General features: G+C 38.6%; 1 protein-coding gene and 1 non-coding gene across 2 annotated transcripts; one reads left to right on the forward strand and one right to left on the reverse strand.

Moving 5' to 3' along the window:
* Positions 1–13,756: 13,756 nt before the first annotated feature.
* On the reverse strand, positions 13,757–13,863 carry LOC127116709 (small nucleolar RNA R71). The gene has a single exon (XR_007801505.1). It is a non-coding gene; the product is annotated as a small nucleolar RNA R71 (small nucleolar RNA).
* A 1,104-nt stretch (positions 13,864–14,967) lies between these two features.
* Positions 14,968–15,564, forward strand: LOC127096900 (uncharacterized). Its single transcript, XM_051035436.1, has one exon. It carries the CDS (start codon positions 14,968–14,970, stop codon positions 15,562–15,564), a length of 597 nt encoding a protein of 198 aa, XP_050891393.1.
* Positions 15,565–72,089: the final 56,525 nt, after the last annotated feature.

Below are 72,089 nucleotides of genomic sequence, written 5' to 3' on the forward strand. Positions count from 1 at the left end.
CAGAGGACATTAAAAAACTCATACATCAAAGTTGCAAATATGTCCATTAGCCCAAGGCCGTGGTGGCCCGCCGAAGTCGGATCGTTGAAAAGAGTTTAGCATCGCGCCATTGGATCGGCTTCAGAATTGGGTTTATCAGCATGGTTGGGAAGTTAGTGTTCCCGACAAGTGACTCCTTGGTTGAGCGAATATCCCCAGCAGTGTTACTCCCCGAAGTTGGCATCATTTTGCAAGCTTGGGTCCATTCCCTTAACAGAAGTGGGCGTGTCTGATCTCTCCATATAGAGTCTACCCCTTAAGCAGAAAGTGTCTATCCTTTCCTACCATTTCCCCACTGAGATACATCCTCGTGGATGACGGTTGCTTCCGTTCTCTCCCTACATGGGATGGGTTTTCCCTATTAAGTTCTTTCCTCATTAGGATGAGTCTTGTTTCAGTCTGCCTTTTTGGATCGATCCTAAATTGGCTTCCTGTTGGCTGTCTCTTGTGCTTCCTTGGGGCATAAATGAATAGTCGCTCACTAACCGGCACTCATTCATCTTATCCTCCGCGGAATTGTTGGCCTCTACCTACAAACCGGTAGCTGTAAATCCTATCTTTGTGGTTTTATACCCACTAGCTGGTAGTTGTAAAATCCCACGTTCTCCCCTTGTTGGAGTTAACCCTTTGTGCTCATCCCGATGATGACTGGTTACTTTTCCGTGGATTTCTGCCTACAAACCGGTAGATGTAATCCCCTCTTTGTGGTATTAATGGTCCTGTCCCCTTTGGATACTTGCCTTGATCAAGCAGTATTGTCCCCATTGGGTCTTCACCTTCCTTTTGGATATTTGCTCCGAGTTAGCAACTTTGTACTCTTTTGATTGGTCATCTTTTGCATACCTAGTTTGGTACCCGGATGCCTTTCTTTTCGGTCGATTATTCATTTAACAACCTACAACCCGGTTATGGATAATCTTCCATGCGAGTTTATTATCTACGTTTTGACGGCTATAGATAATATGTCTCATGTGTTTTCCGGTATTCAGACCGAAGGAGTTTCCGACGATCAGGTCGATGTACTCATGGCACTCAGGCCAATTTTCCGGTGTTCAGACCGAAGAAGTTTCCGACGATCAGGTCGATGTACTTATGTTTTTCCGGTGTTCAGACCGAAGAAGTTTCCGACGATCAGGTCGATGTACTTATGTTTTTTCCGGTATTCAGACCGAAGGAGTTTCCGACGATCAGGTCGATGTACTCATGGCACTCAGGCCAATTTTCCGGTTTTCAGACCGAAGAAGTTTCCGACGATCAGGTCGATGTACTTATGTTTTTCCGGTGTTCAGACCGAAGAAGTTTCCGACGATCAGGTCGATGTACTTATGTTTTTCCGGTGTTCAGACCGAAGAAGTTTCCGACGATCAGGTCGATGTACTTATGTTTTTTCCGGTGTTCAGACCGAAGAAGTTTCCGACGATCAGGTCGATGTACTCACGACGCTCAGGCATTGGTTATCCCTGTGTTACCATTTATTTTGGTATCCAGGTCGACGTTTCTGTTTCGGTATTCAGGCCGATTTCTTTTCCGTTCCAGACGGACTGTTCTTTCAAGACTGTTTCTTTGCCGATCCTGACAGGCATTCTTGTATTATATCCAGTCGGTGCAAATTTCTACGGTTCTTTTGTATTCAATCCCTGTTTACCCTGAAAGTCTGACAACCACTGCTATCATCCGTTCGGGTTCCCAGCTGATTGAATAGGGGCAGCTGTAGCACCTCAAATTTGCGCCTATCATTATACATACCATTTCATATTAAGTCATAGCATATCATTGGTACATTGCATAGCATTTGCATAGTCCACAGTTGCCTCAAGAGCAAGCAAGCCAGAATTAGGTCAAACTGATCAGGAGATCAGTCCATCAATCAAGCAAAGGTATTTCTCAAGGAATCAGAGCCCTAGGGTTTGTCCAACAAGTTCACATGCCTTGGGGGTCTTTTTGAAGTGTTCAAGTCAAGGGTGGAAGGCTCAGAGGTCAGCAGTCAATGCATAGTCAGTCCAAAACCCTAGAAAAGTCAAAGTTGGTCAACTGTGGTTGATTCTTTGGTTCTGATGGATGGAAATGGTTTGAAGGAGCTTATTCATGTCCTAATAGGCCTCATGTGTCATGGCAATCAACATCATGGAAGAATTTGAAGCCAATCAGAAAATTTCCAGAAATAGAAAGTGGACCTGTAATTTCAACTGCCAAAAATAGAAACTTCTTGATCCTCAACTTGCATCATGATACAAGCTTCAAATGAGTTTTTGCCCAACATGAAAGTTGAAGATCTTGTCTTCCCATTTTCAAAAAGTCCAAGAACTCCCAAATCCCATGTGTGGTTGTCAAGATATGATCAAATCATTTTCACCAATTTTTGAACTTCAAAGAGCCATATCTCTCAAACCATAAGGCCAAATTTGGTGGGGTTTTTTCCTACACACCACATTTTTCATCCTCTTTCCAAAAATATAAATTTCATACACCAAAACCCTACCATTCAAAATGGCATTTTTGGACCTATTCCTTTAAAAATCAAAGTTTGACTCACAGTTGACTTTTTGATTTATGGACTTTTTCTCATTTTTGCCAATTGGAAAATGTTTTAAATCACATTTGTGACTTGTCTCAAGCCTTAAATCATCATCATACTACCATTATGCTATCACTTTGGACCAAAATGCAAAACTTGAAAATTTGGCAAATGGTTTCATAAAAAGCAAATCAAGTACAGCATCTCATGTACAGCCACAAACAGCAAAAACATGATCATTGGCAGCCTGCTAGAAGGCCCATTCGGCCAGCACATACACCTCCATTTTCCACATTTTCCAAATTGGCAAATTGTACAATTAGTTTCATTTGAGCAAGGCAATGTTAGTAAACCACAAACAGATGCAAAACAGCAAAAAACCTGGTCTGTGTACAGCCTGTCCAAGCCCAACTCGGGTACAGTTTTGCACCACCATTTCCATTTGTACACAATTAGCAAATTTGCAATTGGTCCATTTTAAACTAAGCTAGCTTACCATTTGATTAGTGGAGATTAAACAGCATATATAAAGTATTTTTCTGATGATTCACAACCCTAGCCACAACTTGGAAACCACAGAAAAACTGCATTCTCCTCATTCTTGCAATTTGGCATATTGGCATTTTCTGCTCGAAACACAAGAAACCCTTGAACAACTTGGATTGTTTCTTCACCTAGGCATCTTTGTGAGATCCTTGGAACCACTAAACCTCATCTGCACAGCCCTTTTCTTGGTCTGTTTTCAAAGAGCATAGCAATGGTGAAAGGAGATTTGGAGGGTTACAAGCTTTGCTGAGCTAAAGGGCCCCAAGGATTCATCATTCCAACACATTCTCTTCATCTGTTTGCATTCATAATCACCAAAACAACACTGCAGCTCGATTTTCTTCCAAAACAAGTAAGTAATCGACCTTCTCCTTTTGCCATGCCATAATGTGTTTATGAAAGATCCTTATATGCTGGTTGCAATGCATTTTGTTTCATTTAAAATGGTGCTCCCATGATGGAGAAATCTGAACTCTCATTTTCATGACCAAACATGTTTTCCTTCGATTTGGCTTGTCTACAATGATTTAGTGAAAAGTGATGATATATTTGTGATGCTTGAAGTGTGTTGATGCTAGTGGTATGCTTGATTTGGATTTCTGGACATTTCGAAATTTCCATGTTTGAACATTGAATGATGAATGCACTGTTGTATTGAACCCTATTTCTGTCCAAAAATTCCTCATGCTTATGTTGTCTTGCTGTTAGCTAGGGTTGCATGATGATAAATGTTCATGGCCATGTTTTATTGTGGATGTTGTTGTTCATGATTTGGTGATTGATGTTTGGTGATGATGTTGTTACTGCTGTTCTTGAAGCTTAATATATTTTTTCCAGAAATCCTGTACATGTGCATGTGTGTTGGCCACCAGTGTTGCTTATGATTGCATGATGTATCTCATTACCATGATGATTGTATGATGCTTGGTTGAATTTTAGGTCGTGGATTACATTGGTGCCATGCTGATTAAACCCTGCTGCAGTGTTGAAAACCCATGAACATTGCCCTGAAATCCATATGACTGTGTTGTATGCTGTTGATTGCTTGCTATGAGAACATTGCCAAATGCTATGCTGTTGTAATTGCTGGTCGAGTTTTTGTGTGCTGTTGTTTTGAACCTTATAACCATGCCTAGAAAATCCATGAGAGCTATGTGGTATGCTGTTGACTGCTTGCTGAATGCTATGCTGTTGTGTGTTTGTGTTTGAAACTTTTTTTGATGTTGATGAATCATAAATATGAACTTGATGCTGCTAATGCCCTGCTGTTATGCTTGAATCATGAATCTGTCCAAAAAACTCCCATGGTTATGATTGTTTTGTTGCTAGTTGAAGATGTTTCATGGCCACAATTATTTGTTAATGTTGTTGTTCATGTTGATGATTGACTGATGAATGTTGGAGATGATGACATGCTGCTGTTAAACTACTTATCCTGTCCAGACTTTTGCTTGAATGTTGTATTGGTGTGTTGCTGTTTAGATGTGCACGAGCATACTGTTTCATTGCCATGTTTTGCTTGCCATGAGGTTTGTATTTTGATTAATGATGACTTTGCTTGCAATGCCATGCTGTTGTTCTAGAACCCTAAGCATTTCCAGAATTCTCCCTTGGATTATGTTTGTTCTGTGGATTGGTTAATGTTGCATGGCCATTGTTTGTTTGCTGGTACTGTTTACATTTGTTGTTCATGATTTTGTTTGAAAATGTTGAGATGCCTTGGCTGCATAAACCCTAAGGGTTTCTAAAAACAGAAAATGTGAAATTTCATTGGTGTGTTTACTGTTCCATTGGCTGGGAGCCAATAGGAACATTTCCTTGCCTTGCCCAAAACACAGCACTTCAATAAGTGACTGCAGATATTACAAAACTGCCATCGTTGACCACCTGTTTGACCTTATGCTATGCTATCTTGTTCATGTTTTGCTCCAATTATGTCTCAACTTCCATAATTCATTTTTAATTCATTTCAACTCCAAAAATTGTGAGATTTTTTGCATTAAACTCATGAATGTGTCCTCTATTTTATTGTGAATTTTAATTAATTTTTCAGTGGCTGGATTTTAAATGATAATTGATTTCCCAACATGTATGCCAAAATGATACATTGTGCCATTTCAATTGTGAAATACTCATGTTATATCCAATGCCTTTGAAACTTTTTGTGGTGAAACTAGACACATTGACCTTCGTTTCCATATAGACTTTATGCATTTCCCATTTGTGGTTTGTGAGCTTTGAATTTTTGAAGTTATGTGTTACATTTGGTGCTATACCATGATCATGTATTTTCCCAATTTTTGTTCACATGCTTCCTCTTATCCAATTGACCCCAAATTTTGCATGAATCATCTATCACATGTCTAGTTTGTGTATGAATTTTCTTGGAATTAATCATGCTGTTTTCCATTTGATTGTGAATTTTCTTCCATGCTTAGTCATTTGTTGACTTTATGTGATACATATTGCCAAATCTTTTGTGAAATTCTCAAATCTTATTGTATGACCATGAAATTTCATATGTGATAACTAGACATCTCAAGCTTTGCATTGGTGTTAATCTCATTCATTTCTCTTCTGTTTTCAAATTGATATGATTTTTTGAAGTTGACCCATGTTTGTTGACTTTCACCATGCTTACTTGAATTTGATTTGACTTCATGATTTTACTTGACTGCCTTCCTCTCATCCAAATGCCATGAAACTTTACATGCTTACCATGTTAGATGTTAGGATTGAGTGTGATTTATTTCATAATTTTTGAGATTGTTTGAGTTGACTTTTGAATGAAGTCTTTGCTGTTGACTTTTGTATGCTTCTCTTGCCATGCTTTGCATCCTTTTGCATATGAAATGACCATGATGCATGATATAATTATGAATCCAATTGAGAATGCTTCTTGAATGTTTAGACTTGGTTTGGGTTGACTTTTCCTTGCTGCCTTGACTTTTTCTTTCATCTTTGACCCTAGGCTAGTCCTAGTGGTCTTCTAAGCTTATGTTGAGTTCATCTGTTTCAGGTTAAGCACCAATGCCTTGAGGATCATTCAAATGTGTTTTAGTTTGATTGTTTAATGTGCTAACCTTTGTTTTGTAGGTGACTCATATGCTTGAGTCTTTGTGCCTTGCACAATTGGTCCCTCTGTGGTTGACTATTGGGTTATTTTCTTTTGATTTTGATTGTTGAGCTGTTTACTAATTGGTTTGATTTTTTCAGGTACTTTAGTTGCTTAAGTTCTTTGAACTTGCTTGCTTTGCTTTTTAGCATTTGCTTTGAGGTATAAACCTTTCCTCTTCATGTAGTCTGGAGACCCGGTCTGTTATTTGACCGGGCAAACTGTCTGAAGTCCTCCTTAAGAGGCAATGCCTGTGTGTGTTTAATTTTGTCCCAAGCTGGAAAAGTCCTCATTTGAGGCAATTGGTGGAAGGTAGGGATAAGCAATCTATCCCCCACTATTCAGTGTGTCCTCTCTTTGCTCCCATTACATGGTTGAAGCATTGAGATAAATACCCAAGATCTAATCGAGTCAATAATGTGGAGAGAGTTCCTACTTTCTGAACTCCCACACTTTCTTTGATGCTCTCTCTGATCTGAGATAGAAGCAATGAGGCACACCCCTCATCTCCTCTTCATCTGCTTCACCTTAGCCTCTCAATGGCAAGGTTAAGAGCGACCTTCACCTATTACAGTGGACTTTCAAAGTCAAACCCTCTTGTGTGAGCCCCCTTGTTTGGCTATAGAGTGTGCTGTTTGATTCTCATTGATTGTTTGATTGCTTCATATGCACTTGCTTGCCTGTATGTTATGCATTTATCATCATCAATTGCCATTAATGCATGAGCATCTCTTTTGTCTGTTTGACATCATTATTGTTGTTTACCCATCGAGGACAATTGTAAGTCCCACAAGTTGGCATTTGTTCCTATGATATGGAAGTGAGTATAAGACCATCACATTGGCCACTCATCTTATCTTTGCTTGATTTGTTTGTATGTGAGGATACAATTGTAAGTCCCACGAGTTGGCATTTGTTTTCCTAGGATCATACTGTGTATGTCAGAGTAAGTCCCACAAGTTGGCATCTGACATCTACTGTTTTATTTTATCTGTTTATGAGAGGATGCAATTGTAAGACCCACGAGTTGGCATTTGCTTTCCTATGATCATGTGTGGAGTTAACCTAAGTCCCACAAGCTGGCAGTTGATTTCCATTTTTCTTCATTGTTTTCTTTTTGAGGAGATTAGTGTAAGACCATTGAGTGGCCTCTGATATCCGTGTCTGTTTTAGGAGATTGGTGTAAATCCAGCTATTGGTATCCGATATTCGCTTTTGTTTGTGAGATTGGAGTAAGACCATTGAGTGGCATCCAGTATCATTTGTTTGTTTATTTCATCATTACTTACTTTCCATTCCAAAGGACACCCTTGAATCATCCTCTATATGATCTCAAGAAGTGAACCTCCTGAGAAGCTTTACTTTCCATCCTCACTCATTCATCCTCATTGTGTCCTAGAACCTTTTCACACTTTGATCTTAAACTTGACTTAGACATTGTGCAAACATCTTCATGTTTTTCAGACTAAAAACCTGGACTCAAGTCCTTGACTTTTTTCAAACTTCATTTCATAATACTTCTTTGAATTAACCTTAATCATACTTTGACTCCATTTTCATAATCATAATCAGTAACTCCACTCATTCACTTGTTTTGGCTTTGTCCATTAATGTTTTCATACATGAGCTATAGGTTTGATTTATCTTAGTGGTTGATGTTAATCTCACCTTCTGTCTTTAGTGTTTGAATTGTAAGTCTTCCTTGCCTATTATAGGGTTAACCCCTCCCTGGCAAGTTGAAGCTGTTCTCCCATGGTGGACGTTGTTGTTTGTATAAGGTTGAGTTTTCTCCCGTGGATAACGTAAGACCTAGGGTTTGTGTTTAAAATTGAACCTAACCCACTTTTGGAAATCTTTTAGCCGAACTACGGCGTTTTGATCCTTACCTTTGATGGAAGGTACGTAGGCAGCGGGTTCATCCGTTCAAACCCAATAATCCAATAAAACTTGTACATTCTTTTCTCACCATCTCACTCATGTTTGCACAATGCATATGTCATAACAAATAACAATTTATCATAACAAGTGTGAAAAGGGCTCCCTAGGAGTACCTAGGACGTAGTGGGTGCCTAACACCTTCCCATTGCGTAACTTACCCCTTACCTGGAATCTCTGATCTTTTATTAGTTTTCTACGTGTAAAACTTCTTAGGCTTTTGTTCGCTTTTTAGCCAGTCCTTTGGATAAATAAAAGTGCGGTGGCGACTCGAAAATTCATTGTATGCTTTGCTTATGGTTTAATCGATAAATCATATGGCGACGAATACACCGCTACACCATGAAAGAAAGGAGACTTACAATCTCACTAACAAGAATGCTTATGCCTTTTATATCACAAATTTAGCGCTATGTTAAGCAATCATAATTGGACTTATGTAGAAGTCACAACTATTTGAGGCCGGACAATAAAATTTTGGTGTTAATGTATGTTAGAGACATAGTATAATGGACTATGCTCATAAAACATACCACACACAAAAAGAATATGCAAAAGGTGTGGCCTAATCTCATCCATACTCATGTCAATTTTTCAATCAACTAGCATTAGGACTTTGAGATGTCATAGGCCAAATGGAAATGAATGAAGAAGAGGAATGAGATGAAATGGAAAGGGGATGAATGAGATCACAAATTGGTCAAAGGAGGGCTTTTATTAAATTAATATCATTCATTTATTTTGGGAGATGGAATGTACATTCCATCAATCCCCTAAATCCAATGATATTAACTTGACAAAGTCAAATCAACCTTGACCAAGGCCCAACAACAAACAAGCAAACTCAAATAAGTCAATACAAATGGTCCACAAAATTTAATTGGCATTTATTCAATTAAAAATAATAAAATAGTGCATTTAATTCAAATATATTTTGTCCAATTCCTAAAATCTCATCAAAACATCAAAGAAATGGCCATAAGATATATCATAGGTCGAACAAGGTCAAAGGACCTTGGAGAAAAAAAATCATAATTTTCGGACATTTAAAAATATTTTTAAACAATTAAAAACAAATGCAAAATCAATTAATTGATGAAAAATATTAATAATGATCCAAAAAATAATTTTAATTCAGAATATGAAAGAGAAAAATATTTGAATTTTTTTTGGTGAAAGTCCCATATTTTTTGGATCAATATTAAATTTAATATGAATTATTGAAGAAAATACAATTAAAATAAAATTTCAGAAATTCTAAATTACGTGGACCATCAGATCTCCCTCATTAATTGAGGTGGCAGATCTGATGATCCAAAGAGCGCGTTCCACATGTACCTTAGTCAACTGCGATATACACATGGTAATTAAAACAAACGCTCAAGATTAAAACGTGATACATGGATCCTATGGTTCACAGTCTTGCCAAGTCATCGCCGGAGCCAGAGCTCCGGTCATCTTCTCCGGTGGTCCTCACTGGACTGGTCAAGATGAACCATCACCAAAAAGAGAAACAAGGACATGATTTTGAAGAAAAAATGGCACTGAGCTCGAATCTGACCTCCATTCGTTCCAATTCCTAGTATATTGAGAGATATGTGGAATTGAAAATTGAGGTACATGAATTGAGTTGCTTCAATTTGACCTTAAAGCAACTCAATCTTCTTGCCTACATTGGTAGGACTTCAGACAACCAAAGAATCAATGGGATTGAGAAAGAATTTGAGAGAATCAGAGAGTTTAAAATTTCTGCAAATTACCTTGAATGGAGGTCTGAACACAATGGATCTTGATCTGGATTGTGCTTGGACTCACTCCACTTGCTTGCAGGAAGAGAATAGAAAGGTTTAGAAGAAATGGATTCCTGGAGAATTGAATTCCAAAACAGCGGAGATTCAAGCCCAAATTCAAATGAATTTATCAGGTTTATCCTTTGAGAGTGAAGGGTTTTCAATGGGGAATCAAAGTTGGCACAATGGTGTCTGAATTCTGAGCAATTAAAGCTCTATTTATAGTTGAATTGGTTGATAATTGCACACTCACTTTCACTTTCCAATTTTGGCAAATGGTGATGCAATGCTGCATGGGCGCGCATAGGCCCATGAAATGATAGCTGAAGGTCCAAAATTTCATATCATATGGTTTGAAGTAGGCTTGGATTGCAAGGCACATGTACATTGATGCTTGAAGATTGATCCATGCCAAATGATATCAGCTTGTTTAAGCCATGCGCAACCTATGCATTTCTCATCCAAAAAGAATGAATTTGACCTCTTTGGAAAGGTGAGATCAAGAGGAACAAGTTTGATGTTGAACACTTTTTCATTTGGAGCTCAGAACTTAGAGAAATTTGAGTTTCAAATTTGGAAAAATTTGACATATCAAAAATTTTCTAAGTGTCAAGCCATATGTCTCAATATTCCACCTTGCTTAACTTTTTATAGGAGCTTCAAATGAGAAAAGTGTCTTCATAAAAGTTGTAGCTATCTCAAAGACCTTCAGGATTCTCACCAATTACATGTCATTTTGAATTGAAATGATAGAGTTATGCATTTTTGAAGTTTGGAAAAATCACTTGATCAATGGTATAGGTCAAAAGTGACTTATAATGTAGCCTCATATCACATGCTCAAAAAACTTGAATTAGCTCCCATTCCAAACATAAAAGTTGAATTAGACACATTGAATTTGATTGTTCAACTTAGAAATTTTTCATCTCACAAAAATTGAGCAAGTTATGGCCTTGGGAAGTTGACTTTTAAATTAGGGTTTAGACAAAATGACTTATAATGTTTCAACATAGAAAATGATTTTCCAAGAAAAAATAGCTCTAGGTCTCAACATGAAAGTTGTTTGGAATGTCATTTAGAGTAAGTTTTCTCTTGTAATCACTTTCATATGGTGAAAATTGTAGGAGATAGGGTCTAGGGAGACCCAGTTTTAATCAGATGAATTCATCTGGCCAACCACTATCAACCAACTTGCTCATTTTCAATTCTTTTGACTTTCTTGGCTCATGGTAGATCATATATGCATAATATGATGAATTTTGAAGTGTCCCTTGAGAAATTTGATCAATTGGTGAAATAGCTTATTGTAGAAGTTACTCAAGATACCCGGTCAAACTAGGGTTTCCAAGGCAAATCACCCTCAAACTCTTGAAGAAAACTTGATCAATATGACATATAGAGAACATTGGGACTTATATATGATGTTCATAACCTTTCTTTAATCAATTCTTGGTTGTGCTCTTTGTTCATAAGGGTCTCAAACCCTAGATGTGGACTTGATGAATCAATGAGATCGTGCCCCTCCTACAAAAGAGTTAGACAAATGCAAAGACATATTTTTGGTATTTTCGTTAGTAAAAATGATAAAATACAAGTATAATATAATCACAAAGTGCTTGGTGATCTCTCCTAAAACAAACCCAATGAAAGAGGGGTAAGGAGAATGGCAAGACATGATCCCAGTGCTAATACTTATGATGAAATTGCATGAGGGATCTTAGGGTCAAAATTGGGGTCTTATAGTATTACCATTTTTACGAGACTTGAAAATTTTAGTAGTGAGTTATGTACCTCAAACGTGATGTTGAAGCTTCGACAAGTTTTGAAAAGAGATGACGTTCGAGTTGATGTTGAAATAGTTGACGTTGAAAAGAGATGATGTTCGAGTTGATGATGGAAGGGTTTTGATGAAAATAGCTTAGTGTTTTATGAAGACAATGGTAATGAAGTTAGAGTGTTTGTTGATAGGTAAATGAAAAGTTAGAGTCTAATTCTCTGAAATATTCATGAAAAATATCAAACATGTTGGTTTGTAGGAAATTCCGAGGGAATATATCAATTAAAAATTTTATATATATATATATATATATATATATATATATATATATATATATATATATATATATATATATATATATATATATATATATATAATTTCACCAAAAGCAAGCCTAATCAAACCCCTCTGTTTTCATGATGCAAGCTTCAAATGGAAACACCTCCTTCACCAAAGTTGTAAATATTTTCAAGATGATTAATTTAGACTCAAAGTTTGCATCATTTGGATTTTCTATGACAAAGTTATGGGCATTTGAAGTTGGGTACTTTTTCAAATTCAATGAATTAGGTCCAATATGACCTGTAACGTTTTGTATTATCACATGTATTTATTTTATGATTATGAAATTTTATCCAACATAACATTTGAATTAGACATCGTAAGATTTCCAATGAATTTGGTCTCACCTCAAAATCATAAAAATTAAAGAAGTTATGTCCTTAGTAAGTTGACCCAAAATTAGGGTTTCAGTCAAAATGACCTATAATGTTTTAAAATCAATGATGACCTTCCAAGTTTCAAATGGATTTTTGATGAATATGAAAGTTGTTCATATGGTTCTTAGGAAAATTTTATATCTTGGGATCATCTTTTATTTTACAAACACATCAAAAGGTATATCTCAATGGTGCTCAGCTTAGTCAGATGACTTGACTAGTCAACTTTTCAAGGCCAAACTTCCAATATTGATGAATAAATGATTGAGGATTCTCAAATAGGATCATATATGCATAAAATGATGAATGAAATAACTTCCCTTGATTAAATTTGATCATGGGTTGAGGTTGCTTCATGGGCAAGGCACAGTCAAAGCACAATGGAATTAGGGTTTCCTTGGGAAACAATCCTCAAGCCCTTTGGGTTATCTTGATCAAATTGGAAAATTGAGATACTTGGGAGACATATATGATTATTAGGAGCTTTGTAGACCATTGTCATGCTTTTTCTCACCTTCATCTAGCCATTTCATGGGGCTTAGGAGCCTCCTAGGAGCATTGTGGAGCACATGATCACTTGAGCTTCAAAATAAAAGAGTTAGTGACATATTTTGGTGCTTTTGGTTAGTAATCAAATAAGAAGAGAAATAATATACAATACAAGCATGCTTGGTGGTCTCAAAACACTCAAACAAGTCCCACCCCTAGGGTTAAGGAGCCAAACATGATATGATCCTTGAGGCAATGCACTTGTGTAATAACATGATGCCATGAGGGATCTTAGGGTCAAAATTAGGGTCTTACAACCATCTAGACTAAGGCCCTATTAGCCGGTAAATGCAAAAAACTCGCAGTACCAGAAGTTTAGAGGATCCAATAGTTGAACCAGAGTGATACGCTCGCGTATGTTGTTTTCTCCAAAGAATTAAGAGAGCAATGCCCGGAGATCAAAACCGAAGACCACTTAAGGATTTTTCCCAACCTTCTAACGAAGAACCCAATTTTAGTATAGTAAACCCGGATGCTCTTGCTAATAATTTCGAATTAAAACCCTCTTTATTAAAATTAGTACAACAAAATCAATACGCAGGTCTCACTACAAAAAACCCAAATCAGCATTTAAAAGTATTTATCCCATTAGTTGATAGGTTCAAGACCAACGGTGCTTCGCCTGAGGCAATTCGTCTAAGACTATTCCCGTTTTCCCTCAGAGATAGAGCACGGTCTTGGTTAGATTCCCTCCCGGATAACTCGATAACTACTTGGGAAAACCTCAGGAGAGTGTTCCTAGCAAGATATTTTCCCCCGAGTAAGACCAATGTCCTTCGAAACCAAATAACCAAATTCATTCAAAGTCAGGGTGAATCACTTTTTGAAGCTTGGGAAAGATATAAAGAACTACTAAGAGCTTGTCCACACCATGGCCTAGAACAATGGCTGATTATTCACACCTTTTATAATGGACTTCACTACAACACAAAGATGTTCGTCGAAGTTTCCACCGATGGTGCTCTGATGAACAAACCTTACCTCGACGCTTGCACTCTCATCGAAGATATGGCACAAAACCATTACAATGGGAGTCAGAATGAGCATCAGTGGAGAAAAGGGAGACCAAAGGAGGAATACATGAGGTAAATTGTATGGACATGATGAAATCTAAAATGGACGCTTTAGCCCTGATGGTTGAACATATGTCTGCAAATCCTACAACTGCAGTAGCTATAGATTGTGAAATCTGTGGAACCAAAGGACATCTTGCACCAGAATGCAATCTGATAACTGAATCAAACTCAGACCAGGTCAATTATGTCCAAGGAAACCTGTTTTCAAACACTTACAACCCTGGATGGAGGAGTCACCCAAACTTCTCTTATAAAAACAATAACCCTATTCAAAACTCTACACCTCAAAGACCACCAGGTTTTCAAGCTCAAAGACCAATCCAACCTATGCAGGTTGTTCCTCAAAAGCCAAACCCTGAGAAAATCATGGAGAACTTCATTTCGGCCCAAACTCAACAAAATAAAGAGTTCTTGAACCAAGATATTCATATAAATAAACTGATCACACAATTAGGAACTAAGGTTGATTTGATAATCACTCACAATAAGATGCTTGAAACCCAAATCTCATAAATAGCACAAGAACAAGCCCCCCAGGCCACACATGAAGGGCAATTTCCTGGACTACCTCAACCCAACCCCCGAGGGAAAGCTAACGATGTTACCCTACAAAGTGAGACCACTTATGACGAACCTGTAAAACCAGTCTTGAGTGAACTAGAGGCTTCTAAGAAAAATTTTGTGTCTACAGATGAAGTAGAGGAACTAGAGGGACAAAAAGACCAGGAAGTGAAAGATAAGGGAGAAGATAAAGATAAAGTTTATGTTCCTCCCTCTCCTTATAAACCACCAATTCCATATCCGCAAGGACTTAAACAGACAAAAATTGATAACCAATATAGAAAGTTTATAAAGGTGGTTGAGAAACTCCACGTAGAAATCTCATTCACCGAAGCCATCACCTAGATGCCATCTTATGCTAAATTCCTTAAAGACATCTTGACCAACAAACGTAGGCTTGATGATACCAAACCTTTAGAGTGTAACTCCATTGCTGAGAATAAACTTGCTAAGAAGGAGAAAGACCCTGGAAGCTTTTCCATACCTTGTATTTTAGGGAATCATGTTATAGACAAATCGTCCCTAGACTTGGGAGCAAGCGTAAGCTTGATGCCTTTAGCAGTTTGTAGAAGGCTAAACCTAGGAGAATTGCAACCGACTAAGATGTCTCTTCAATTAACTGATAGATCTGTAAAATATCCAGTAGGCATATTAGAAGAAATTCTAGTTAGAATTGGCCAACTTTATATCCCAATAGATTTCATGGTAATGGACATTAAAGAAGAAGACGAAATCCCAATCCTCCTTGGTAGACCTTTCTTATCAACAGCGGGAGCCATAGTAGATGTTAAAATAGGAAAATTAACTTTTGAAGTAGGTGATGAAAAGATAGAATTTATACTTTCCAAATTCCTAATGGCACCAACCATAGAGGATTCATGTTATGGCATCGATATCATTGATGAATGCATAAGGGACCTAGATCAAGAAAGACATCCATAGACAATGAAATTTCCCTCGACTCCCATGATGGAAGACAATGGATTTGGAATGGAGCCTTACATAGATGACAACCTTTATGAATGCTTAGCACTTACCCCAAACCATATTCCATGTCCTAAAAAACCATCTATAGAACTTAAGGAGCTACCCAAGAATCTAAGATATGAGTTTTTAGATGAAGAACTAAATCACCCCATTATAGTGAGCGCCACCTTGAATGGAGATGAAACAAACCAACTTTTAGATATCATGCGAAAGTATCCCTCACCTTTTGGATATAACATATCTGATCTCAAAGGGATAATCCCATCCCTGTGTATGCAATGGATCTTGATGGAGGAAGATTCTAAACCTTCCAGAGAACATCAACGAAGGCTAAACCCTATAATGAGCGATGTGGTTAAGAAAGAAGTACTAAAACTACTAGAGGCTGGTATAATTTATCAAATTTCAGATAGTAAGTGGGTGAGCCCTCTACATGTGGTACCTAAAAAAGGAGGTGTAACAGTTGTGGAAAATGAGAAAGGAGAGCATGTAGCTAAGCGTGTATAAAGTGGTTGGCGTATGTGCATCAATTACAGAAAACTAAATAAGGTAACTAGGAAAGATCATTTCCCTCTCCCATTCATAAATCAAATGCTTGAGCGTCTAGCTAGACACTCTTACTTTTTCTATTTAGATGGATACTCGGGATTTTCCAAATCCCTATTCACCCTGAAGATCAAGAGAAAACAACCTTTACATGTACTTACGAAACATTTGCCTATAGACGAATGCCTTTTGGACTTTGCAATGCCCCGACCACCTTCCAACGCTGTATGATGTCAATCTTCACAAATTTCCTAGATGAGATTATGGATGATTTCTGGGTATGCGGATTCAATTTTGAAAATTGTCTAACTAACCTTGAGAAAATTCTAGAAAGATGCGTGAAAGCAAACTTTGTGCTAAACTGGGAAAAATGTCACTTTATGGTTACCGAAGGAATAATATTATGACACATAGTCTCTTAAAAGGGCATTGAGGTTGATAAAGCCAAAATAGAGGTTATAGAAAACCTAAAACCACCTAAGACCATTAGGGAAGTCCGAAGCTTTCTTGGACACGCCGGTTTCTATCGACGCTTTATTAAAGACTTCTCTAAAATAACCAAACCTCTGACTAGCCTTCTAATGAAAGATGTTGAGTTTATTTTCGACGAATAATGTATTAAAGCATTCAACCTTTTGAAACAAGCACTGATTTTCGCACCTATTATGCAACCTTCAAATTGGAACCAACCTTTCGAAATCATGTGTGATGCTAGAGATTACGTTGTTGGGTGTTGTTCTAGGGAAAATAAAAGACAAGAAATTACATGTAATTTACTATGACAGTAGAACCCTGGATTCCTCCCAACTTAACTATGCAACAACCGAGGAAGAACTCCTCGTTGTTGTTTTTGCTATTGATAAATTTTGATCTTATCTGGTCGGAGCTAAAATTATAGTTTATACAGATCATGCAGCTATTCGATACCTAAAAAGTAAGAAGGACACTAAACCTAGGTTACTTCGATGGGTCCTTTTATTGCAAGAGTTTGACCTGGATATTCAAGATAAGAAGGACACGGAAAATGTAGTTGTTGACCACCTTTCTAGGCTTGAATATTTAAAACCAGACCTAGTGCCTATAAATGACGATTTTACCTATGATAGACTTATGGCTAAAATCGAAACCATTCAGGATGATGACTCCGATTTTCCAATGGATTGGAAGATTGAAAGAACTTTAGCAGTGACCGACATACCTTGGTACACTGACTTTGTTAATTACCTAGTTGCCGATATCATACCCCCGACCTTAACTACCAACAGAAGATGAAATTCTTCAGTGATGTAAGATATTTTTATTGGGACGAATCACTCCTTTTCAAAAAAGGGACATACGGCATTTTTGGTTGTTGTGTCCCTGAAGAAGAAGTAGAAAACATCATAAAACATTGTCACTCCGCACCTTATGGTGGACATGCAGGCACATCTAAGACATGCGCTAAAATTCTCCAAGTCCGCCTTTACTGGCCAACATTATGGCGCGATGTTCATGCTTACATTGTCAGATGTGATCGGTGCCAACGTACTGGGAACGTCTCAAGAAGTGAAGAAATGCCTTTAAGAAATATCCAAAAGAAATAGAAATCTTCGATGTTTGGGGGATTGACTTTATGGGACCTTTTCCATCATCAATAGGAAATAAATATATCTTAGTAGTTGTTGACTACTTGTCTAAATGGATTGAGGCTATAGCCTCACCTACAAATGACACACGAGTAGTCATTAAGTTATTCAAAAATAACATATTCCCTAGATTTGGAGTACTGCGCCTTGTTATAAGTGACGGTGGATCATATTTCATATCCAAAGTTTTTGATAAAATTTTAGATAAATATGGAGTTAAGCATTATGGGCCTATAAAACCGCTTATAAAACCCCTATAGGAGCCACCCCGTATCAATTAGTTCATAGAAAATATTTTCACTTACCTTTTGGGCTAGAACACAAAGCCTAAATTTGGATTACCTAGCAGCTGGTGAAAAACGCATTCTAGACATTCATTAATTAGAAGAACTATGTCGCAATGCTTATGAAAGTGCCATCATATATAAAGAAATAACCAAAGCGTGGCATGACAAGAGAATTGTTAAAAAGGATTTCAACATAGGAGATCTTGTTCTCCTTTTTAACTCCAGGTTACGAATTTTTCCTGGTAAGCTTCGCTCAAGATGGATTGGCCCTTACGAGGTCTCAAAGATCCTAAAGTCTGGAGCAGTGGAAATCAAGAACCACTCTTGTAATCCCTTCATAGTAAATGGGCAAAGGCTAAAGCACAATCAAGGAGGTGACATCCCTACAAATTACTCTTACCACACTCTGATTGATCCACCTGTCCCTACTTCTTAAATATGAGTCTCTAATCGTCAAGCTAAAGACGTTAAACAAGCAGTGCATGGGAGGAAACCCTGGGGACCATGAAACTGGGCATATGTTGCCCAATAGTTCCCATGGTTGTTGGTGTTGGTGTTTGTTACTGACACGGCGTTAGAATCGGCCCTACAAACACTGTCGATGCCATGCTAGAGCCAATATCAATAGCCTGGGGTGTCGGTTTATCTACCGCCGAAGACGTTTCTTCGTGGGGTCTAGGAGACATCATTTTTCTACTATGCAATCGCATACACTTAACATTGTCGAGGTCCTACCATGTGTGCCAATTTTTTGGTTCGTCAACAATCTCTAGCCTTCCTATAAGAGGGTTACTTGAAGGACCAACTACAAAGTCCTGGACTTAGTGTTTGAGCATATGGTGTTTTGGTAAACAATGTCTTTGAAAGGTTTAAAACGTGTAAAGGTAACTCTTGATGAGTTAGGAGCGTGATAAAAGTAAGGCGAAAAGGGAATGTATAAATGGTAAAGCAAGAAACAAAGGTAAATTTGGTAAGATTAAATAACTTATGAATATAAAATGGAGGCAAAGTACATTTTTGTGAGGAGATTGACTCTTTTCTCGTAAACACTTTGGTACTTCAAGTTTTACTCCTACTGCAAATGTTCAAAATGCCACCTCTAGAATCTCCCATAACACTGACTTAAATACTAATTGAAAGTAAACCGTCTGGAGGTTACAAAAACATCTTGTGATGCCACGTGTCAGTCTACTCCCCCCATGTTGGTAAATAACTACCCACGTTCTTTAATTGCCCACGACTGCCTTCACCATTCAAGCACTTTGACTTCGACTGAGGCTTGTAAATGTCGACCTATAGACGCGTCCACCATCCTGTCGAGGATGCTCCGACAAGTTCCTTAGTCGAACTGGCTTCCTTCTCTGGCCAAAATTGGTCAGCTAATAGTATGATAGTATTTGTGTTTGATAGTACTGGGAAAAATAGCAAGGAGAGAGCAACACAGAGTTTGGGCTTGCTGAGGCACTAGTCGAACACATTCAAATTTACAAAGATACACATGAAGGTCTAATAGTGTTTATGTTCGACTGTGTCGAGAAAAGGTCAAGAGGGGCCAATACCAAGTCTGGGCTCATACAGATGTACTAATTAAACATACTCAAATTTTCAAAGACACACATGAAGGTATGATAATATGTATGTTTGTCAGCACTAGGAAAAGGTGAGGAAAGCCCAACGTGCAGTTTGGACTTGATGGATAAAGAGGATTGGTCAAACATAATTCAAATTGCAAAGACACACATGAAGGTATGATAATATGTATATTTGAAACTACTAGGGAAATGGGAGGCGAGGCCAACACAGAGTTTGGGCTTAATGGGTAGAAGGGCTAAATATGAAACTTGGGCTTGATGGGTAGAAGATGAAGGTTATCAACAGAACGGGACTCCGGGGGTGCTTTGGCCAACGAAACTGGGCTTACAAATGATTTTCCCGACTGGAACTAGGCTTACAAATGATTTTCCCGACTGGATTTGAGCTTTGTGAGGGTATTGAAAAAAGATTTATCCACAGGGTTGGATTCAAGAGAGGTGCCAACGGAAATGGGCTATTAAGTAGTGCCAAGAGAGTTTTAGGATTACTTCTTTCTTATTAGAGAACTTCAGGTTATACCGAATGATAAGCATGAATGGTATGACATGAATTATTCATGACAAGTTTATGCAATTATATGAGGGTCTACGGATCACCCAATCTTGGGTATGATGTAATGAATACTGAGAAAAAATTGATTGGGTTGCAAGGCTCCTATTTTTTGGGGTGTGGGCTAACATGACTTCCCAACATCTGTATACTGTTAGAGAATGAAATTTGAGCTGGATATTCTAATTCCCCTAGCTTGATCTAAAAAACCTTTGCAAGAAGGGAGATGACCTTCCTCCTTTTGGACGGTCTTTCCCCCGTCTGTTAGGTATCTGCGCGGATTTCCCTAGTCACAAGTCATGAAGCAATTTTGTCGTAGATTATCTCAATCTAACCTGCCCCAATGTATTGGAACTGCATTCCTCTGATTAACCATCTCGGGGAGATTGACTTCTTCTGCTCTTGGGGTGGTCTGCCCCAGTACGAGCCTTAAAGTAACTTTGCCTCGGTCTGGCTGATATTTGAGGGAATGCCCCTAAATAACAGGTCTTAGGAGATATTTACCTAATCTCGACGTAACTACCTCACATTGACTGAATCTGGTAGAGATTTCTCGACGTAACTGCCTCAGGTTGACTGAATCTTATAGATATTTCTCGACGTGACAACCTTAGATTGACTTAATCTTTTAAAGATTTCTCAACGTGACTGCCTCAGATTGACTGAATCTTGTAGATATTTCTCGACGTGACTGCATCTGATTAACTAAATTTTGTAGAGATTTTTCGACGTGACTGCCTCAGATTACCTGAATCTTGTAGAGATTTCTCGATGTGACTGCACCATATTGATCGAATCTTGAAGCGGCTTGTCTTTCTACTCAACAGTCTTCAGACATTCTGATCTGGTGTGATCAAAATAAGTGGCTTTCCCCTGCTCAACGGAGATCTCAGGCGTTCTACACTTTTGATATCATCAAGCTCTTCAATTCATGTTCATTGTATAAGATTTTTTAATGTCAGATGCTTACTCACGAGTCAAACGAGTTCATTTCAGAAATGATAATTCTAATGTCATGTTTATGCTAGTTCTGAAATCCAATATTGATCATTGGAATTATGACATATAGTGAATGAATCACTAATAAGAATGCCATATCGATACAAACACAAATGATAAGCAAATAATTAGGGAGTCAGTTTTAACACAATTTTACTGACCATAATATGCTTTCGAAATAAACCATGCTTCAATTAGGTCTTTTAAGGGTTGTAACATGGCATGGTTCGCGGTTTTCAAAAGAAAATTAAGATTTATGGCTCAGAACTTATTCTAACCCACCCATTCTTCTTGATGTTCTACAGTCCTACGTTCAACTAGTTTGATACAAGCGCTCTTCTTCCAAAAGGGATTTTGGGGTGAGAATGAACCTACGAGGTTTTTCGAAGTGGCAGTCATGCACCTTCTGTTTGGTTTGTAGCCACACATTTTTTTTCTTGCTGAGGATTTTATTTTTTTATTCCTCTTTGTTGATTTGTTATTTTGTATTTCCCTACCTTTGCTGGATTGACTCAGATTTGCAATCCACATGGATGCCCTAATTTTTGCTTAAGTCGCTTGTTCTCAAGTTTTCGACTTAGCGGGCTTTATTTCTTTTGATTTTATTGATGGAACAAATCGTGTGACATTTGTTCGATTGATTGGAAGGAGGTTATGACTGCCTCGAGTCTATGTTGGCGAGCGACAACCATTATGGATTTGTAATTTCCGACCTCTCATGAGGGATAAGATATGGTTGATCCTCAGATAGGATACTCCTCTTTTGAAGTTGTAATTCCTGGTCAAACTAACTGACGACTACCTTGCCCCGGGTTGAGATTGAGGGTCTTATATATAGAAATAAACTCCTACTCCTTGGCTCGAAGGGGTTAACTAGGGATCATCTTCCTCGTAACTCCGGTGTTTGGGGATTGAAACAATGCCTTACATCGTCAACAAGATTCTATTCAACAGCATACGTGCAGTGATTTCATGTTTTCAATTTCGTGATTCTCCTTTTGATTTCGCTTACCAAAATTTTGATACTAATGAAATAAAGTATGAGTGAACACGAATGGATTTATTCAAAACATGCATATTTATTTCAATTTTATTATTATTAAAAAACAAACGAGTTTATTACAAGTGAATGTTACAAATGACAAGCAAGAAAAACTACACATGAAAATTATTGAACAAACTAATGATTGCTGGAGTGATTAACCTTATTCCTCCCACGCCTTAGGGTCTTGGTGCTTGCAGAAGCTGATGGAGTAGTCCTACAGATGGAACTTTTTTGGATCTACCTTGACTTCTACTTGAATTGATCATGGCACTGCAGATGTGCTTGCCTGCATGGGGTTGTTCATTACATTTGGAGCAATTGGTTTGAATGATATAGCTTTCGAGTCAATCAAGTCTTGTACTTTGTGCTTGAAGACATTGCAATTCTCGATCGAGTGCCCTAGCATTCCAGAGTGGTACTCACAACTAACATTCATGTCATACCCAGGAGGAAGAGGTGTTGGAGGGGGCTTAGCTCCTCTTACTAGAACCAATGAATCCCTTAACAAATGATCTAGAAGATGACCATATGGCATGGGAACTGGGTCAAACTTCCTAGGAGGCCTCTTTGGTCCTTGTCTACCCTACTGATAGTAGTTCTACTGCTGATTTGGATATGGGTTTAGCACTGGGTTGTTTTGCCTTGGTCGGGGAACAGGAAATGATTGTTGACGTGGAGGCTTTGAAGATCCAGGTTATGGATGGTGTCCATGAGGTAACTTCTGATGTGGAGTAAAGTCAGGAACGTTCACAGGGGTGATCACTTATGGTCCAATAATTGGCCTATGATAGCTCAATAATACATTCATGATATCCAAGGCACGACTAAACTGAATCTTCAGTTTGTTGAGTTACAAGCTCAAAGCTTCGTGACTTTCCAGCAACTTGTCCATGGTAACTCGAGACATACTTCTTGCTTGAAAGGATGTCGGGTAATCAGCTAGATGTTCAAAAATGGGAGGTGATGTGAGGCCTTGTTTGGATACATATGCATGAATATTTGATTGATGCATGATGCATGCTTATGATTGATGCATGATCTATGCTTATTTTTGTTTTCATTCTCAGAGAAACCTTATATGATTCATAATGTGACAGTAAATATCATAAAATGGCAGATAAAGTAAGAATACCGAATTCAAGACAAGTCAAGCATTTTACTCGTGAATTTGATATTAAAATTACAAAGAGGTATACTAAAGTAATTCAAAACATGAAAAAGGAAAACATTAAGGTCTTGGTCAGATGTCATGCTTTACTTTCTGCTCCTTTAACTCCTTCAATTCAACTTTGAACTTCTTCATCATTCGATCACAAAGGTAAATAAATCGAAGTATAGAGTGGGGAGTGGTTTTTTCATTAGCATCCTCTGAAGCATCATCTAGCTTCCAAGGAACTTCCTTGGTTAACTCATTGCAGAACCTCACCAAACAATCATACTTGGATCAGAACATAACGGCAACAGGTTGCAACAAGTTGATAGATCCGACATAAGTATCAAGAAGACTATTCATTTGAGCCTTCTTGCTAAGCCATCCCAAACTGTCATTCTTCAAAGCATAAAAACGATCTCTCCATTCTTTGGCACTCGAAATGGAAATCTCAACTTTGTGACATTTCTCTCTCCAGACTTGAGGGGTGATGTAGGAAACCCTGATTGCTTCCTCTTTGAGACGACGTTCCACCTCTACCTTGGCATTGGCATCACGGAGGGAAATCTTGAGTTTCTGAATCTCCAGGTTGGATTCATCTCTCAATAACTCCTTCTCTTTGACATCCAACTCGAACCAACGATGTTGTTACCTCACTCCTTTTCTGTCTGCTTTAACAGTTTTCAGAGAGAAGTTAGCCTCATATCTGCTTGAGCTAAACCATCTTGGTATTTATCTTTGAGGTTCTCCTCAAATTTCACCTTCTTTCTACTTTATGATAAGAGCTAAATATCCTCTTCACTCTTTCTTTTCAACTTAGCATGCTCTCTATCCAATGCATGGAGCTTCGATCGCAAGTCTTTGTTCTCTTTGGTTAACTATGTGATAGTTGCTTTCAATGCATCTACTTATTTCGCGGATGCATACACTAGCTCTGGTTCTGGGGGAGGAATTTGGACATCCACAATGTATGGTAGCTTGACTTCTTTTTCCCTTTGTACCACCCATTGGAGATACGACTCCTTAGCTCGATAGTCACGTTTTCCTAGCTCTTTGCCTTTGCGATGAATCTGAGTCCAAGCTTGCTTAACCTTTTGCAACAGAGTTGGGTTCTCTGCTCCCAAACTGGGAAAGATAAACTCCTTAATTAATTCATCCCTAGGTTCATTCTCCATTAGATATCCCAACTACCTCATGGCCAACGAAGGGTTGTAATTGATGCAACCTCGTGGACCCATGAGTGATACATGCGGGGAGTCTCCGTAACTCGTGATAAACTTCTCTATGTTGGAGGTAGGAAGGTACCAAACCAAAGCTTCAGTAGTAAGGGAGTAAAACTTTTGGGACCACATCAAGTCTTTCAAGAAATCTACTCAAGGTCCCTTTTAAGGCATGTGAGATAAGAGCCAAGTGTACAATAGTGAAGCACAACTCAATACCACACCCTTCCTCTTTTCATGCCTAGTGTGCAAGCAGTAATACACATCAGACACCAATCTAGGGACATGGTTCCCATATACGAATACACTGATGATGGAATGGGTTATATAATCTTCGTCATTTGGAAACAGAACGACTCCATAGATCAGCAGGGCTAGAATGGAATTAAAGGGAGACCATTTCCCTTCTTTCTCCAAGGCCCATGCCTTCCTATCAAATCCGCTAGGTCCAAGACCAAGGGATACCTCTTTGACAAATAAGTGGAGTGCTTCAGCAACTGATTCAGGCATCAATAGTCCACCCAATTTTGTGAAGGGATGGTGGTCTTTCACATACCAACCTAGAAGCTTCCCGTACTCTTAAATGGTCGGAGCCAACTGAAATTCTTTGAATGTAAAACATCGGAGTGGTGGATCATAATACTAGGATAAGGCCACCAAATTTGAGACGTCTACAAAGGTAGTAAGAAGATCCAGGATCTGTCCATATCTACATGTGAAGTTGTTCTTCTTACAAGGAGTAATTTTGCTGCTGAGAGTCAACAGGGTATCCACTCTTGGAAGCTTGAACTTGAGTGGAAGGGTATTCTTCTTTTCTGATCCCATCTTGGAATGTTCAATGCACAATTACAAACCCTTAGGATTCTCTAAGAATAAGGCCCAAGTATGTATGCAATGCAATATGTTATGAATGCATACGCTACAATAGAATAGGATCACTATAGATTCAAGGTGTGTTGGAGGTTAAGTTTCCTTGCAAGAAACCCATATACCCTTGCAAGGTGATTACTAAGACTTTTGAAGATGCTTAGATTCACGGATCATGAGGCGAAAGTATCGTTATCACCATAAGATAGCTTGCAAGTTAACAATACTTTCGGGATGACCTCCTCTAAGTGAAGTTGCCTTCAACCTCAAAAGTCAAGGGTTGTCTAAAGGTCCTTGGATTCATGGACCCTCTTTAGAAGAATGGCTGCCAGCACGGACGTGACTCAAGTGCCATCGAAACTCCAAAAAGAATCTAATCCAAGCAGGATCTCTGTATCTCCCCCTTAAGACAACTATGTCCGATAGGTCAATACGAAGAGCCCTCATATCTTAGGTGAACTCTCTAAGCATGTGTATTAGGCTTTTCACTCGATAGTATCCATCCCACAAGATCACAACAAGATAATATATAATATGGATATATAACAGGAATGGATAAATAAAGCAAGCAGTAGAAAAGATAAACATCCATGGAAAAGGATACATGCAAGCTAGCCTTGACTCGCTTATGGGAACTCCATATTGTCCCCAGCAGAGTCGCTAACTGCCGTGCCGCGAAAAATACAGAGTCGCCACCGGATTTTATTTATTCCAAAGGAGAGGGAAAATGATGATAAAACCCCAAATGAAGAATGGTCTCTCAATCAAGAGAAGATTCGGAAGTCGGTTATGCAAGGCGAAGGTATTAACACCCCTCACATCCATGGTACTCCATGGGAACCACTTGCTCGTATCAATGCGTATGGATGTTGTTTACCTATGTGTTGCTTGGTATCGAGAATGAGATGAAAGAATGAGATGGCGGTTATAGGTGTTTGTTCGTTGCGGTGGCGGTTGTTGACGTTGTTGTTGTTGAATTGGTCTTGACTGATTGTTAGAAAATACTGGGATTATAGATGATACTTGATGATGGTGTTGACGGGGTGGTTAACTTCTTCTTACATTAGGCCTCCTCTGCCTCCCAACAGACACTACATTAGTCTCTACTTCCTTCTTCTTACCAAAACTATTACCATACCTCTTGCTGGACGACGCTTCCTCCTTAGATAATCGTCCCTCTCGGACACCTTCTTCTAGCCTCATCCCCATGTTTACCATCTCGGTAAAATCACTGGGGGCATTGGCAATAACTCGCTCGTAGTAAAACGAGCTCAGGGTCTTGAGGAAGATCTTGGTCATCTCCTTCTCTTCCAAAGGAGGGGTAATCTGAACGGCAAGCTCTCTCCATCATTGAGCATACTCCTTGAACGTCTCTTTATCCTTATGAGACAATGACTTCAATTGGTCCCTATCTGGTGCCATGTCTATATTATATTTGTATCGTTTCACAAATGCTTCACCCAAATCATTAAATGTGCGGATGCTCGCACTATCCAAACCCATGTACCACCTCAATGCAACACCAATCAGACTGTTTTGAAAATAATGGATCAATAACTTATCATTATCGGTTTGAGTAGACATCTTTCTGGCGTACATCACAAAATGACTGAGTGGACAAGTATTCCCTTTGTACTTTTCAAAGTCAGGCACTTTGAATTTCACCGGGATCTTCACATTTGGAACCAAACAAAGTTCCGCAACACTCTTGCCAAACAAATCTTTACCCCTCAATGTTTTCAACTCCTTTCTCAGACGGCTCTGAATGATAGATGGTGTCTTCCATACGGGGCAGAGTATGCACAACTGATGGGGGCACAGACATGACCGGGCTAGATTCCAGCATGGAAGCAAAGGTAGGCGTAAATCCTTCAGGCATAAAATTGGGCGGCATTCCCCACGGGAATCGGTAGGCGTGTTAGGGACAAAATGAGCAACAATTGCAAGAATGGTATAGGTAGACGCCTCTGAAATAATAGTCCTCTGAGGAGGAGGAGTTGTGGGCGTTGGAGAAGATTGTCTTTGAGCAGCTAATACTGACTCCATCATGGCAGTCATACGGGCAATCTCGTCCTTGAAATCTCTGTTCTCTTGTTCTAGATGCTCCATAATCTTTGAGTGATTGGTGTAAGACCCCAATTTTGACCCTAAGATCCCTCATGCAATTTCATCATAAGCATTAGCATTGGGATCATACCTGGGCATTCTCCTTACCCCTCCTTCATTGGGTTTGTTTTGGGAGAGATCACCAAGCACTATGTGATTGTATCATACTTGTATATTATCATTTTACTAACCAAAATACCAAAAATATATCTTTGCATTTGCCTAACTCTTTTGTAGGTAGGGCATGATCTCCATTGATCTATCAAGTTCATATCTAAGGTTTAAGACCCTCATGACAAAGAGCACAACCATGATTTGATCCAAGAATGGTTATGAGCATCATATATGAGTTCCATTGATTCCTACATGTTATATTGATCAAGCATTCTTCAAGAGTTTGAGGGTGATTTGCCTTGGAAACCCTAGTTTGACTAGGTATCTTGAGTAACTTCTCCAACAAGCTATCTCACCAATTGATCAAATTTCTCAAGGGAAACTCCAAAGTTCGTCATCTTATGCATATATGATCTACCATGAGCCAAGAAAGTCCAGATAGAATTGAAGGTTAGCAAGTTGGTTGATGGTGGTTGGCCAGATGAATTCATCTGATCAAAACAGGGTCTCCCTAGACCCTATCTCCTACAATTTGCACCATATGAAAATTATTCCAAGAGAAAAGTTACTCTAAATTACATTCCAAACAACTTTCATGTTGATACCTAGAGCTATTTTTGCTTGGAAAATCATTTTCTATGTCGAAACATTATAGGTCATTTTGTCTAAACCCTAATTTGAAAGTCAACTTCCCAAGGCCATAACTTGCTCAATTTTTATGAGATGAAATATTTCCAAGTTGAACAATTAAATTCAAGATGTTTAATTTTACTTTTATGTTTGGAGTGAGAGCTGATTCAACTTTTATGAGCATGTTATATGAGGTTACATTATAGGTCACTTTTGACCTATACCATTGAACAAGTGATTTTTCCAAACTTCAAAAATGCATAACTCTATCATCCCAAATCCAAATGAAATGAAATTTGTGACCATTTTGAAGGACTTTGAAAGAGCTACAACGTTTATAAAGACACTTTTCTCATTTGAAGTTCACATAAAAAGTTAAGCAAGGTGGAATATTGTGATATATGGCTTGACACTTAGAAAAAATTTCAACATGTTGAAATTTCCAAACTTCCACCTCAAAATTCATCATGATAAAAGCTTCAAATGGAAAAGGGTTGAATTTTAAAGTTGTTTCTCTTTATCTAACCTTTCCAAAAAGTCCAATTTCATCCATTTTGGACAAGGTTTGAGTGGGCTGCGCATGGCTTGAACATTGCATCATCATTTGGCAAAAATCAAACTTCAAGCTTCCATGTACAATTTCCTAGCACTCCATTTTGATTTCAGACATGTTCACACTGAATTATGGATCAAATGGAATAATCTCATGGGCTTGTACACGCCCATGCACACATGCATCACTCATTGCCAATTTTGGAAACTCATTTGGAAGGTGCAAATATCACATGATTCAACTATAAATAGAGCTCCATATGCTCAGAATTGAGGACCCCTTCGCGCCAGCTTTGATCCCAAACACCAAACCCTTCCATTTGAGAGGATAATCCTGAGAATTTCCTTTGGAAATTGAGTTGGAATCTCACTGTTTTGAGATTCAAAACTCCAAGGATCCAAGACCTTTTGTGCATTCTAATCTACTTCTACAAGCATCCTGAACAAGACCAAGCACGAGACAGAGCAAGAACAACTGAATCCAGACCTGCATTGAAGGTATTTTCCAGAAAATTTCATCTCTTTGATTTTCTCTCAATTCCACTCAATTCTCTTTGATCTTTGGTTGTCTGAAGTCCTACCAATGTAGGTAAGAAGGTTGAGTTGCTTAGAGGTCAAATTGAAGCAACTCAATTGACACACCTCAAAATTTAACTCCTCATATCTTTCTATATATGTGGAGTTAGTTAAAATTGAGGTTAGATTCGTGCTCTACGCCATTTTTTCTTTCAGATCATGTCCTCCTTTTTCATTTTCTTAATGGTGATGAGTGAACCAGTTCGGTGGACCTTGCCTGAGAAGGTGACCGGAGGCCCAGCGCCGGTGGTGTGCTGGACAGGTTTTGAGCCGTTGATCCCATTTGAAATGATTTAATCTCACGCGTTGGTTCTGATTACCATTCATGTGGCGCATTGACTTAAGTCCATGATGGAAAACGCGTTGAGGACCACTTGATCTGCCACCTCAATTAATGAGGGAGATCAAGTGGTCCACGTTTTTTTTGTTATTTTCTGATTTTCTTTTATTCCTTTTATTTTCTTTAATTCATATTAATTTTAATATTTATCCAAAAAATATGAGAGTTTCACCAGATAATTTCAAATAATTTCCTCTTTCATATTCTGAATTAAAATTATTTTTTGGATCATTATTAATATTTTTCATGATTTAATTAATTTTTCATTTGTTTTTAATTGTTTAAAAATACTTTTAAGTCTTTAAAAATTCTGAAAATTTTTCTCCAATGTCCTTTGACCTTGTTTGACCTATGTTAAATCTCATTGCCATTTATTTGGTGTTTTGATGAGGTTTTAGTATTTTTATGAGCATGGCTTTAACAGAGCTTCATCTTTGGCAAGAATCAAACTTCAAAACTTCAGTTCACTTTGCCTTGCCAATCAAGCTTCCATTCAGACTTTATTTGGATTGATTTTGGACCTTTTTGCATTGCATCATGGGCCTGCACATGCCCATGCACTCGTGTCATCAACATAGCTAAATTTGGACAAAATTTGAAGTGTGCAAATATCATTCATTCATGCTATAAATGCATGCTCTCTGTGCTCATTTGAATCACACCTTGCGCGCCAGCTTTACCCCCCATTGAAACCCTCTCATTCCAAAGGAAAACCTAATAAATTTCAATTTGAAATTTGAGTTTGAATCTCAATTGTTGGAGATTCAAAAACTCCAGGATCCAAAGCCTTGCAACCTCATCAATTACTTCCTGCTAGCTTCTCAAGTGTGATCAAATCGTGTTTGGAGCAAGCAACATCAAGAACTGCATAACATTGAAGGTAATTTTCAGAAAACTTCATATCTTTGATTCTCTCTCAATTCCACTCAATTCTCTTTGATCTTTGGTTGTCTGAAGTCCTACCAATGTAGGCAAGAAGATTGAGTTGCTTAGAGGTCAAATCTAAGTAACTCAGTTGACACACCTCAAAATTTAACTCCTCATATCTTTCTATATATGTGGAGTTAGTTAAAATTGAGGTCAGATTCGTGCTCTACGCCATTTTTGCTTTCAGATCATGTCCTCCTTTTTTATTTTAGTGATGGTTGAGGGTGGACCAGTCCGGTGAGGTCCACTGGAGAAGAAGACCGGAGCTACAGCTCCGGTCGTGCATTGGCACGTCTCCCTGCCACATGATCTTGCCATTTTTTTAATCTCGAGCGTACATACTAATTACCACACGTGTGGACAGTTGACTCAAGTGCATGGTGGATTGCGCAAGCTCATCCACTTGATCTGCCACCTCAATTAATGAGGGAGATCAAGTGGCTCACGTTTTTCTGATTATTTGAATTTCATTTAATTTGTTTTATTTTCATTAATTCATATTAATTTTAATATTGATCCAAAAAATATGAGAGTTTCACCAAAAAATTTCAAATAATTTCCTCTTTCATATTCTGAATTAAAATTATTTTTTTGGATCATTATTAATATTTTAATAATTTAATTGATTTTGTGATTATTTTTAATTGTTTAAAAATACTTTTAAGTTTTCAAAAATTCTGAAATTTTTTCTCCAAGGTCCTTTGACCTTGTTTGACCTATGATAAATCTCATGGCCATTTATTTGGTGTTTTGATGAGGTTTTAGGAATTTGACAAACCATTTTTAATTTAAATGCAGTATTTTAGTATTTTTAGTTTGAATAAATGTCAAATAATGTTGTTGACCAATTGTGATGAGTTGTTTGTGTTTGACTCTTGTTGTTGGGCCTTGGTCAAGGTTGATTTGACTTATTCAACTTAATATCATTGAATTTAGGGGATTGATGGAATGTACATTCCATCTCCCAAAATGAATGGATGATATTAAGTTGGTAAAAGTTCTCCTTTGATCAATTTGAGTTTTGATCCATTCCCCTCCCTCATCATCTCATTCCCCTTCTTTATGCATTCATCTCATTTGGCCTATGATATCTCAAAGTCCTAAAACTAGTTGATTGAAAAATTAACATGAGTATGGATGAGATTAAGCCACCTCTTTTGCATATTCTTTTTGTATGTGGTATGTTTCATGAGCATACTCCATTATACTATGTCTCTAACATGCATTAACACCAAAATCCTATTGCCCGACCTCAAATAGTTGTGACTTCTACATAAGTCCAATTACGATTGCTTAACATATCGCTAAATTTGTGACATGAAAGGCATAACTTTCTAGTTAGTGAGATTGTAAGTATCCCCTCTTTCACGGTATTGTGTGGAAACTTGGCCTTTTTTCCTTCCTTTGGAAGATGTCTTGCCTCAAGGATTCATCTGCTACAAAGAATGCCTTAAAATGAAGAGCAAAAGCAAAACAATTCTAACTTCTAACTCATTAACAACTAACTTTTAATTTCAATCCATTTACTTTAATGTCATTTAATTCTTGCCTTTATTCATTTTCCATTGTTCATATCATTCTAATTGTTTATGTTCATGCAATTTTCACTTTGTCCACTTGGACCATATTGTGTGATATATCTTGTTTGTGTATACTTTGTTCGTTTGTGTGGTGTTTGACCATTAATGTACATAATAACAACAAAAATCCCTAAAAAAACTTTTGTGTGGACTGTTGGCTTGATCTTGGACAAATGTACTTAGAACTTAGGCAACATTCCTATGCTAAAGGACTTGGCCAATGCCAACTTATTGAGAAACCAAGTGCTTGCAGATTTGAAACTTCAGATCCTCATTAGTACGTAAACCAATTGTATACCACCACTGATAAACACCGGAATAGGGAATATTCACTGGGCCAAGAGCACCCCCTCGAGTAAAAGCTTCTACAGCCGGTTGAACAAAATGGGGATCCCAAATTGCATGAGCAATAGGTCTTACATGTAAAGGATCCTGTACCCATGCCTCAAAATTTCCTTGCCAAGCTACATGGAAGAGATTCCCGGAAGTCCACAGAAAAATTATTGCTAATATACATCATTCAAGATCCCTGTGAGTTCATCTGCAACATGATCATTGTGAAGTTGTTATTTTGAACCTGTGGCTTGTGGAATTCATCTGCTACATAGGCTAATCTTGAAGAAGATCATGGAATGGCTAAAGCTTGGATGTGGCTATCTTTATTTGATGCCTTTGCTCTTCAAGATAATATAATTGTGCACTTGTGTGTTGCTTGATTCTAAATGTCCAAGGGAATTCTGGCTTTCTATTGACATTCTTGTCTATCGGATTGCTACCCATTTGGTCAAACCTTTTCAACTCTTAACTTTTAATTTTGTGCATAGGATTAGTCTCTTCATTTTCTCCCCATTTCTATAATTTCAAAATCTCTCCCTCCCTTTTTAAAATCTTCTTTGATTGAACTTATTTTGTTCCAAACTTTGACCACTTTGCAAAAAGAAAGAAACTTTGGCCTTATGCCATTGCATTTTCAAACTTCTTTTCTTAAATCAAAGTTGTAAATCAACTTAACTTGACTTGACTTAAACTTTCAAAAAGCCAAAAAGAACTAACTCATTCAAACCATTTTTGGGCCTTTGTGCCTTTCAAACTTAATTTTTGTTAAAAGCAATGCATCCACTTTGAAATTTGTATCACGAACTACGAGGTTTTGATCCCTCATTTTTATGTTGGTACGTAGGCACAACACCGAAGGTCTTGCCAAACACAAAAATATAATTAATAAATTCTTTTCTCATCCCCCCATTCTATTTGTTTGTAAACATCATTTTGTACCAAATACATATGCACACAAAAAGGGCTCCGTAGGAGTACCTAGGACACTTTGGGTGCTAACACCTTCCCTTTGTCTAACTAACCCCCTTACCTGTAATCTCTGACATTTTATTAGTTTTGATTTGAAAACTTCTTACTTTTGGGTTTTGTTCATACTTTTCCCCTTTTCCCTTGGAAACAATAAATGCGCGGTGGCGACTCTTGTTATTTGATCTCTAGCTTATCCATAGCTTGATGATCATGAATTTACCGCTACAAAAATTAAGTGGTGACTCTGCTGAGGAGTAGTCTCCAGTGGGTTTAGCCTACTTTTTGTGTGTATATATTTGTATATATGTGATGTTTGTATATATGTATGTGTGATATAATCTGCTTGTTCTGCTTGGTGATCTCTGAGTGGTGAGATAAGTTCTAACCCGAACTTGAGTGAAATTAAGATAGGAGGATGGTATAGTCATGTTCGACTTGTGTAGAGTAGTCCTTAACAAGTTGGCTTGAGACCCATCTGCTCAGTGGAGACTCTTTTGGATTTGGAAATGTCACACAAGTATTTGTGGTTAGGCATTACTATCTCTAATTTGGGTATGAGAAGCTGAGGACCGTAAAACATTTACCCCCTCTTGGCCTATTTAGGACATAGTGCGGAAACTGCTCAAGTGTAGACTTGATAACAATTGTTACGCGATACTACACTCAGACGAGTTTCTCTTGGGAATATTATGGGTCGATGAGTCAGTCATCTTAACCTATAATATCCGATAGATGGAATTAAGACTCTGGGAACTTTTTTAGAAGATGATCTACAGGTTATTTATCCTTAGTTCACTCCTTTGGGATGGTTCTTACCCAGACTCCATGCTCGTGACTTGCAACAAACCCTTGATTCTTGGTTGATCCAATCAAGTCTTGCCAATATCAGTGGAACTTGGGTTTTGATAAGGTGTAAACCATAATCCACCAAAATGGATGATTGATCTTGAAAATGACTTGATTCATCCCTTGACCTTTGTTTGCCTTGTGTGTGATCCCTTATTTTTGATTGTTGCATTCATGCATTCATGCGCATCATAACATTCATCACACGAAAATTTCAAGGAACTAAGGTATCATTTGCAAATATTTTCAAACCATGGATTGTGGACGAAGGAACACTAAGAAGTACAGCTTCATATGTCCCGATTTGAAAGAGTTAAGGAAGCTAGCATCTTTTGTATTAGATCCCTTGGACTTCAAACAACGCCATGGGAAGCTTTTGTCTATCTTGTCTGCTGATGTGGTTCAAGGACTCTTGAGTGTATTGGTGCAGTTCTATGATCCTCTCTACCGTTGTTTCACTTTCCCAGATTTTCAACTTGTGCCTACCTTGGAGGAGTATTCTCATATTTTGGGGATACCTGTTTCTAGTAGAGTACCTTTTAGTGGATTGGAGGAGATTCCCCGATATAGTATTATTGCTGAAGCTCTTCACTTGAAGAAGTCTGAGATAAAGGCTCATTAGGTGAAGAAAGAAGGACTGTTTGGGTTGCCATCTGATTTCCTCATCAAGGAAGCTACTATTTTTTCTCAAGCTGGTAGTGTGGATGCTTTTGAAGCCATCTTTGTGTTGCTCATCTATGGATTAGCTTTGTTCCCTAACATTGACGATTTTGTTGATGCTAACGCCATTAGGCTTTTCTTGATTGGGAATCTTGTGCCTACTATGTTGGGTGATATGTATTTCTCTTTGCATCTAAGGAATTCTAAGGGTGATGGAACTATCGTCTGTTGCATTCCTCGTCTGTACAAGTGGTTTATTTCTCACTTGCCTCAGACACATGCTTTTATGGAGAACAAACAATGTCTAAGGTGGTCTCAGAGACTTATGTCTCTCACTAATGATGTTATAGTTTGGTATGATCCGTCTTTAAGCAGTTTAGAGATTATTGATAGTTGTGGTGAATTATCAATTGTGCCTCTCATTGGTATACAAGGAGGAATTAACTACAACCCTGCTTTGAATCGTCGTCAACTTGGGTTCCCCTTGAGAGATAAACCTAATAACACTTCGTTAGAAGGTCTTTTCTATCAAGAGGGTAAAGATCCCCAACATTTGAAGCAGAAGATTGCGCATGCTTGGCATAATATGCATAGGAAAGGAAGATCTGAGCTTGGTCCGTGCAATTGTGTAACTTTGGAAGCTTACACTCTTTGGGTGAAGAAGAGAGATTTGGAGTTGAATATGTCTTATCCTTGTGAAAGAACTATGTTTATGTTTATGGTTGAGCCATTAACTCTCCCTAACCAAGATATAGAGGAGTTGGATGACGCGCTCGCCAAGATGAAGCAAGAGAAAGACATGTGGGAAGAGCGTTTCCGTGCTTTGAGCAAGAAGCATGAAGAGTTGCAGTTGGAGTCTAAGGACAAAGATGCACTCATTGAGCTAATTGAAGACCAAGTGACGAAGAGCCAGAGAGAGCCAGAGGTTTCATCTTCTAGCATGCCTCAGCCTTCCGTTTCTTGGAAGAAGATTGTTGATCAGCTTGTCCTCGAGAAGACTCAGATGAAGGCTTCTTTTGAGACCGAGATCCGTCGCATTCGAAGGAAGTACGCGCCTTCAACCAGATCTTCTGACATTGTTATGGATCCTTAGGATGACTATTCTCCTTTTCTCTTGTATTTTTCATTTGGTTTCTGAAATTGTACTTAGTGTAATCCTTCCAATTATATAAATGAAAAGAGATTTTGGGTCATACAAAAATTATTGCAATTGTTGATATATATATATATATATATATATATATATATATATATATATATATATATATATATATATATATATATATATATATATATATATATATATATATGTGTGTGTGTGTGTGTGTGTGTGTGTGTGTTTGCAAATGATATAGTAAGTTCCTTGAAAAACGAAAATAAATAAACAAGCATTGCATTTCATGCATCATTTGCATAAGCAGGTTTCTCTTTCGCCAGATGTCTCATTGGTGTTTATTATGTGCTTTAGCCAAGATAACTCATCGGTACAACACCCGCGCTAATCATCTCAGAATTATGGAGCATTTAGAGCAAGAGAACAAAGAGCTGAAGGACGAGATCGCCCGCCTGACTGCCATGATGGAGTCAGTTCTTGCTGCTCAGAGTCAATCTTCTCCAACACCTACAACTCCTCCTACGAGGAAGGTTATTTCAGAGGTGGCTACCTTACCATGCTTGCTGCTACTGCCCATTTTGCGCCCACTATGCCTGCCAGATTCCCGTGGGGAATGCCGTCCAACTTCATGCCTGAAGGCTTTGCGCGTACCTTTGCTTCCATGTCGGCATCTAGCCCGGTCATGTATGTGCCACCTCCCATTGTGCATACCTTACCTCGTGTAGAGGACACCATTTATCACTCTGAGCCGTCTGAGGGTCCGGATGTCTACGAGAAAATGGATGAAATGAAGGATTGGTTTCTTGAGTTGCGCAAGGAATTGAAGACGCTGAGAGGTAAGGATTTGTTTGGAAAAAGTGTTGCTCAGTTGTGTTTAGTGCCCAACGTCAAAATCCTAGTGAAGTTCAAAGTGCCTGACTTTGAAAATTATAAAGGGAATACTTGTCCGCTCGGTCATCTAGTGATGTATGCTCGTAAGATGTCTACTCAGATTGATAATGATCAACTGTTGATTCATTATTTCCAGGACAGTTTGACCGGTGCTGCACTCCATTGGTATATGGGGTTGGATAGTGCAAGCATACGCACTTTCAACGACTTGGGAGAGGATTTTGTCAAGAAGTATAATTACAACATGGACTTGGCGCCTGATAGAGACCAGCTGAGGTCTATGTCTCAGAAAGATAAAGAGACATTTAAAGAGTATGCGCAGAGATGGAGGGAATTGGCTACCCAGATCACTCCTCCTTTGGAGGAAAAAGAGATGACAAAGATCTTTCTGAAAACTCTGAGTTCATTTTATTATGAACGAACGATTGCTAGTGCCCCCAATGACTTTACCGAAATGGTAAACATGGGGATGAGGCTTGAGGAAGGAGTCCGAGAGGGACGTTTGTTGAAGGATGAGGCATCGACAAGCAAGAGATATGGCAGCAATTTCAGCAAGAAAAAGGATAACGAAGCAAATGCAGTAAGCAGTGGGAGGCCGAGGAGGCCTCAGATCAGAAGGAATCAATCATCCCGTCAACATCATCATCAAGTATCTTCCATTATCCCGGTATTTTCTAATCAACAATCAACACCAGTTCAACAACTACAACGTCAACATCAACAACCGTAACAACGAATGAACACCTACAACAACAACAATACCAACAACAATTATCATCAACAAAACTTTGAGAGGAAAAAGGTCTCTTTCGACCTGATTCCTAAGTCTTACGCAAAATTGTATCCATCCTTGGTTCTCAAGAACCTGATCTAACCAAGAAACCCGCCACATATTCCAGAACCACTTCCATGGTGGTACAAGCCTGAGCTCCGTTATTCTTTTCATCAAGGAGCACCCGGACATGATATTGAGAACTGTTATCCGCTCAAGTATGAGGTTTAGAAGTTGATGAAGAGTGGAATGGTGTCCTTCGAGGACCATGCGCCGAATGTGAAAGCAAATCCTTTTCCTGCTCATGGGAACTCTTCTGTGAATATGGTGGATGGTTGCCCTGGAGAGTTTAAAGTTTTTGATGTACGGTTTATCCGAAGATCCTTGGTATAGATGCATCAGGACGTTTGTTCGATAAGTGATTGTGAGCACGACCATGATGGTTGTGTTGTTTGTAGTATTAACCCAAGGGGTTGTGAAGTTGTGAAAAGGGACATCCAGTGACTGATGGATGAAGGCATGATTCAAATTGTTCAATCCCATCATGTAGATGACGACCTAAATGTCATAGTTCCCATTTTCAAGCAGCCAGAGAGGTTGGTAATTTAGTACGACAGCAGCAACAGTAACAATGTCAGCAATAGATCAGTATCACCGTTGGTAATACGGTTAGCGGGCCCAGTCCCGTATTCATCTGATAAAGCTGTACCGTATCAGTATAATGCTACAATGATAGAAGGTGGTCAAGAGGTCTTGTTACCAACGACTAGCTCTGTGGTGAGCATTGTTGATGTTACCAAGGTGACCCGTAGTGGTCGTGTGTTTGGGCCGGTGTTCCCAAAGGATAAGGAGGAATCAGTTGTGGCTAAGAAGGTAGAAGTGCCTGTTGTAGATCTAGTTGGTGCTTCAAATGGTAAGTCTGGTGAATCTAGCGATGTGAAGGCCAACGATGATGATGAGGTACTTCAGTTGATTAAAAGAAGTGAGTTTAATGTGGTGGAGTAGCTTCTCCAAACCCCCTCAAAAATCTCAGTGTTGTCTCTGCTCATGAATTCTGAAACGCATAGAGAAGCACTACAGAGAGTTCTGGAACAAGCTTTTGTAGAACATGATGTTACAGTGGATCAATTCGATCATATTGTGGCTAACATCACTTCTTGAAATAATCTTAGCTTTTGTGATGAAGAACTCCCTGAGGAGGGAAGAAATCATAATTTGGCTTTGCAAATTCCTATGAATTGCAAAGAGGATGCTTTGTCAAATGTGCTTGTTAACACCGGGTCATCGCTGAATGAGCTTCCGAAGTAAACTTTGTCAAAGCTATCATACCAAGGAGCGCCTATGAGGTATAGCGGTGTAATCGTCAAGGCCTTTGATGATTCGCGCAAAACAGTTATTGGTGAAGTGGACCTTCTAGTTAAGATAGGTACGAGTGATTTTCAAATTACTTTTCAAGTAATGGATATCCACCCGGCCTACATTTGCTTTTTGGGAAGGCCATGGATCCATGAGGCAGGAGCTGTTACTTCCACTTTGCCCCAGAAACTTAAATTTATGAAGAATGGCAAGCTAGTGATTGTCGGTGGAGAGAAGGCGTTGTTGGTTAGCCATTTGTCATCTTTCTCTGACGTTGAAGCTGAGGATGAGGTTGGAACTCCATTCCAAGCCTTATCTATTGTTGCTTAAAAGAGATTTGGGGCACCTATGTCCTCATTGAAAGATGCCAAGAAGATTGTGGAAGAAGGCAATGTTGATCAGTGGCGACGTATGATAGAGGTCTCCGATAACAAAGGAAGAACCGGTTTGGGATTCCAGCGAGGTTCATCAACTGCAGGGACTGAAGATATTCAACTTAGCTTCCGTAGCGGAGGGTTCATTCATGTCAATGAACAACACTTAGGTGTTGTGCTAGAGGATGACGAAGAGGAAGACTACACCAATTTTGTGACGCGTGGAAAGGCTTGCAACAATTGGACTGCTGTTGATATTCCTGTTATTTTGCATCGATCTAAGTAATTGCTTTTATATGTATTTAAAATCCTTCTCCTATGCCTAAGGGAGAAGTGAACATTGTTTAGGCATTTCCAAATTGATCATTAATAAAATTAATTCTATTCATCCACATCTATGATGTTTTGTTTTTACTTTTTGCTTTATTTTGAAAATGGTAATCACAAGAAACATAAATAAACAATATAATTGTCCATCTGTATAATATTTGGTCGCAAATTCACTTCTCTAAAATCAAAATATCAAATCATTATGCAGGTTGGTTCCTAACCCCATTGAATACAATGATGCTTCTCCTTCTCCAAATTTTGAATTCCCTGTGTTTGAGGCAGAAGAGGAAAGTGATGTAGAAGTGAGTGATGAATTAACTCGTCTTCTTTAGCAAGATGAAAAGACCATTCAGCCGTTCGAAGAGCAGGTTGAGTTAGTCAATTTGGGTTCTGAGGATGATGTGAAGGAAGTCAAGATTGGGTCTCGACTGTGTCCATACATAAAGAAAGGGTTGATTGATCTTCTTAGAGAGTATTCGGATGTGTTTGCTTGGTCCTATTAAGACATGCCTGGTTTGGATTCTGAGATTGTGGAGCATAGATTGTCGTTGAAGCCAGAATGCCCTCCAGTCAAGCAGAAGTTAAGAAGAATGCATCCTGATATGGTTGTGAAGATCAAAGAGGAAATGCAGAAGCAAATTGATGTCGGTTTCCTTGTGACTAATGTGTATCCGCAATGGGTGGCCAATATTGTGCCTGTGCCAAAGAAAGATGGAAAAGTCTGCATGTGTGTCAACTATAGAGATTTGAATAAAGTCAGCTCGAAAGATGATTTCCCTCTGCCACACATTGATATGTTGGTAGATAATACTGCTAAATTCAAAGTCTTTTCATTTATGGATGGATTTTTCGGATATAATCAGATCAAGATGGCACCCTATGATATGGAAAAGACCACATTCTTTACACCTTGGGGAACATTTTGTTATAGAGTGAAAAGAACATTTCGTATCTCTCTTTCTCACTCAAAGCCTTCATTCATAACAGCTAGCACTGCGATTGAAGGAATCCGTTCGTGTGGACTGAGTAGAGACGTTGTCAACGTTCAACGTTCGTGATCGCCCCGTGGATTTGTATCCAAGGTTTTGATCGTTACAAGAGATCTGCACCAAAGGTTTGAATCGCCACAAGAGGTAACGATTCTATCACTGATCATGCCCATTCGTAAGGATCACTAAATGGAGAAAATTTTAAATTCCGCTGCGCCTTGGATGACAATTCTCCTTCAGTGGTATCAGAGCCACTTACGAAACCATGAATCTGATAACTGTTTTTTGTTTTGTATTAATTTGATTAAAGACAGAATGAATCAAAGATTAAATTGAGACCGATCAAGTCATATATGTGATATATGTAAGCCTGATGCAAAATACATTATATATGATATAGTGTTCTCGTTTCATTCATTCAAACACTCAATGATTGTTTTCCTTTGAGCGATCAATGGTCATTTGCTTCTTGATCCGACATTATTATGGTGAAGTAATGACGTGTTTATCAATCATACTGAATCAACAATCGAGATGTGTTTGACGGTCTGAAATTGGTGCATCAGGGTTAGTGACGGCACAAGGGTTGTGTTGTCAGAGAGTTATGCGACTGGGGTTATGACTGCACAAGAGTTGTGCTTTCTAAAACACCTTTTGGAACAGTGTTAACCGGTTAACGCATATGGTTAACCGGTTAACGCAATACGAAATAAAATTTTTAATTTTCAAATAGTGTTAACCGGTTAACGCATTTGGTTAACCGGTTAACGCAAGGCGGAAAACAGTTTTCCAAGACATTTTCAAACAGTGTTAACCGGTTAACGCATTTGGTTAACCGATTAACGCAAGGCAGAAAAGAATTTTTTGAACAGATTTCAAACAGTGTTAACCGGTTAACGCATATGGTTAACCGGTTAACGCAAGGCAAAATTCACCCGTTCGGCTAACTCAGTGCTTTAAAAGTATCAAGTGTTGATGCGAAAAGCGACATTGATTTTAAATGAATTGTTCATTAAAATGTGGTGATCGATCGTCGAAATTTAATTTGGTTTTAATTAATTAAAGGAATTAATAATAATAATAAAGTGTTTATTATTGTCTTGTGGTGATCGGTTATGGCCTTAGTTTTCCTTGATTCTGCTTTGGGTTTTAAAATACGACCTGCGTGTCGTGCCTCTCTCTTAATCTCCCAAATGTAACTTCTTTTCTCATCTCACTCCCTCGTATGTAAAACGAGTTTCTTTATGTAATGTAATGATATGAGAAAGCAAAGAAGTCAGTGCCAAATGAGGACAACCTTGAAGATCTTGCTTGGAGAAGCTTAGATCGTTGTTAGGTTAGCTTAGGTTCTCTCATTGGCTTGGGAGAACAATTTCACTAGGGGCCATAATTGTTTCATTATGTTTGTATGTATGTTGATGCATATGAATGTATGTTGATGCATGTGAGAGACGGTTTATATGATAAACAAGCCGGTGAGATCATAAAAATTGCAATTCCCTCAAAATAAATATTAAGTTTATGCTTTCCAAATTTTAACACTCATCAAGACTAGTATCGAATAATGTAGGTTTCGCCTACGCGAGGTGCATGTTCTATATTAGTAAGGTGCGATGGGATAATTGTAATATCCAACTGTTAAAACAATGGGTCAAACTTAACTAAAAAAATTATAATAAGATTATATATATGTTTAGAAGCAAGAGTTGGGAATGATCCATATGATGGATTGGAATAAGGAGTTATTCACCCAACTGAAATTTTCGAGAGTTGTATGAGATACAATTGGAAGGAGTTCCTACCTAAATAACCTAGTTTTATGTAATCCGCCGGACTTAGAACAAAGTGAAATATGGATCTCGACCCACTAGAAAATCTTCCAACGGGATTTTCCGAATCAAATGATGAGGGTCATTTGTTTTGAATAAAATAATGGGAGCATGTTTAATTAAAGGCCTAATTAAATATGTCAATGATACTTATATTTTCATTAATCCTTATGTAGATAACCATGACAACAAACACCTCTAACAACATATTGCGATCAAACCTTGAGAAGGAAAAATTGTCTGGGACAAATTTTCTGGATTGGTACCGAAACATGAGGATTGTCCTCAAAAATGATAAAGGGAAAGGCAAGGAAGTTGGCAAACCCAAAGCCACTATTGTTGCTTTGAAGCCTAGTGGAAGCATAGAAAAAGAAGGCACTTGCTTCCATTGCGGTAAGACCGCACACTGGAAGAGGAACTGCCCAAAGTACCTGGAAGATAGGAAGATTGGAGTAGAGACTCCAGCTTCAGGTATTTTTGTTATTGAAATAAATTTATCTACTTCTGCATCATGGGTATTAGATACTGGATGCGGTTCTCACATTTGTACAAATGTGCATGGACTAAAAAGAAGTAGAGATTTGGCAAAAGGTGAAGTCGACCTATGAGTTGGTAATGGAGCAAAGGTTGTTGCCTTAGCCGTAGGAACTTATGAATTGACTCTACCCAGTGGTTTAATAATTCAGTTAGAGAACTGTTATTATGTACCAGCAATTAGCAGGAATATTATTTCCATTTCTTGTTTGGACAAGTTCGGTTTTTCATTCATAATAAAGAACAATTGTTTGTTCAATTTATTTGAATGATATATTCTATGCTACTGCTCAAATGAACAATGGATTATATGTCCTTGATCTTGAAATGCCAGTTTATAACATTAATACTAAAAGGATGAAACCTAATGAGTTAAATCCAACTTACCTTTGGCATTGTCGATTAGGCCACATAAATGAGAAACGCATTTCCAAACTCCATAAAGATGGACTGTTGGACTCTTTTGATTATGAATCATATGAGACATGCAGATCTTGTTTAATTGGAAAATGACAAATTCTCCCTTCACAGGAAAAGGTGAAAGATCTAATGATCTTTTGGCCCTCATACATACTGATGTATGTGGACCACTGAACATACCAACCAAAGGAGGTTTTCAGTACTTCATCACATTCACTGATGATTTCAGTAGATATGGTTATGTGTATTTAATGAAACACAAATCAGAGTCCTTTGAAAAGTTTAAGGAATTCAAGAATGAAGTACAAAACCAACTAGGTAAGAATATTAAAACTCTTCGATCAGATCGAGGTGGTGAGTATTTAAGCCTAGAGTTTGATGACCATCTGAAAGAGTGTGGGATCCTATCCCAACTTACTCCTCCTGGAACACCCCAATGGAATGGTGTATCTGAGAGAAGAAATCGAACCCTGTTAGACATGGTCCGATCCATGATGAGTTACACCAATCTTCCAAACTCCTTTTGGGGACATGCGCTGTTGACAGAAGCTTACACACTTAACCGTGTTCCATCCAAAAAGGTTGAGAAGATACCATATGAGATATGGAGTGGTGAGAAACCACATATTTCTTACATGAAGATTTGGGGTTGCGAAGTTTATGTGAAACGATAAATTTCAACTAAGCTTGAGCCCAAATCTGACAGATGCTTATTTGTGGGGTATCCTAAAGAAACAAGAGGGTATTACTTCTACAATCCTTCTGAGGGCAAAGTGTTTGTCGCTCGAACTGGAGTTTTCCTATAAAAGGATTTTATTTCCAAAGGAATCAGTGGGAGGAAAGTAGAGCTTGAAGAAATTCAAGAATTACAAAGCATCGATACACCTATGGAGGAATTAGAGCAGGAAACACAAGTAGTTGTGTAAGAGCAACCTGCTCAAGTAGAACAAGACCAGCGTAGGTCAAGCAGGATACGTCACCTACCTGAGATATATGGATATCTGATCAAGGTGATGTATTACTCATGGATCAAGATGAGCCTGTGACCTACTCATGGAATCTTCATTTTGATGAAACAGTAAAACAATATGGATTCATCAAGAATGAAGATGAGCCTTGTGTCTACAAGAAGGTTAGTGGGAGCATGATCGTTTTCCTGGTATTATATGTAGATGACATATTACTCATTGGAAACGATGTCCCTACCCTGCAACAAGTAAAGACTTGGTTGGGGAAATGTGTTTCTATGAAGGACCTAGGTGAAGCAGCCTATATATTAGGAATCAGAATCTATAGAGATAGATCACGAAAACTGCTTGGCCTAAGTCAGAGTACATACATAGACAAAGTGCTGAGACGCTTTAATATGCATGATTCCAAGAAAGGATTCATACCTATGCAACATGGCCTGTGTCTATTAAAAACACAATCCCCTTCAACTAAGGTAGAAAGGGAACGCATGAATAAGATTCCATATGCATCTGCAATAGGATCTATCATGTATGCCATGTTATGTACTCGACCAGATGTCTCGTATGCTTTAAGTGCAATGAGTAGGTACCAATCTGATCCTGGTGATGCCCATTGGGTAGTTGTCAAGAATATCCTTAAGTACTTGAGAAGTACTAAGGACTCATTCTTGATATATGGAGGTCAGGAAGAGTTGGCTGTAATTGGTTACACCGATGCTAGCTTCCAGACAGATAAGGATGACTTTAGATCGTAATCTGGTTATGTGTTTTGCTTAAATGGTGGCGTTGTGAGCTTGAAAAGTTCAAAGCAAGATACAGTTGCTGATTCTACAACCGAGGCCGAGTATATTGCTGCCTCAAGTGCAGCAAAGGAAGCTGTTTGGATCAGGAAGTTCATTAGTGAACTTGGCATAGTCCCTAGCGTTGTGGATCCCATTGGTCTCTATTATGATAACAATGGTGCTATCGCACAAGCTAAGGAGCCTAGATCTTACCAACGATCCAAACACATACTTAGGCGTTATCATCTCATTTGAGAGATAATAGATAGAGGAGATGTGAAAATATGTAAAGTACCTACACTTGACAATATTGCTGACCCACTGACAAAGCCTCTTGCGCAGCAGAAGCATCATGGCCATACTAGATCAATGGGCATAAGGGGTATGCCTGATTGGCTCTAGTGCTAGTGGGAGATTGTTGGTGTAAGCCCTAGAGGACAATACTTTTGGTACTTGTATCGAATTATTTATTAATAATAAAAGGCATTTTCTTTATTATGGTTGATTAATAAAGTCCCTGGAATAGATAGTCCGTTTAATGTATTAAGTGTGACTTAATCATGAGAGCACATTAAACATAAGGACACTATTCTTAAAGTATCCGTAGTCGAGCTTTAGTGTGAAGTGGGATAACATTAAAGCATTAAGACTATTATGTTTGTAGACTGATGATCACGTCTCATGGATCATTGATAAAGAGTTATCAAGTCTTAAACATAGGTATGAATATTAGGAGTAATATTTATACCGGATTGACCCACTATGAGAATACTATATAGAAAGTTATGCAAAGTGTCATAAGTTATTCTCATGGTGATAATAGTGTATACCACTCTTCGACCTGAAACCACTATGGATCCTAGATGTAGAGTCGAGTGCTTTATTGCTGATCTAACATTGTCCGTAATTGGATAACCATAAAGACAGTTGATGGGTACTCCACAAAGCATGCTGAGGGACATGAGTGTCCTATATGGAATTTGCACATTCTGCGTAACAGGATAAATGTCTATGGGCCCAATATTGAACTGGACAAGGGTGACACAGTCTATACCTTGTGTTCAATATAGACATAAGGGCAAAGGGGTAATTATACACATAATTATTATCACATGAGATTTTGTCAGATCACATGACATTTTCGTGACTTGGGTAGCAGTGATGTGTTGCTAGATACCGCTCACTATTTATTATGTTAAATGCGTGATTTAATATAATTGTCAACATCGCGAAAACCTACAGGGTCACACACAAAGGACGGATTGATGAGAAATAGAGTAATTAAGGAACACCGTAAGGTATGGTGCACTTAATTAGAATACGAAGTATGGTAATGTACCAAATACTTAAGAGATTTTGGCATATTATGAGATATGGGCCAAAATACACTTAAGTGGGCTTTTTGGCTTGAAGCCCACACAAGTGGTTCTATAAATAGAACTCTTGTGCAGAAGCATTGTATGGGAATACAACACAACTGAAGAGTTGGAATTTTGTATCTCTCTTTCTCACTCAAATCCTTCATTCATAACAGCTAGCACTGCGATTGAAGGAATCCGTTCGTGTGGACTAAGTAGAGACGTTGTCATCGTTCAACGTTCGTGATCGCCCCGTGGATTTGTATCCAAGGTTTTGATCGTTACAAGAGATCTGCACCAAAGGTTTGAATCGCCACAAGAGGTAACGATTCTATCACTGATCATGCCCATTCGTAAGGATCACTAAATGGAGAAATTTTTAAATTCCGCTGAGCCTTGGATGGCAATTCTCCTTCAGGTAGGACATCAGACAACCAAAGAATCAATGGAATTGAGCAAGAAATTGAGAGAATCGAAGAGTTTAAAATTTCTGCAAATTACCTTCAATAGAGGTCTGAACACAATGGATCTTGATCTGGCTTGTGCTTAGACTCACTTCAATTGCTTAAAGGAAGAGAATGGAAAGGTTTAGAAGCAATGGACTCCTGGAGAATTGAATTCCAAAACAATGGAGATTCAAGCTCAAATTCAAATGAATTTATCAGGCTTATCCTATAAGAGTGAAGGGTTTTCAATGGGGGATCAAAGCTGGCGCAATGCTGTTTTGAATTCTGAGCAATTTAAGCTCTATATATAGCTGAATCATGTGATATTTGCACACTCACTTTTACTTTCCAAAATTGGCAAATGATGATGCAATGGTGCATGGGCGCGCATAGGCCCATGAAGTGATAGCTAAAGCTCCAAATTTGCATATAAGATGGTTTGAAGTTTGCTTAGATTGAAAGGCACATGTACATTGATGCTTGAAGATTGATCCATGCCAAATGATATTAGCATGTTTAAGCCATGCGCAGCCTATGCATTTCTCATCCAAAATGAATGAATTTGAGCTATTTCGAAAGGTGAGATCAAGAGGAACAAGTTTGATGTTGAACAATTTTTCATTTGGAGCTCGGAACTTGGAGAAATTTGAGGTGGAAGTTTGGAAAAAATTTATATATCAAAAATTTCTAAGTTCCAAGCCGTATGTCTCAATATTCCACCTTGCTTAACTTTTTATACGAGCTTCAAATAAGAAACGTGTCTTCATCAAAGTTGTATCTCTCTCAAAGACCTTAAAAATGGTCACCAATTTCATGTCATTTGGATTTGAAATGATAGAGTTATTCATTTTTGAAGTTTGGAAAAATCACTTGATCAATGGTATAGGTCAAAAGTGACCTATAATGTAGCCTCATATCACATGCTCAAAAAAGTTGAATTAGCTCCCACTCAAAACATCAAAGTTGAATTAGGCACATTTAATTTGATTGTGTAACTTGTAAATATTTCATCTCATAAAAATTGAGCAAGTTATGACCTTGGGAAGTTGACTTTCAAATTAGGGTTTAGACAAAATGACCTATAATGTTTCAACATAGAAAATGGTTTTCCAAGCGAAAATAACTCTAGGTCTCAACATGAAAGTTGTTTGTAATGTCATTTATAGTAAGTTTTCTCCTGGAATCATTTTCATATGGTAAAAATTGAAGGAGATAGGGTCTAGGGAGACCCAGTTTTGATCAGATGAATTCATCTGGCCAAACACCATCAACCAACTTGCTAACTTCCAATCATCTTGACTTTATTGGCTCATGGTAGATCATATATGCATAAGATGATGAATTTTGAAGTGTCCCTTGAGAAATTTGATCAATTGGTGAGATAGCTTGTTGGAGAAGTTACTCAAGATACCCAGTCAAACTAGGGTTTCCAAGGCAAGTGACCCTCAAACTCCTGAAGAAATTTTGATCAATATAACATGTAGAGATCATTGGGACTCATATATGATGTTCATAACCATCATTCAATAAATTATTGGTTGTGCTCTTTGTTCATGGGGGTCTCAAACCCTAGATGTGGATTTGATGAATCAATGAGATCATACCCTTCCTACAAAAAAGTTAGGCAAATACAAAGACATATTTTTTTGGTATAATCACAAAGTTCTTGGTGATCTCTCCCAAAACAAACCCAATGAAGGAGGGGTAAGGAGGATGCCAAGGCATGATCCCAATTCTAATGCTTATGATGAAATTGCATGAGGGATATTAGGGTCAAAATTAGGGTCTTACAACTGCCCCTATTTAAGGACATTCTAACTGAGGAGGCGAAGGTTAAAATATTCATGTCGACTCAGTAGAATGGGCTTAAATAACAACATAGAGAAACAAATTTTGGTCCCTAAGAGACCTCATGATGCAAATGATATGAATGCAAAAGTAAATTCTTTGTGGGAAAATATTGCCACAAAGGAAAAGAAATCAGAGAGACCGAAAGTCCGCAGGAGTATAATGCATTCCATAAGGAAAACTCACTAGGGAGACAGAGATTCTGAGGGGATAAAAGGAGTTATGCGTAAGCCAGGCTACGACTTAAAACTACTGGGGGACTCGAGGAATTCCATACAGAATGGAAAGACTTAGCCGGGGAAACAAAAACATCTGCAGGGAATATGAATACGTCAGGATAAAATTGAGGTACTCGACTAGTGCAGGGGAACAACGATTTCACTAAGGAAATACGCACTCAACTCAACCGGGGAGAAATAAACTCCAACACAGGAGGAGCAGAAATTTATTATCTACTACCTGTTACTGGGTAAAGAGATAATAAAATCTGGCAGAGAGAACATCCGTCATCGGTTAAGACGAACATATCAAGGATGACTCGTTGGGAACCGGCAGGAGGGAGTATTCATTACCGGTTACTGGGTAAGAATAGCCTTGCGGGGGAAAACTGCAAAAAATAGGATTTACAAGTACCGGTTACTGGGCAGAAGACCAAGGGTGAGAGCATCCGTCATCGGTTAGGATGAACATATCAAGGATAAACTCGATAGGGAAGGAAATCCATCATCGGTTAGGATGAACATATCAAGGATAAACTCACCTAGGAAATGTCAAGGAGGATATTCGTCATCGGTTAGGAAGAACATATCAAGGATATACCAATTGAACAAAAGGGAGGAATTACATCTATCGAATATTGGATAGAAAACCGTCGGAGAGAAAACCCGTCATCGGTTAGGATGAACATATCAAGGATTGACTCTGCGAGGGGACAAAGCAGGATTTAGAACTACCGGTTACTGGGTAGAAGACCAAATCAAAGAGAAAATCCGTCACCGGTTAGGATGAACATATCAAGGATTAACTCTGAAAATGGGACAAAATAGGGATTACGTCTATCAGTCACTGGATAGAATACCAAAGAAGAGAAACTTTGTCACCGGTTTAAAGTGAACATATCAAGGATAGACTCTGCACAAGAAAAAGTAGGATTTACAACCACCGGTTACTGGGTAGAAAACCAACAAGGAGAAGAAAACCAAAGAAGAGAATGTCCGTCATTGGTTAAAGTGAACATATCAAGGATACACTCCTGCGGGGAAGAAAAGATATCCACTGGGGATTCCACTGAGGGGAAAAAAGGGTACTTTTGTCGGGTATTGGGCAAGAAGTAACAAACTGCAAACTAAGAAGAATATTACCAGCTACTGAGTAATAGACTCTTAGGGGACCAAAAGATCTATCTAGGTAAGAGCTAGAAAGAAAACGGTCAATCAAGACTCAACCCAATGAGGACATAACTCAATGGGAGTAATTCCATCCAGAAAATTTGCTGGAGAGGAAACTGAAATAACAATCATCCACGAGGAGACAAACTCAGTGGGGAAACAGAGAAAGGTTAAAGTCTTTCTGCTTAAGGGGCTGACACTCTACAATTGAAAGAGGACAGACACCAAATTTGATATGGGGATAAAGTACCGCCATAACAGAGAATGAGAATCTCAAACAAATTAAGTATGAAGATGCAAAATATGAAACTATATGAATGTATATGTATATGTATATATGATGATTATGCTGACAAAATGATCACAAAGGATACAGAGGTGTCGCAACGAAATTGAACCACCGGTACAATCCTTGATCAATCCACAAAATATGGAGACAAACTGCTGGAGAACAGAGAGGTCAACATCCCAAAGGGCTCAAACCTTAGCTCAGGACGGAGGGGATCTGCTGAGGACAGAACAACATCATTTCTATGGGGAATTTTAGATCAACACCATTAAAATGGGAGACAACCCTACAGAAAAAACAACAAAAGCTGCTCAGAAACCAGGAGGAAACTCTGACTGGGAGAAAAGATAGATGACGATTGGTGGGGGGGCACCAAAGCGATCTACTGGGGAAGATCAAACATCCTGATGACGATCCACTTGATGAGGAGACACGAACACCGTTGTGGAAGGCCGAAATTCTGTTGGGGACAAGGACACGCCGCAACTCAGCTAGGGATAAAGAAAGGAGATCCACTGGGGATCAAACACTCCATCGAGGAACTGAATCAACACAAACGTCTAGGGATACCCGAAGAGTTAACTGCTTGGGGAACCACAAATGCTTCACACTTAAGGACTTGTTTTTTACTGAAATGCAGTTGATATTCCTTTTACTTTCTTTGGAAAAAATCTTGCTTTTATATATTAAAGAAAACTTGATTTTGATTTAAAATATTAATTTCAAAATGATCATAATAAAATTTAAAACTATTGGCTAAAATAAATAAGAGTAGAAACAATTGGATAAAAGCTCAACTTTATTTTAATAGAATGGTAGTTTGTAAATGACAAGACTCCATAGATTTTTACAAAGTTGAAAATGGTAATTTACATGGAAAAGGGTTACATTGAATACAAATGATCCTTAATCCCTCTACCAACTCTTGATATCCATTGTACTCTTGACAGCTGATGAAATGATAAACTGATGTCAACCCTTGTGCTCAAACAAGCCTTCAAAATCATTGAAGATCAGCAGAATGCAGTTACTTGCCATAATCCCTAATTTTTGCATAATTTTCCCCAAGGTGGGGTACTCAACTTTTCGGGAAATTCTTCTGTGTTATGTCTCTAATTTTTGCCTGGATCGTCCTTTCGGGTTTTCAATCCACTGAGACGCTCATTTTTGCCTAAGCCGCCCTTTCGGGTTTTCAACTTAGCGAGTTGTTCATTTTTTCTTTAGGCGAAGTATTTCTTGACTGCATCTGCATTCACAGGACGAGTGAACTCTTCACCATCCATAGTTGTAAGAATCAATGCACCGCCTGAAAAGGCTCTTTTAACAACATATGGGCCTTCGTAATTGGGAGTCCATTTTCCTCTGGAATCCGGCTTGAACGATAAAATCTTCTTGAGCACAAGGTCACCTTCTCTGAACACTCGAGGTCTGACCTTCTTATCAAAAGCTTTCTTCATCCTTTGCTGATACAACTGACCATGACACATGGCAATCAATCTCTTCTCTTCAATCAAATTCAACTGGTCAAACCTGGTCTGGCACCATTCAGCTTCAGTCAACTTGGCTTCCACGAGCACATGCAATGAAGGAATTTCAACCTCTACGGGGAGCACTGCTTCCATTCTGTAGATGTTTTTGATTGGCTGCATTTTATGATAAAACACTTACTGTACTTAGATGTCTTGATTGATGTCATGACATGCTTAAGTAGTATGCTGCAAGATTAGCTAATACAGGATTTACTGGATGTCCAACTGAATGTTATGACATTCATTCATGACAGCATTTTCTGGATGTCAAACTGAATGTTATGACATTCATCCCTGACAGCAGATGCTAAAGTATAGGCTAATTTTTCTGTTATGTTTCAGTATTTATCTCAGTCTGATTTTCAGGAAACTAAAAGTTGTGCTAAAATTAAGAGACCTAGCATATAGCCTATTTCTTAGCACCCTAATGTGTGGAAATTAGGTTAACTTGCTTAACCCTAATTTTATGAAATTCAAGTTCAAGGCCCAACTACTGCATTATAAAAGGATGGCAATCCTACTTTTAGCTTTTCAGTGATTTGAAGCGTGAAGAATTCAATATATCATTATAGATCATTGTTGTACTTTCATTGTGTCTTGAATTAGGTTTTACTTGTGAGCCAAGCAATTATCACCTAGATGATTGCATTGGACTAGGGTGTTTATTGAGTTGTAATAGTTGTGTCACTCTAAGCTTTTAAGCGTGAGTGCTGTGTTTCTTGATTAGAGCTTTTAAGCATAATCAAGAGTTGTTTGAAGTATATCTTCACCACTGTCTTTAAAATTCTTAATGGTTGTAATCATTGTTGTGATTGAGGGGGAGTGAGTAGGTACTCAGGTCTTAGTTTAGATTGAAATTGCATTAAGTAGGTCTTAAGTGATAGGATTAAACTGGTGGTTTAAGTCCTGAATTAATACCTCTTATAGTGAATTTCCTCCCTGGCTTGGTAGCCCCCAGAGTAGGTGTGTTTGTCACCGAACTAAGTAAACAATTCTCTGTGTCATTTACTGCTTTTTACATTTACTTTCTGCATACATTACCTGTCTGCGCAGAATTGGATGTCATAACATCCAGTGTGACATCGATAGTCTATTACTAGAATTTCAATTGGCATCAGAGCAGGCACCCTGCCTGTTAGTTTCTGGGTGAGATCTAGGGACGTTACTTTCAAGTACCATGGACAAGGATGTAGGATTCTCAAATACACCACCTATGCTGGATGGTTCTAACTGTGATGACTGGAAACCTCGCATGATAGCCTTCTTGAGGTCTCTGGATACCAAGGTCTGGAGAGCTGTCAACAAAGGATGGGAACATCCAACGAAGACAGGTAAAGAAGGAATCATTATGCAAATTCCTAAAGAAGAATGCGACAAAGAGCAAGAGGCATTAGCCCTTGGAAACTCTAAGGCTTTGAATGCACTATTCAATGGGATAAACAAGAACATTTTCAGACTGGTGCATCACTGTGAACTGGCTAAAGAAGTTTGGGATACTCTCAAAACAACTCATGAAGGTACCTCCAAGGTAAGGATGTCTAAACTCCAGATGCTGACTACTAAGTTTGAAAATCTGAGGATGAAAGAGGATGAGACTATTCATGACTTCCACATGAATATTCTTGAAATTGCCAACACTTCTGGAGGCTTAGAAGAGAAAATGTCTGAAGAAAAACTTGTAAGAAAGATTCTCAGATCATTGCCCAAGAGATTTGCCATGAAGGTTACTGCTATAGAAGAGGCTCAATGTAGGTGTTTAATTGGCTACATTGTACGGTAAAACACTAGCTGGATTCTAATGTCTTGACTGATGTCATGACATGCTGTGGAGATGTTTGTTTGACTGCATTGTATGTTAGAATATCTAGCTGTACTCTGATGTCTTGGCTGATGTCATGACATTCTGAGTAGTGTACTGTAGGATTAGCTAATACAGGATTTATTGAATGTCAAACTGGATGTTATGACATTCATCCCTGTCAGCAGATACTGAGGAATAGAACAGGTGATGTTCTACTATAACTCAGTATTTATTGTCAGTCTGCTTATCAAGAGAATAACAAACCTGATGTAAGTCTCTATGTGTGAATGTCAAAATTGGACGTTTTGACATTTATTAATGTACGCTGATACTGAAGCATGGACAAATTGATTCTGTACAGTACATCAAATTCTACAATCTGTTTTCAGGAAAAACAGACTTAGCATATGGTTAGTGACTTGAATGTCAAACTGAATGTTGTCACATTTATTCCTGATAGCGTATGCTATATTGTAGGTTGTTTAGTTTTTCTGTTTCAGCATTTTTCTCAGGCTATTCTTCAGGGATTCAACAGCTGAGAGAAAATCCAGGAAACCAACAACCAAGCTACATTTAATGAACCTAACAAATAGCCTATTTGTTAGTAACCTAGATGTGGAATTTAGGGGAACTCGCGTGACCTTAAATTCAGGAGAATACAAGTACAAGGCCCAAGTGTTGCAATATAAAAGGATGGCAATCCTTCATTCAGGACTGGGGATTTTAGGCGTGAAGATTTAATGTGTTCATCATACTTCACTGCTGTATTTTTGTGTGTCTTGTATTAGACGTATCTTGTAAGCCAAGCTATTATCACGTAGATGATTGCATTGGTATAGGGTGTTCATTGAGTTGTAAGTGTTGTGTCACTCTAAGCTTTTAAGCGTGAGTGCTGTGTATCTTGATTAAAATTGTTAAGCACAATCAAGAGTTGTTTGAAGTGTGACTTCAAAATTGTCTTTAATATTGATTAAAGGTAGTAATCACTGAGGTGATTGAGGGGGAGTGAGTAGGAACTCTGATCTTAGTGTAAGATTGAAATTGCATTGGGTAGGTATTAAGTGATAGGGTTAAACAGTTGGTTTAAGGTCTGAATTAATACTACTAATAGTGGATTTCCTCCCTGGCTTGGTAGCCCCCAGACGTAGGTCATGTTGGACTGAACTGGGTAAACAATTACTTGTGTTATTTACTGCACTTACTTTTAAGTTCTGCATAATTCTTGTCTGTGCAGAATCGGATGTCATAACAACCCGTGTGACATCGAAAGTCTGATAACTAGAATTTCAATTGGCATCAGAGCGGGCACCCTGCCTGTTAATTTCTGGGTGAGATCTAGGGAAGTTACTTTCTAGTACCATGGACAAGGATATAGGACACTCAAATAGACCGCCCATGTTGGATGGCTCTAACTATGATGACTGGAAGCCTCGTATGATAGCCTTCTTAAGGTCTCTAGATAGCAAAGTCTGGAGAGCTGTCAACAAAGGATGGGAACATCCAATGAAGACAGGTGAAGATGGAGTCAGTGTGCAAATTCCTGAAGAAGAGTGGGACAAGGAGCAAGAGGCATTAGCCCTTGGAAATTCTAAGGCCTTGAATGCATTGTTCAATGGAATCAGTAAGAACATCTTCAGGCTGGTGCACTACTGTGAGCTAGCTAAGGAAGTTTGGGATACCCTCAAGATAACTCATGAAGGTACCTCCAAGGTGAAGATGTCCAAACTTCAGATGCTGACCACCAAGTTTGAAAATCTGAGGATAAAAGAGGATGAGACCATTCATGACTTTCACATGAATATTCTTGAAATTGCAAACACCTCTAGTGGACTAGGTGAGAAAATGGCTGAAGAGAAACTTGTAAGAAAGATTCTCAGGTCCTTGCCTAAGAGATTTGCTATGAAGGTCACATCCATAGAGGAGGCTCAAGACATCTGCAATATGAAGGTGGATGAGCTCATTGGTTCTCTCCAAACCTTTGAAATGGGCTTGTGTGAGAATGCTGAAAAGAAGAACAAAAGCATAGCTTTTGTATCAAATACTGAAGAGGAGTCAGAAGCAGGATATACTCGAGGTGATGAAAGCATATCAGAAGCCATAACCATGCTTGGGAGACAGTTCAACAAGTTCGTGAAGAAGATTGATCAAAGAGGTAGACCTAATGTCAAGAACATCTCGTCTGACATCAGGAAAAGATCAACTTCTGAAGAAAAGTTCAACCAAGGCAAGGGAATCCAGTGTCATGGTTGTGAAGGTTATGGACACATTAGAGCTGAATGCCCTACTTACCTCAAGATGCAAAAGAAGGGGCTAGCTATCACATGGTCTGAGGGAGATTCTAAAAGTGAATCTGAAGGAGAATCTGCTAAACATGTCACTGCACTAACGAGTGTTTGTGCCACTGATGATGACTCAAGTGCAGATGAACTGACCTTTGATGAACTTGCTGCAGCTTATAAGAAGATATGTGTCACCAGTGCAGAAGTACGGGTACAAGGAGAAAAGCAGAAGAAGCTCATCAAGGAGCTGGAAGATGAGAGACAGAAGCATCTGACAGTCATAGAGGGTCTAAATGGTGAGATAACCCTGCTGACCTCCAAGCTGGATCAAATGACTAAATCCATTAGAATGTTGAATAAAGGAACTGACACCTTGGAAGAGATCCTAAAGGTGGGACAAAAGTCTGGAACCATATCTGGTTTAGGCTTTGTGAAAAAATCCTCAGTTGAACTCAAACGCCCAAAGGCTAAAGTTCAGAAATTCAAGCGGAGGTCACATCCAATGTCTCAACATCAGGGAACCAGGATGAATAATCATCAGAAGAGTAAATTCCAGAAATGGAGATGTCACCACTGTGGTAGGCTTGGCCATATAAAAGCCTTCTGCTACAGGCTTCATGGTTACCCTAACCAAGCCCCTCATGTCAGGCCTAAGCATAAGACATATAGGCACTATGTCCCCATCAAGAAGCGACAATGGTATGCTAGGTTAGCTCACACAGCTCTAAGGGCATCTACCAGAGAAGACTGGTACTTTGACAGTGGCTGTTCAAGACATATGACTGGTATGGAGAATATATTGGTGGATATACAACCTCACACTACCAGTTATGTGACCTTTGGTGATGGTGCTAAATGAAAAATAAAAGGTGTGGGTAAGCTGGACTGCTCTGGAGTCCCAGAACTGAATAATATACTGTTAGTAAAAGGACTGACGGCCAACCTCATCAGCATAAGCCAGTTGTGTGATCAAGGATACTATGTTCAATTCACTAAGGAGCTATATGTTGTGACAAACGGAGATAATCAAGAAGTTATGAGAGGATACAGATCCAAAGATAACTGTTATCTGTGGGAACCTAAGCTCTCAAACTTCTCCACAATGTGCTCCTCTGCCAAGGAAGAACATGAAGTGAAGTTGTGGCATAGAAGCCTTGGTCATCTATACTTAAGGGGAATGAAAAAGATCATATCCAAGGAAGCAGTTAGAGGAATCCCAAAGCTGCTTATTGATGAAGGAAGAGTCTGTGGAGAATGCCAAGTGGGCAAGCAAATCAAGATGTCACATCCGAAGCTGGGACATCCTACAACTTCCAGAGTTCTGGAACTGTTGCACATGGACTTAATGGGACCTATGCAGGTTGAAAGTCTGGGTGGAAAGAGATATGCATATGTGGTGGTTGATGACCATTCCAGATACACGTGGATAAGCTTCATCAGAGAGAAGTCAGATACATTTGATGTCTTCAAAGACCTGTGCATCAGACTTTAAAGGGAAAAGGACAATTGTGTTGTCCGAATTAGGAGTGATCATGGTATGGAGTTCAAAAATTCCAAGTTTGATGAGTTTTGCTCATCTGAAGGAATAAGTCATGAGTTCTCCTCTCCTATAACTCCTCAGCAGAATGGGATAGTTGAAAGGAAAAATAGAACTATTCAAGAATCTGCCAGAGCTATGATTCATGCAAAGAAGCTCCCTATGCACTTTTGGGCTGAAGCTATGAATACCGCTTGCTATGTTCACAATAGAGTCACCTTGAGAAAAGGAACCTCCTCCACTCTGTATGAAATATGGAAAGGCAGAAAACCCACTGTGAAGTACTTTCATATCTTTGGAAGTAAATGCTACATTCTCATAGATCATGAACAGAGAAGGAATATGGATCCCAAAAGTGATGAGGGTATATTCCTAGGATACTCAACTAACAGCAGAGCTTACAGAGTGTTCAACTACAGGACCAATGTCCTGATGGAATCCATAAATGTTATTGTGGATGATAAAGAGGAATGAATTGATGTCATAGATGATGTTGGAATATTCCTTGATACTACAACAGACATACCAGTCAAGTCTGAAGAAGTACAGGAGACTCCTACTGAATGTGAGGTAGATGCACCCACCAAAATGCCATCTATCAGAATTCAGAAAGACCACCCTAAGGATCTTATCATAGAAGATCCCAATAGTGGTGTGACTACCCGATCAAGGGAAATTAGCTCAAATTCCTGCTTTGTATCCAAGGTTGAACAAAAAAATGTGAAAGAAGCCCTGACTGATGAATATTGGATCAATGCCATGCAAGATGAACTGGAGCAGTTTAAAAGGAATGAAGTATGGGGGCTAGTTCCTCGACCTGAAGGGACTAACATCATTGGTACCAAGTGGATCTACAAAAACAAGTCTGATGAGAAAGGAGTAATTACTAGGAATAAAGCAAGACTAGTAGCTCAAGGATATACTCAAGTTGAAGGGGTTGATTTTGATGAGACGTTTGCACCCGTGGCTAGGCTTGAGTCAATCAGATTGTTGTTAGGTGTAGCATGCATTATGAAATTCAAATTGTTCCAAATGGATGTGAAGAGTGCATTCTTAAACGGCTACTTAAATGAAGAAGTCTATGTGGAACAACCGAAAGGGTTCTGTGATCCTAACCAACCTAAACATGTGTACAAGTTAAGGAAAGCCTTGTATGGGTTGAAGCAAGCACCTAGAGCTTGGTATGAAAGGTTGACTGAATTTCTGACCTCAAATGGATACAAAAAAGGTGGGATAGATAAGACCTTGTTTGTGAAGGATGAAGATGGCAAAATCCTGATTGCTCAAATCTATGTGGATGATATAGTGTTTGGTGGAATGTCAGAGCAAATGGTAAAAAAATTTGTTCACCAGATGCAATCTGAGTTTGAAATGAGTCTGGTTGGGGAACTGACTTATTTTCTTGGAATGCAAGTCAACCAAATGGAGGATTCTATGTTTCTCTCCCAAAGCAAGTATGCCAAAAACATAGTTAAGAAGTTTGGTATGGATAATGCTAGGCACAAGAGAACTCCTGCACCTACTCATCTAAAGTTAACCAAAGATGATGGAGGGTCCAGTGTCGATCAATGTTTGTATAGAAGCATGATAGGTAGTCTTCTATACCTAACTGCAAGTAGTTCTGACATTTCCTATGCAGTTGGAGTATGTGCTAGATACCAAGCAGAGCCCAAAGTGAGCCACTTGAATCAAGTCAAGAGGATTCTCAAGTACATCAATGGGACTTGTGATTATAGGATGCTGTACTCACATGGTTCTGAGCCTGTCCTATCTGGGTACTGTGATGCTGACTGGGTTGGGAGTGCTGATGACAGAAAAAGCACATCAAGAGGATGTTTCTTCTTGGGAAACAATCTCATATCATGGTTCAGCAAGAAGCAAAATTGTGTATCTCTGTTCACTGTAGAGGCTGAATACATAGCAGCTGGAAGCAGTTGTTCCCAACTGGTTTGGATGAAACAGATGCTCACTGAGTATAATGTCTCTCAAAATGTCATGACATTGTTCTGTGATAATCTCAGTGCCATCAATATTTCCAAGAATCCCATCCAACACAGCAGGACCAAACATATTGACATTAGACATCACTTCATCAGAGATCTGGTGGAAGACAAAGTGATTACCTTGGAACATGTAGCCACTGAACTCCAACTGGCTGACATATTTACAAAGGCTCTGGATGCTATTCAGTTTGAAAACTTAAGGGGCAAACTGGGAATATGTCTCTTTGAGAACTTATAGCAACCAATGATGTTTGGGATGTATTGTTTAATATCTCTGCCTATTAAACAATTGGAAGTGTGCTCTGATTGGTCAACAGATCATAGCTATGTCACTTGCAACAAGTGTGGCAACAAGAGGTTAAGGAGATATCCTAACTTGAGGCAGCCCATGCACCTGCAGGTGTTCAAGGACAATGTTCATGCAGGAGTGGTTCTGGATGTCAGACACAAAGTCATGGCATCTGATATGGTGGTACCTACTGTAAAGCAAGAGTGTGTGACTACTTGATCAAAGCTGTGAAGCAAGATCAAGTGGGTGTTGACTTGGTTGAAACTGTGAAGTAAAACCAAGACTGTAATTCTGTCATGTTTGTGTAATTCTGGTTATGTGGATCTGTAATTTAAAGTGTTGCTTTGGCAACATTTTTGACAAAAAGAGGGAGTAACACCTGTGATAACCCCAGGACAACAGATTGTTTTGTTAAAACAGATATTCGTGACAAATTCAAGATCCCCTACTATGCAGTTGTTGTTCCACTTCTAATTAGTGTGAGTATGTATGTGTGTGCTGCAATTAGAAGTTTTTATTTAACTTCTGTATGTGTGCCGATATGTGAAGTTTTTATTTAACTTCCATGTGTGTGAGTGTGCTGCCACTCTGAGTGTATTAGCTAGGTTAATTTCCTGCTAGATGTGAGATTTCCGCTGCTATGGACTCTGTTGTGAGACCAAAGTGTTTTAGCCAAAAATTTGCCAAAGGGGGAGTTTGTAGGTGTTTAATTGGCTGCATTGTATGGTAAAACACTAGCTGGATTCTAATGTCTTGACTGATGTCATGACATGCTGTGGAGATGTTTGTTTGACTGCATTGTATGTTAGAATATCTAGTTGTACTCTGATGTCTTGGCTGATGTCATGACATTCTGAGTAGTGTACTGCAGGATTAGCTAATACAGGATTTATTGAATGTCAAACTGGATGTTATGACATTCATCCCTGTCAGCAGATACTGAGGAATAGAACAGGTGATGTTCTACTATAACTCAGTATTTATTGTCAGTCTGCTTATCAAGAGGATAACAAACCTGATGTAAGTCTCTATGTGTGAATGTCAAAATTGGACGTTTTGACATTTATTAATGTACGCTGATACTGAAGCATGGACAGATTGATTCTGTACAGTACAACAAATTGTACAGTCTGTTTTCAGGAAAAACAGACTTAGCATATGGTTAGTGACTTGAATGTCAAACTGAATGTTGTGACATTCATTCCTGATAGCGTATGCTATATTGTAGGTTGTTTAGTTTTTCTGTTTCAGCATTTTTCTCAGGCTATTCTTCAGGGATTCAACAGCTGAGAGAAAATCCAGGAAACCAACAACCAAGCTACATTTAATGAACCTAACAAATTGCCTATTTGTTAGTAACCTAGATGTGGAATTTAGGGGAACTCGCGTGACCTTAAGTTCAGGAGAATACAAGTACAAGGCCCAAGTGCTGCAATATAAAAGGATGGCAATCCTTCATTCAGGACTGGGGATTTTAGGCGTGAAGATTTAGTGTGTTCATCATACTTCACTGCTGTATTTTTGTGTGTCTTGTATTAGACGTATCTTGTAAGCCAAGCTATTATCACGTAGATGATTGCATTGGTATAGGGTGTTCATTGAGTTGTAAGTGTTGTGTCACTCTAAGCTTTTAAGCGTGAGTGCTGTGTATCTTAATTAAAGCTGTTAAGCACAATCAAGAGTTGTTTGAAGTGTGACTTCAAAATTGTCTTTAATATTGATTAAAGGTAGTAATCACTGAGGTGATTGAGGGGGAGTGAGTAGGAACTCTGATCTTAGTGTAAGATTGAAATTGCATTGGGTAGGTATTAAGTGATAGGGTTAAACAGTTGGTTTAAGGTCTGAATTAATACTACTAATAGTGGATTTCCTCCCTGGCTTGGTAGCCCCCAGACGTAGGTCATGTTGGACTGAACTGGGTAAACAATTACTTGTGTGTATTTACTGCACTTACTTTTAAGTTCTGCATAATTCTTGTCTGTGCAGAATCGGATGTCATAACAACCCGTGTGACATCGAAAGTCTGATAACTAGAATTTCACTCAAGATATCTGCAATATGAAGGTTGATGAGCTTATTGGTTCTCTCCAAACTTTTGAAATGGGCTTGTGTGAGAATGTTGAAAAGAAAAACAAAAGCATAGCTTTTGTATCAAATACTGAAGAGGATTCAGAAGAAGGAAATATTGGAGGTGATGAAAGTATATCAGAAGCTATAGCCATGCTTGGAAGACAGTTCAACAAGTTCATAAAGAAGATTGATCAAAAAGGTAGACCAAATGTCAAGAACACTTCATCTGACATCAGTAGAAGATCAAAATCTGAAGAAAAGTCCAACCAAGGCAAGGGAATCCAGTGTCATGGATGTGAAGGTTTTGGACACATTAGAGCTGAATGTCCTACCTTCCTCAAGAAGCAAAAGAAAGGACTATCTGTCACCTGGTCTGATGGAGACTCTAAGAGTGAATCAAAAGGAGAATCGGCAAAACATGTCACTGCACTAACTAGTGCATGTGCCTCTGATGATGACTCAAGTGGAGATGAACTTACATTTGATGAACTTGCTGCTTCATATAAAGAGTTATGTGTCAAAAGTGCAGAAGTGTGTCTACAAGGAGAAAAGTAGAAGAAACTTATCAAGGAGATGGAAGCTGAGAAGAAGAAGCATCTGACAGTCATAGATGATCTAAATGGTGAGATAACCTTGCTGACCTCTAAGCTAGATCAAATGACAAAATCCATCAGAATGCTGAATAAAGGAACTGACACTTTGGAAGAAATTCTAAAGGTGGGACAGAAATCAGGAACCATGTATGGTTTAGGCTTTATTAAGGAATCCTCATCTGAATTCAAAAGCTCAAAGGCTGAGGTTCAGAAAATCAAGCAGAAGTCACAACCAATGTCACAACATCATGGAAACAGGAGGATTAACCATCAAAAGAAGAAATTTCAAAGATGGAGATGCCACTACTATGGAAGATTTGGTCACATAAAATTCTTCTGTTACAGGTTGCATGGTTATCTTAACCAGACTCCTCAAGTCAGACCTAAGCAGAAGGCACCTAAGCATAATTCCTCTATCAAGAAACAACAATGGGTTGCTAGAATAGCTCACACATCTCTAAGGGCATCTACCAAAGAAGACTGGTATTTTGATAGTGGTTTCTCAAGACATATGACTGGGATGAATAACTTATTGGTAGGCATACAACCTCATACTACCAGTTATGTGACCTTTGGTGATGGAGCTAAAGGAAAAATCAAAGGTGTTGGTAAGCTGGACAGTCCTGGAGTTCCAGAACTGAATAATGTGTTGTTAGTAAAAGGACTAACTGCTAATCTCATCAGCATAAGCCAACTATGTGATCAAGGCTTCAATGTACAGTTCACTAAGGAAGAATGTGTTATGATAAATGGAGAAAATAAGGAAGTTATGAGAGGATCCAGATCCAAAGATAACTGCTATCTATGGGAACCTAAAGTCTCAACGACTCCTCAATGTGCTTCTTAGCCAAGGAAGAAAAGGAAGTGAAGTTGTGGCATAGAAGACTTAGACATCTTCATTTAAGAGGAATGAAGAAGATCATATCCAAGGAAGCAGTTAGAGGAATCCCAAAGCTGCTTATTGATGAAGGAAAAGTCTGTGGAGAATGTCAGGTTGGCAAGCAAACCAAGATGTCACATCCTAAGCCTGGACATCCTACAACATCCAAAACTCTAGAACTTTTGCACATGGACTTAATGGGACCTATGCAGGTTGAAAGTCTTGGTGGGAAGAGATATGCTTATGTGGTTGTTGATGACCATTCCAGATACACATGGATAAGCTTCATCAGAGAAAAATCAGATGCATTTGATGTCTTCAAAGATCTATGCATAAGACTCCAAAGAGAAAAGGATAGTAGTGTTATCAGAATAAGAAGTGACCATGGAAAGGAGTTTAAAAATTCCAAGTTTGATGTTTTCTGCTCATCTGAAGGAATAAGTCATGAGTTTTCCTCACCTATTACTCCTCAACAAAATGGAGTAGTTAAAAGGAAGAACATAACTATTCAAGAATCTGCTAGAGCTATGATTCATGCAAAGAAGCTTCATATGCACTTTTGGGCTGAAGCTATGAATACAGCTTGCTATGTTCACAACAGAGTTACCTTGAGAAAGGGAACCTCTTCCACTCTGTATGAAATATGGAAAGGCAAAAAACCTACTATGAAGTACTTTCATATCTTTGGAAGCAAATGTTACATTCTTACAGATCGTGAACAGAAAAGAAAAATGGACCCCAAAAGTGATGAGGGTATATTCCTGGGATACTCTACTAACAGCAGAGCATACAAAGTTTTCAACTCCATAACTAATGTCCTGATGGAGTCCATAAATATTATTGTTGATGATAAAGATGAAGAATCCAATGTCATAGAGGATGTTGGAACATTCCTTGAGACTTCAATAGAAAATGTACAGGATACTCCTCTTGGACTTGAGTTAGAAGCATCCAACAAGGTGCCTTCTATCAGGATTCAGAAAGACCGCCCTAAGGATCTTATCATAGGAGATCCCAATAGTGGTGTGATTACCAGATCAAGGGAGAATAGCTCAAATTCCTGCTTTGTATCCAAGGTTGAAGCTAAAAATGTGAAAGAATCTCTTATTGATGAATATTGGATCAATGCTATGCAAGATGAACTGGAGCAGTTTAAAAGGAATGAAGTATGGGAGTTAGTTCCAAGACCTGAAGGGACTAACATCATTGGTACCAAGTGGATTTACAAGAACAAGTCTGATGAGAAAGGAGTAATCACTAGGAATAAAGCAAGACTAGTGGCACAAGGGTATACTCAACTTGAAGGGGTTGATTTTGATGAGACTTTTGCACCTGTTGCAAGACTTGAGTCAATAAGGTTGTTGTTAGGTGTTGCCTGCATTATAAAGTTCAAATTGTTCCAAATGGATGTGAAGAGTGCCTTTTTAAATGGCTACTTGAATGAAAAAGTCTATGTGGAACAACCTAAAGGGTTCAGTGGTCCTAATCTACCAAAACATGTGTACAAGTTGAGGAAAGCTCTGTATTGTAGCGGTGTATTCGTCACTTTATGATTTATTGACTAAATCAAAAGCAAAGCATACAAAGCTAGAGTCGCCACCGCACTTCTATTTATCCAAAGGAATGGCTAGAAAGCGAACAAAAGCCTAAGAAGTTTTACAAAGAAAACTAATAAAAGGGTACAGAGATCTGGGTAAGGGGGTAATTATGCAAAGGGAAGGTGTTAGGCACCCAATGCATCCTAGGTACTCCTAGGGAACCCTTTTCACAACTTGTTGCAAAATTATTTGTTTATGAAATTATTTTTGTGCAAACATTGATTGTAGAGATGAGAAAAGAATATACAATTTTATTATTTTTGTGTTTGGATGGATGAATCCATTGCCTACGTACCTTTACAGGATCAAAACCTCGTAGTTCGGCTAAAAGATTTCCAAAAAAAATGGGTGAATTGATTTTAAAACAAAAGCCCTAAGGTCTTTCGTTATCCGCGGGAGAAAACTCATCCTATACAACCACAAGTCCACCACGTGAGAACAGCTTCAACTTGCTAGTGAGGGGTTAACCCTATAATAAGCAAGGAAGTCTTATAATTCAATCACTAAGGACAAAAGGTGAGATTCACATCAACCACTAAGATAATCAAGATCTATGGCTAATGTATGAAAACTTATCAAGAAGTGGACAAGGGCCACAAAAGCAATTGAGTGAGTGAAATTAACCAATTAGAGTATTCACAAAAATGGTCAAAGTTGACATTAAAGTTTATTCACAATGAGTATTAAAGAAAATGAAGTTTGAAAATCAAAGGCTTAAGGCCTAGGTTTCTAGTTTTGGAAAGCAAGTGAGAATGTTTGCACAAACGTTTTCTGGCTTGGGTTAAAATGCAAGTGGAGGTTGTAAGGAAACAAAAGGTGGGGATGAGGAGTAAAACTTCTTAGGAGTTCACCTCTTGAGATCATATGTAGATGATCCAAGTGATTCCTTTGGAATAGGCAACAAGCACAAAGTAAAGCAAATGAGCAAAGTTCAAAAAGAAATAAAGATGGAAACAGATGGCCAATAAATGGTCTTATATCCAACTCCACAAAAAGGAACAAAATAGGAAACAAGTTGCCAATCAATGGTCTTATACCTGACTCCACAAAATGATCACAGGAAACAGATAGCCAATCAATGGTCTTACATCTGACTCCTCACAAGACAAAATAAAATAGGAAATGGAGTGCCAATCAATGGTCTTATGTCCACCTCCACAAAATAAAGATGGAAACCAGATGCCAATCAATGGACTTACACTATCCTCACAAAGCAAAGAAAACAAATGCAATAAGCAAGAGGAAACAAGTTGCTAATAAATGGTCTTACACTCGACTCCCAGGAAATGGAATGCCAATCAATGGTCTTAGTTCCAACTCCTACCAGATCACAGGAAACAAATGCCAATAGCTGGACTTATAATTGACTCCTCAATGGACAAAACAAAATGTCACAAAGTATGAACAATGATCATGAAATGATATACAAGTAATGCTCAAAGATGAAAACAATGCACAGAGGCACACACAAACAATTATGCACAGATGGACAAATAAGCACATACTACACACAAGCAATGGGCTCAAGCAAGGCTGGGCTTTAGTCAAGGGGTCATATCGACCTTGACAAACAAGCCAAATACTGGAAGGGGTAGTCAGACTCTTAACCTCTAACATTGAGAGTTAGGGTGAGCAGATGAAATGGGAGATGAGGGTTATGCCTCATAGCTCTTAACCCGGGCCTGGGTGAGCTTGAATCAAAGAATGTGTGGGAGTCCAGAATGAGGAACTCTATTCCATAATAACTGACTCTATGTACAATGATCTTGGGTTTTTATTCAAATTGCATCAACACATGGTGTGAGCAAGATGAAGGACTCAACTGAATAGCAGGGGATGGATTACACATCCCTTTTATCTGCCAATTGCCTCTTAAGAGGACTTAACCTACTTGGTACAACATTAAACAAACAAAGACATGGCCTCTTAAGGAGGGCTTCAGACAGGTGCCTACCAAATGGTAGGTCTTCCAGACTACATGGAGAGTAGGAATTTACCTAAGTGGTATGTCAACCACAAGCAAAGCAAAGCAACTCAAGCAATGAGTTAAAGCTACTAAAGTACCTGTAAGAAAAGCTAAACCAGTCAATATTTACATTCAGACAAATCAAACAATCAACAACAATCAGACAACCAATCATCATACAACAATGGTGCAAGGCATAAGGTGCAAGCAAACTAAATTGATTCATCATCCAAAAGACCTACAAAATAGCAAGGTTAGTCAACCAAAATAATTTGTGTCTCAAGTGATGAGATCATATCAACCAATGTGGCTAATTGCTTGAAAACCTGAAATGCACAGCTCAAAATGTGAGTCCAAACCCCTAAGGCAAAGCCTAGGGTCAAAAGTGAAGAAAAAATTCAAAACAGAATCTAAAACTCAACATGAATCATCTTTAATCAATCATGAACATGTCCTAAAAAGGACCAAGTCAAAATCATCAAGCAAGGGCATGTAATAAGCAAGAGAAGTCAAAGGCAAATTCAAAGCATACATTTGGACATTGAGAATGAAAATTCCAAATCAAAACAGAAATGATTCAAACAATTATGAAAAGTTTTGTGTGCATACAACATGTCCAATAGAATCATCATACCAAAAATTAGAATCAACAGAGGTCATTTGATATGGAAATAAAATTGCACAAGCAAGACATCCAATTGTGTGACACACATTGTCACACCATACAATCATGTGCATAAATCAGAAATGAAAAATGGTAAAAATTCACAATCAAGCCTCAAACATCCATCAACATGTTAAGAATCATCATGCAAAATTTCATGGCATTTGGATCAATATCAAGCATTTCACAATGGAAAGAACAAGGCAATGTCACATATGCACACATGTTCGAAGAATCTAGCACTATTAAAAATCCAGCCATGCACAACTTCAGAAATTTGTATCAAAAAATAGAAGACATTTCAAGGATCATGTAGCAAAAAACCTGGAATTATTTGGATCATTTTTCAATTAGATATGAATTTTCAAAGTTGACAAAAAAAATTGAAATGAAATGAAGCAATGCATATGAATTATTGAGGGAAAAGGCTAATGAGGAATTAATTTGAAATAGTGTGGCTATCAGGAATCGAACCAGGTTGCAATTTAAATGAAGCGCGCTGCACAAATAAAAGTCCAAAACGCAAAAGCCAGGAATCGAATTGAGGGAGGACCAAAACGCATAGTTCCCTTAATGCGTTGGCACTACATGTGGCGGTCAAAGCAATGCGTGGCAAAGTCAAAGAAGCCTGGACCAATGGTATTGCTAGCAAGGCGCGCATGTGGCAGCCGAATAGGATAAAACCCTAGGAAAACCAGTAGCAAATGACATTGTAGCGCGCGGCCAGGCTTTGGGCGGTTCAGGGAGGAAAACACCGTCTTCCTCGCGAAGACGGTGAGTGAACAGTGCACGTAACCAAAAAAAATCCAGAATCTTAAAATGAATACATCATTCGAATCCTTATTCCACGTAGGTTACAAATCAAGCATTAATTCAGTCCAAATCATCACCAATTATGTAAATCGATCAAAATAAGTTTAGCATTCAAAACATCAATCAAGCATATCTCTCTCAATAGTTCATTTTATTTTCAGTTCTAAAAGCATCAGCAAAATCAGCATTCCAAGAGCTACACTAACATGTCAATGGATTAAAGGATTATGAGATTCGAAAAATTAACCTCTTGAAGAGCAGTTTCTGGAAATGCACAATTCAAGGCTTGCAATGATCCAAATCAACTCCTGAGATGTTATCTTGAAGCTTTGTGTAGTAATTGAGGCTTGTAGTGGCTTAGATCTAGCTCAACAATCAGCTTCCATCTTCACCTTCATGAACTTGCCATGCTTGATTTCCACACAAATTCAACAATCCAAAGCTTGATCTGCACTAAATCAATACCAGAGAACAAGAATATGGAAGGAAATAGCAATGTTATGTGAAGATTTTTCAAGTTTTGGTTGAGAAAAAAAATGGAGGGAACTTGAGTTTGAGATCTAGAAATGGTGAATCCTTCAAATTCTGTTAGGATTTAGTTTATATACTCTGTATTAATCTCATCCTAATTAAAATTAAGCATGGTTTAGCAAGATTAAGTGAGATAAGGTGTATGGCAAAAAATTTGAAAATTGGTGGTGCATGGAGTATTCTCACATGAACAGTACCATGTGCATGGCCAAATGCACTTAAAATCATTTTCTTAACACAATGGCAATGGAAATTAATTCATGTAATGCACCATTTTTAAATTTTCAAATTTCCCTCCAAAATGGGCATGAAATGGCAAATGATCATGTGATAACATTTTATGCAATGTGATGAATGGTTTAGAAACTTCATGTCATGAGAAGAAAAATGCAAGAAGAGCCACTCAATTTGGAGTTATGAATCAAAAGTTATGGCCTTTTGAAGTTTCATGCACACTTGGCAATGATTCGATCATATCTCCTCAATCATTCATCAGATGCTCATGATCTTGGACTTTTTGGAACTGGGAGAGAGATATATTCAACTTTCATGTTGGACAAAAATTCATTTGAAGCTTCTTCGATGTTGGAAAGTTGAGTTGAAGTTGGTCCAAAAACTTTCCATTTTTGGAAACTTGAAATTATAGGTCACTTTCCATTTTGGGAAACTTTTGACTTGACCTCAAATTCTTCAACCTTGATCTTTGACATGATGAATAAGCATTGTTTGGCCATGAATGGGATGAAGAAACTCACTTCTCACACTCAAAACCCACAGTTGACTTTCCAGTTGACTGGCATAGGCCTTTAGATGACTTGAAAATGTTCTGATGAACTTGGGCCTCAACCACCTGGGGAATTGGTTCCAAATGAACCTCTAGCTCATATAAGCTCAATGCAATGATCACATGACCCATATCTCAATGGAAACTTCGTCTCTTACACAAAGGATTCACTTGAATGCCTTGACTTATTGACTGCTTAAGCTGCAAGTAACAAAGGTTAATGACATATTTTTGTACATTTTTGGTTAGTGATTAAAAGAAAAGCAATGATACACAAAATGCAAGTAATGCTTGGTGATCAAGAACCACTCTCAAGAAAGATCCCACCCACAGGGAAGGAAGCAAGGTGTTCAATGATCCTTGAGGCAATGTAATGTTATGATATGATGCCATGAGGGATCTTAGGGACAAAATTGGGGTCTTACAGATGCCCCTATTTAAGGTCATTCTAGCCGGAGAAGTGAAGGTTAAAATCATCGTCTCGACGCGGTAGAATGGGCTTAAATAACAATAATGAGACAAATTTTGGTCCCTAAGAGACCTCATGATGCAAATGTATGAATGCAAAAGAAACAAACTCTGTGGGAGATACGTCCACAAGAAAGAAAAGACAATCCATTGGAGTAATACACTCACCCGGAACAGAAACTCTAACAGGACTCTTATGGGGATAAGAAAAAAAAGAATGAGAATGCGTGAGCAAGACACGACTCTGAATTAGGGGAAAAGAGAACTGACACTGCGTGAGCAGGACACGCGACTGGAGACCTTACTGGGGAGTAAAGGACTCAAACTGGGGAAAAGAGTTCCATAGGGAACACATCCATTGGAAAGACTCAAGTTGACTCAAAAAATGCGTGTATTGGGAAAACGCCAACACAGCAAGACTATCCACAAAGGATACTTCGGATAAAAATTCGGACTCAGGCTGGGGATAGGCTCACACAGAACCTCCCTGCTGGGGAAAAATGCATATATTGGGGAAAATGCCAATACAGCAAAAGGGTAAATCACAACAGAAACTCCGCTGGGGAACGTCTAACAAAGACTCTCCAGAGGAAGCAAAAGGGTGAGGTATTACCGGTTACTGGGTAACAAGCTCAAAGAGACATGTGATCTGAACACCGGTTACTGGGTGAAAGAACAACAAGCTCAGGAAGAATGAATATCTAAGACCGGTATAAGGGTGAGAGATATCAATCGACCAAAAACATCTGAGGAAGACCTGAAAAAGGTACGTCAACTCAGGAAAATCTGACTCCGCAGGGGACCAAGGTCATAATAGGGAGTAGAAAGGAAGGAACACCAGGGATACCGGTTACTGGGTATATAATAGGTGACCAACGAAAGCGTGAATTGGTTTTTACTGCCAAAACACTCATCATCCGAAAGGAGGGCTTGAAAAAGCAAATCGACTTACAGGATGGACATTCGACTCCGCAACGGGAAAACGAATCTTACTCAAATGGGGAAGTACAAAAGGCTTCAACCAAAGAGTGCATGAGATATATTATCCATTACCGTCAGAACGTGGATAGTATACTCGCATGGAAGGAACACCAGGGATACCGGTTACTGGGTATATAATAGGTGACCTACCGAAAAGAGAAACAATCGTTACCAACAACAACAGGGTAGACGAAAGATAACTCGCTGGGGATAAATTGCAAGCATACGGCAATTATCCATGAGACATATCACTGGTTACTGGGAGATACGCTCAAAAAAGGGGACAGAAATGAACATTCGATTCCGCAAAAGGAACACGAATCTTACTCGACCGGGGAAACACAACAGGCTTCGACTGAAGAGTGCATGAGATATATTATCCATTACCGTCAGAACGTGGATAATACACTCGCATGGAAGATTATCCACAACCGGTTACTGGGTTAACAAAGGATAAATCGACCGAAAAGAAAGGACATCAGAATA

Source organism: Lathyrus oleraceus, chromosome 1 (genome assembly GCF_024323335.1).
Source record: "Lathyrus oleraceus cultivar Zhongwan6 chromosome 1, CAAS_Psat_ZW6_1.0, whole genome shotgun sequence".
Taxonomy (NCBI): Eukaryota; Viridiplantae; Streptophyta; class Magnoliopsida; order Fabales; family Fabaceae; genus Lathyrus; species Lathyrus oleraceus.

What these genes read in the sequence shown, in the direction of transcription:
- LOC127096900 (XM_051035436.1), top strand. Translation starts at nt 14,968, where the DNA reads ATGCCATCTTATGCTAAATTCCTTAAAGACATCTTGACCAACAAACGT.